At 38.2% G+C, this 60948-nt stretch overlaps 1 long non-coding RNA gene across 1 annotated transcript; it reads left to right on the top strand.

The window, feature by feature from the left end:
* The first annotated feature begins 21556 nt into the window (after window positions 1-21556).
* LOC129877553 (uncharacterized) lies at window positions 21557-23536 on the top strand. Its single transcript, XR_008763554.1, has 4 exons — window positions 21557-21627; window positions 21718-21813; window positions 22432-22478; window positions 23478-23536. It is a non-coding gene; the product is annotated as an uncharacterized LOC129877553 (long non-coding RNA).
* The last annotated feature ends 37412 nt before the right edge of the window (window positions 23537-60948 follow it).

Genomic DNA, 60948 nt, shown 5'->3' with positions numbered 1-60948 from the left:
TTGACCAACATGGCCATTTTGCACTCCTTGGAAACCAAGCTTGAGATACTGAAAATAATCTTGCTCATCCTAGCTCTTGGGTCAGAGACCACGTGTCATGACCCAACCCTGTGGGTCGTAACTAGTGCCCGAGTTGGACACTCGTATACATATCTGTTATACCTCGTCAAACTGAAACCAAATACCATATGGATACTTTGTGAAAATATGATGTTATCTCAAGCCTTACATATGTGTATCAAGGTAACTTGTCTCTCGAGGAGGCGCAATAAATTTAAACATCCTAGTACATGAGCTGACAAGGCTGTCACTACATACAACATCCAAAATATATACATATACGAGTTGAAAAGGTTGCCACTACGAATGGGAATATCCCAAAATACAAATCATACAGGCATAACCAAACACATATACGCATAACCCACATATGTCTACAAACCTCTAAGAGTCTCAAAAGTATCATATGGTAGGATAGGGCCCTACCGTACCCCTGAATAATCATATGTATACATCAAAAAGGGGTCTATAAAAAAGTCTAGGCTCTGAGACAAAGGAGCACTCCAAGATTGCTGAATAGGAATCCTAGGCTGGCGAATCACCGAAGCTAGTACCTGTACCTGTGGGCATGAAACACAGCCCCCCCGAGGAAAGGGCTAAGTACAACATATGTACCTCATGTAAAGCATGAAATACAATAGGAAAGATCATAGCTGAAGTAGAGAGTTCAGGAGATAAGTATGATAATCAAGAACTCACTGTACCTATGCCATACAAAACAAATCATGTGTCATGACCCAACCCCATAGGATGCAATTGGGGTCCGACCTAGACCCCCTTATATATAAGTATCAAATATAAGAAGTATACATATGAACCCTAGTGGGTGATAAAATTTTCATACACGTGTAGCCTTTTTTATTTGCATCATGTCATGAAAAGGCAAGCAAGAAGACAAGGCTCACACATAACCCACATACATATGTCTACAGACCTCTAAGAATAGTAACAGCAACATGTGGCAGGATAGGGCCCCCGCCGTACCCCTGAATAAACAAATATATACATAGGAGGACCAGTACCAAAAAAAGCTAGGCTCCAAAATAGTGGAGCACTTCTGGTATAGTTGAGCAAAAATTCTAAGTTGGCAGATCTTTGAAATGAACATCTGTACCTGCGGGCATGAAACGCAGTCCCCCAAAGAAAGGGGGTCAGTATGTTACATGTACTGAGTATATAAAGCATAGAATATCATAACTGAGACAACAACTGATAGGGATTCAGGGGAAAAGTATAACATTTAGTTATCTACCATACCTGCATCTTATAAAATAAAGGCATATATATTATCATCACGTACTGCATCCGGCCCATTCGGGGACTCGGTGTAACAACTACATCATTTTATCATCATAAGCACATATGTACCATTAGCTCTGTAGAACATACAACCGATCTATGTATATAGCAAGTACATGCCAAGGAACAATGGCCCGATCCACATATCATATAATAATGCTGAGAAACAACGGCCCGATCCATATCTTATATAATAATGCTGAGGTACGATGGCCCGATCCGTATATCATATAATAATTCTGAGGTACGATAGCCCAATCCGTATATAATATATCATGTCATAGAATGTACGACCTGATCCCTATATAGCAAAATATGTCGAGGTATGTTCAGCCCAATTCATATATATCATAATGCATATACGTGCACGTAAATGTTATACCCAGTACCTTTATGCTTCGAAACATCTTCTTAAGCTTCTTGAAAGTTGTCCTATGACCCAGATTATCTATAACATGATTAAATAACTCTAAGGAAGGGAGGACGTGACGCCCCTTAAGAGTGAAGGTTGGAAATAGGTCTATAAGGATTTGAAACGAGTTGGATGCCAAAATAACAAGTCATAGGACTCGACTTACTTACATAAGATACCAACTTGGATGTCTTACATAACTAAGCCACTGGAGTACATGTTGAGCTTATGTAGCAAGGATTACATAGGCTCCTAAAGTAAGACGAGATTACGAACCCACAAGAGAGGTGGAAGGAGGTGTAGTACCTACTTAGAAGCAAGCAGGTGATGCACCTACTTTGACTAAGTAGGTTATGCACCTAATTGGACCACGTAGGTGACACACCTACTTGGGGTGGGTCTCACACTGCCACGTTGGAGCTTTGGATTGGTTGCATGGGTTGAGGTGGCACCCTAGGGGGCTGCACGTGTCACCCCTAGGGGGTTGTCATATGGCACCTTATAAGGTGGTATATATATATATATATATATAAGATGACTAAGAGGTCATTCTTCAGCCATTTTACACTTAGAATTAAAAGAGAACTTAGAGAGAAAGCTAGGGGCAACCACGGTTTTGGCTAAGATTAGGGTGAGTCCTCCAACTTTTGTTCTGTGAATTAATTATTTAAGGTATCCTACGGTGATATAGCGGTGGTTAATAACGAAAAAATTCTATTTGGGGCAGCAAAAACGTGACACAAATAGCCCCAAACAGTCCGCTAATTTTCAGCGCGCTAAGGAACTTCCGAGTCTAGTTTTGACAAGTTTTGAATAAGGTAAGGTCTTTCCCTTAAATTTGGAGATTTTGATGTTGTTATGGAGTGTATTACAAGTCTTTTAAGTGGCTGGAAATATGAAAAGTTCATAGGGATGCTTGATGTTTGAAATAAACTAAATTGGAGTCGCTATAGTTAAATTAAAGTCGAGTAGGGCGTTGCGCTTGTGGTGCTGCGGCTGTAGGGGGTGTGTTGATGTGTTTCAGGGTGTAAAAGTATTCTAAAATAGGTGCGGTATCTGCTCGTTTCAGCCACACGACCCTTTGTTGCGTATGATTAAAGATTTTATGAAATAAAGATTAAAAACCCTATTTTGGTATCGTAGTTTTAAGCGAGTTGTTTGGAGTTTGTTTTGTGTAATATCGAAGTGGTATAATTGTGTGCTGTCTGATGATTGTTGTTTTTGGTTGGCTGTGCTAATTGAAGATGGGATTGGAAGTTCGTATAGGGAGAGTTATAGAGGAGATGCTGCCTGAATTCTGTTAACTTCTTAACTAATTAATAGACTAGTCGAGACTAGTTGAGAAAGGCAAATAAGGAGTTGGTTCCTATGAGTTCTTGGTTGTGGACTTAGATGCTGGAAAGTTAAAGGTTACTAATATTAGTATTACCTTCATGTTAAATAGGTTCAGAGGACAACGAGAAAAGCCGGGTTAAAAGCAATCGATAAGAGGTATGTAAAGCCTATCTTTTCTTTCTTTTGGGCCTGTCTTAGATTTAAGTGACAAATGATATGTGTATGAAGCTTGGGGTAACTCTATTCATGATCTCTGAACATGATTTATGATTCATAATTCGTGTTCACTTCTGAATGTTAAGACTCTAAAAGTAGTTAAGCTCCTATTCCTCAAGTCTTCTATATGCTGAAAAGTAGTGTATGTAAAGCTTAACTCTTCTTTTCTTATGGCATGTCTTAGCCATAAGTGGTTGGTATGTGTAATGTGGAGGTAGTTCCATTCTTAGAACCCCGAGCATGACTCATTAATCTTAGTCACTTTTTAATGTTAGAACTCCCGCAATGGTTGAGTTATGATCTTGTAAGCCTTCTACGTGATAAAAAGTAATACCTGTAAAGACTATCTCTTCCGTACCTTAGAATGGCTTAATATAAGTGAAACGATGTATGATATGAGTTAGGGACAGTTCCATTTACAAGTTTTGGATGTGACTCAGGACTTGTACTCACTCTTGAATGATAAGGGTCTTAAAGTAGTTGAACTACAACCCTCGAACCTTCTATAGGCTGAATAGTGATGGAATGTGTAAGATCCTATACATAAGGGATCTTGAACATACTTTATGGTGATACCTGAGGGATGTTTGACATGTTACTAAGTCTTACATACACGTATATGCATTGTTATGTGATATGTGGATCGGGCCGTCGTTCCTCAGCACTAATATATGATATACGGATCTAACTGTCGTACCTCGGCATTATCATGCAATATACGGATCAGACTATCATTCCTCGCCATTATTATATAATATATAGATTGGGCCATCGCACCTCGACATTATCATATGATATACGGATCGGGCCATTGTTCCTCGGCATGATTACACAATATATGGATCGAGTAGTCGTTCCTCGGCATGTGCTTGCTATATATATGGATCGGGCTGTACGTTCCACAGTGCTAATAATATGCATATGCCTATCATGATAGATGATGTATTTATAACACCAAGTTCCCGAGTGGGACAGATATGGTACGTGATAAAGGTATACATGACTTTATTTCCTAAGGTGCAGGTACAGTACCCTATTAAATGCTATACTTGATTTCCTGCATCCTTATGTTAGTTCTGCCCTATTTATGATGTTTTATACTTTATATACTTAGTACACATGTCGTACTGACCCTCTTTTTTTGGGGGGGGGGCTGCATTTCATGCCCGCAGGTACAGACATAGGTTTTGGGAGTCCACCAACTCAGGATTCCACTCAGCAAATTTAGAAGAAGCTCCATTGATTCGGAGCCAAGTTTTGGTACCAAACCTCCGATGTATATATTTGGTTATTCAGGGGTAAGATGGGGGCCCTGTCCCTCCATATGTTGCCATTCCTATTCTTAGAGGTCTGTAGACATATGTTTGTGGGTTATTTATGAGTTTATTTCGAATATGCCTATACAGTGTGTTGTAAAGTTTTTACGTTACAACAGCCTTGTCGGATTGCTTTCCCTTTCATGATACAATACGAATGAAGGAGGATATATGTATATGAAAAAGTTTTAACCCATTGACGGTTTTGTGAGCAGTATCACATTATACATAGTCCAGTTTGACTATAGTTGACAGATAGGTACACGAGGGTCTAGGTCAGAACCCAGTCGTGGCCTATGGGGTTAGGTCATGATAGTAAAACTCTGTAACATATCAAACATCCCTCAGATATCACCATAAAGCATTTTCAAGAGATCCTAGGTATAGGAGCTTACACATCCCATCACTATTCAACTTATAGAAGGCTTAAGGGTCGTAGTTCCACTACTTCAAGGCCCTTATCATTCAAAAGTGAGTACAAGTCATGAGTTACATCCATAATATATAAATGGAACTATCTCTAAATCATATCACATATCGTTTCACTTACATTAAGCCATTTCAAGAGAAGGGAGGGATAGGCTTCACGTATAAAACTTTTCATCACGTAAGAGGCTTATAAGATAATAACTCAACTATCGCAAGAGTTCTAACATCAAGAAGTGAATAAGATGTATGAATCATGCTTGAGGTTCTAAGAATGAAATTGTCCCCACATTTCATACAAAAACCACTTATAGCTAAGACATGGCAAGAGAGAAGAAGAGTTAAGCTTTACATACCCTCTGCTTTTTATCATCTAGGAGACAGTGAGAGACACTAACTCAATTAGCATAGGAGCTCTCACTTCAAGAAGTAAGTAGGAGCCGTGAATCATATTCGGAGCTTCATGAGTGGATTTGTCCCCACCTTTAATATGCACATCATACTTAAGACTAAGATACACCAAGAGAAAGGAAGGATAACTTTACATACTCATCACTTCCTAATGTATGAAAGGCTTGAGAAGCCCTAATTCAATTATTGTAAGAGTGATTTCATTAATAAGTAAATGAGAACTGTGAGTTATGCTTGGAATTTATGAGTAGATTTACCCTCAAGCTCATATCATTCATAACTTAACTTGAAGACATGCCAAAAGAAAGGAGAGATAGGCTTTACATACCTCTTATCGATTGCTTTTAACCCGACTTGTCTCGTTGTCCTCCGAACCTATTTAACATGAAGGTAATACTAATATTAATAACCTTTAACTTTCTAGCTTCCAAATATACAACCAAGAACCCATAGGAATCAATTCCTTATTCGCCTTTCTTGACTAGTCTCGACTAGTCTATTAGTTAGTTAAGAAGTTAACGGAATTCGGGCACTATCTCCTCTATAATTCGCCCTAATCGAACTTCCAATTAACCTAAAAACCTTAGCAGACATATTAACCACAACAACCAGCAGCCAATAAACACTTACACCACTTCACCATTACACAAAACTAGTCCCAAACAGCCCACTCAAACTACGACTTTAAAATAAGGTTTTCAATCTTTATTTCGTAAAATCTTAACTACACAAAATAGGATGTGATGTGGCTGCAACCAGCAGCACTTATACCTATATTTAGACATGTTTCCATCCCTGAAAAACTACAGAAATATCTCCCAATACAACCCCACAATAACAACAACATTAGTTAAACTTTAAGTCAACTAGAATACGCCAAAACAGTCCCTACACGACCTGCCACCTTCTTCAGCAGTAACACGCATATATTTATGTTTCCTACTCACATTTATACATGCATAACATGTCAAAACCCTTAACAAAATGTGGGAGAAGAGATCCAAGCCATACCTTGCTAAAAATCAACTTCGGAAGCTCCTTAACATGCTGAAAGTTGGCAGACTATTTGTGGTGCTACTCCGCTGCCCCAAAATGAAAATTTTCATTATTAAAAACCGTTATATAACCATAGGATACCTTAAATAATTAATTCACAAAGCAAAATTGGGGCCCACCTTTTCTTTTGGCCAAGGCCGTCGCTACTCCCTCTAAGCTTCCTACGGTTTCTCTTATTTTTTTTCATTCAATTTTGCTGAAGATTAAGGTGTATATAGCTTGTAACACCTATATATATGCATCCTTAGGAGGTTACCCATGTCATACCCTAAGGGTGACACGTGTCCAGCCCTCATTAGGCCACCTCATCCATGCAAACCCTCCTAGGCTGCCACATGGTAGTATGGAGCCCACCCCCAAGCACGTAGGTCACCTACTTGACCCTAAATAGGTGCATCACCTGCTACCACATGTCATCTCCTTAGGCCGCCATGTGTCGTCCTCTTTTCCGTAGATTTGTAATCTCGTCTTACTTTAAGAACTTATATATTCCTTGCTACTTAAGCTTGGCGTGTACTCAAATAGCTTAGTTATGTAAGACGTCCAAGTCGGTAGCTTACGCAAGTAAGTCGAGTCCTACGACCCATTACTTGTCCTCCAACTCCTTCTAGATTCTCATAATTCTATTTCCAACCTTCACTATTATGGGGCATCACAGCCTCCCTTCCTTAGAGTTATTTGGTAACATTATAGATAATGTGGATCACATTATATCTTTAAAGAAGCTAAATAGGTATTCCCATGTACCAAAAGTGCGGAGCATAACATCATGCATATATTTATCATATACCGTACCTAGCCTATTATGGGACTCGGTACCAAATCATATAATTATATTATCATATCATCATATACATATATCGTACCCACCCCTCTAGTAAGGGACTTGGTGAATAAAGTTGTGTACACATATGCCTTACCCGGCCATCATGGGACTTGGTGACATAACCATATCATTGCATCATCATATCATCATATAGCATTCCTGGACCTCTAGTGAGGGACTCGATGGATAATGTAATAAAGCTTTGCAAGATAACATACCCGGCCCGAGACTCAGTGAAAGAGGTAATAACAGTATGCACGAGTAGAATATCATGAGCAACTACATATAATTAGATCATCGCCTGAGACTCAATAGAATAATTAAAATAAACCATCATTTGAAAATCAAGACAGTAGTCATCTCAAGTACTTTTTGAATGTCACTATGGACCTTAACAAATGGAGCCTCAGGAATCATAGACATGTATCAAGATAATGCAAAACAACTTATGGAATCAGAGACATTTGTCATCGTATAGTCTTTAGGAATAGGAGCTTATACATTAAACTACTATTCAACATATAAAAGGCTCGAGAGAAGTAGCTCAACTACTTTAAGAGTTTTAACATCCAAAAGTGACTAAGGATCATGAATTATGTTTAGAACTTATGAATGGAATTACTCAAAAGCTCATATCATTCATCACTTACGTCTAAGACATACCAAAAGAAAAAAAGGATAGGCTTTACATACCTTTAGCGCTTATCCATAACACAATGCGTGTACGCTGCTCATAGTGCCTCAACCTATATTAAGACATTAAGAACTATGGTTAAGCTACGGGGAGATTCAAAATATATTCTAACGTTAGTAACTCCTTTCTAGAAATTAGACGGTGTTTCCCTTATATTCAAACCAATTACACAATGACTACGCTAACATCAATAACCACATGTTAAAGTACCATATCAAGGCTATTTAAGACAATACTTGATAACCCTCTGAACAGCCTGCACAACATCCTAAACAGTTCACACTTACAATATTTGATAATAATCTACATACGTTAATGATATATTCAAGTTATTATTAAGGATCCATAATCACAAATTTTTCATCTAAACAACCATAAAACAACCCAACCAACATACAACACAACATATACTCTTAATTATCATTAATCTTCCAAGCTCAACAAGAACCACAATAACATATCAAAATAGGCCCTAACCACAACATAGAGAGATGCCCGAAAGTCTTATGAACACCTACAAATATACCAAGAAAACCACATATGCTACTAATATGATATCTCATACAATATTTTTATCCAAATTCGTGACTTATACCAGCCCACACGCGATCATAACATCATTCATTCACGTGTAAGAAAACCATGTTAATATCACCACAAGTTCTGCAACAGCCCATAAAACAAATTCAACCTCAACTTTAATCATTTAATTCTTTCACTCTCATCATATAATTTATGATAACAACAACCAAAATACTATTTAAAATTAATTCATTAATTCCAACTAAAACAGCCCCCTTATATGGTTCAACAACACTTTAACATCAACCATCATAATTTCATGGATTCAATTTATATTTATAGATTTACAATATATTTAAACCCTTACTAAAATATGTATAAAGATGATTAGACCTTACCTTAATAATTTGATTCCTCAATATGGCTGAAACTTGATGACTTCGATTAACTCAATTTTATGGCTCCTAGGATCACCCCACATTGCTATGGACTTTATAAAGGGTTGGATTATCATGTAAAATTATTTTTGGATCACTAATTAGGGCTGCAAGTTCAGCCAGCAATGGTAGAAGCTCCATGTCTCTCTATCTCTCTATTTCTCAAAATGTGGAAGATGAAAGAAATGAGTTCTTAGTCATTACTAGACTTATATATGCTTTCCATGTGGGGTTTATATGTGTCCCTATTCTTTCCATGTTGTTGGCATGTGTCCATTGTGGACATGTATCCCACTATCCTTCATACACCAATCGAGTTCTACCACGTGTCTTGGTGGGGCCCACTTAGTGGTCTAATTAACTTAATTAATATTAATTAATTTCTAATCCCCACTTAATAATCTAGACTAATTAAAATTTATAACTAATTCGTGTATTAATTAAAATCGGGAATAAAAGTCTCTATTTCGTATCTCAGAATAATCTTGTCCACTAATTTAAGAAAGTAGGTTCATTACCTCCTTAATTCCGACTACAAGTTCATAAGTAATTGCATCACCTACTTGCCCTTTTCATTTAAATGTAGTCCACACATTCTAAGTAGGTGCGTCACCTACTTGAAGTGGGTGCATCACCTACTTGTTCTTTTTAGTAGGTTAACAATTAGTCTTACCTTAAGAAGCTTGTAATCCTTGCTACTTAAGCTAGACGTGTACTCAAGTAGCTTAATTATGTAAGACATCCAAATCAGTAGCTTAAGCAAGTAGGTTGATTACCATGATAAATTATTTGGCCTCGAACCCCTTTTAAATACTTCTAAACCTATCTCCAACCATCACTACTCAAATAGAACTAGTCTATGCAAGATATGGGGCATTACATCCTCCCTTCCTTAGGATCCTTTGATAACGTCATGGATAACATGGACCACATGGCAGCTTTAGAGGAGCTTAAAAAGGTCCCAACGTACTAATGTATGGGTTATAACATCCTTCCCCTTTTCAGAACATTCATCCTCGAATGTTAACTAGTCTTATAAGGTCTTCAAGGATTCCGAGAAATCTCAATAATAGTTTTCACATATGGTTCTCTTATTAATCAATACAACTAATTTAGGAGTTTAGATTACCTGTGCGTGTAGGTAATAAGTGAGAATACTTATTCCTCATCTCCTCTTCGTTTACCTAGGTCATCTCTTCTCTATTCTTGTTTTGCCACAATGCTTTGACGGAAGCCACATCCTTGGTACGTAACCTTCTGACTTGGCGATCAAGTATGACTACAGGGTGTTCCTCATAATATAGATCTTCCATTATATGGATACCATCCACGAGGAATACTCTAGAAGGATCACCAATATATTTAGGAAGCATCGACATATGAAAGACTGGGTGTACTGCTTCCAAATCTGATGGTAGGTCCAACTCATAGGCATCCTTGCCTACCCTATGAATGATCTGATAAGGGCCAATGTATCTCGAGCTAAGCTTCCCTTTTTTGCCGAATCTCATTACCCTCTTCATGGGTGACACATTCAAGAACACCCAATAATCAACATAAAACTCTAAAGGTCGAAGTCAATTATCTGTATATGATTTCTATTAACTCTAGGCTACTAATAATCTCTCTTAAATAAGCTTTACTTTATCCACAGCTTGCTGAACCATATCTGGGACTATTATTTTAGTCTCACCAATATCAAACCAACAAATAGGTGACCTACACTTTCTACCATACAAAAGCTTGTACGGTGCCATCTGGATACTAGAATGATAGATATTATAGGCAAACTCAATAAGTGGAAAATGATCATTCCAACTACCTTTAAAGTCAATAATACAGGCCCTCAACATATCTTCTAGCGTTTGAATAGTACGTTCAGCCTGTCCATCAGTTGAGAGTGAAATATTGTACTAAGATTTACCTGTGTTCCCAATCCCTTCTAGAATGATCTCTAGAAGCTAGCTATAAATTGAGCCCCTCTGTCTAAGATAATAGCTATGTAAATCCCATCAAGTCTTACTATTTCCTTGATATATATCTTTGTATAGTCCTCGACTGAATATATAGTTCTAACCGAAAGAAAATGGGCTGATTTTGTTAGCCTATCTATAATAACCCATATGGAATCATACTTCCATAGAGTTAGAGGTAATCTTGTAATAAAATCCATATTAACTACTTCCCATTTCCAAGTCAGGATTTCGATCTCTTCTAATAGTCTATCCATCTTCTGATGCTCAATCTTAACCCATTAGCAATTTGGGCACTAGGCTACAAATTCTGCTATGTCCTTCTTTATGCTATTCTACCAGTATAAACATCTAAGGTCATGATACATCTTTGTTGAACCTACATGAACATAATATTGGGCATAGTATGCCTCTCCCATAACCTATTGCCGTAGCCCTACAGTCCCAGGTATATATATTCTGGCCTTACATCTTAGCACTCTGTCAAGTGTGATCTTGAATGGGGTATTTTTATTTTTAAAGGCTGCATCCCTATACTGTGCCAGAATAGTGTGCTCGTACTGGCATTGCTTTACCTCTTCCATGATAGAGGATTCAATAACTCCTCGAACAAAAACTCCACCATTATCAGGATTCAGTAATTCACGAACTATTTTTTTCCATTCTAGTTGTACATTTGCTAATCGACCCATAGATTTATAGATGAGTACATCTGCTACAACATTTGCTTTCCCTGGATGGTATAGAATATCAACATCATAATGTTTCAGCAACTCTAGCCACCTTCTCTGCCGTAAATTCATCTCCTTCTACTTAAAGATGTATTGGAGACTATTGTGATCCATATATATATCAACATGTACACCATATATATAGTGCCTCCATATTTTCAAGGCATGGATTACGGCTGCTAACTCTAGATCATGAGTTGGATAATTTCTTTTGTGCTTTCTGAGCTGCTGGGAGGCATATGCTATGACTTTACCATGTTGCATCAGTACACAACCTAGCCCAACACTGGAAACATCACAATAAATAACATAGCCATCTGGTCCTTCAAGAAGAGTTAGAATTGGGGCCGTAGTCAACTTGTCTTTCAACCACTGAAAGCTTTGTTCCCAAGCACCTGTCCACTGGAACTTAGCTGCCTTCTGAGTTAATATTGTTAAAGGCACTGAAATCAAAGCAAACTTCTTTACGAATTTCCTGTAGTATCCTACTAGCCCCAGAAAACTACATATCTCAGTAGGTCTCGTAGGTCTAGGCCAAGTCTTTACAGCCTCAATTTTCTGTGCATCTACTCAAATAGCATCAGCTCTAATAATATGCCCCAAGAATGCTACTAAAGTCAACCAAAATTCACATTTAGAGAATTTAGCATATAACTTCTGGTGCTGGAGCCACCACAGTACCATACGTGAATGATTTGTATATTCCTCTTCCTATCCTGAATAGACCAGAATATCATTAATAAATACAATCACGAACAAGTCTAGAAATGACTTGAACACTCGGTTCATTAGATCCATAAACACCGCTGGAGCATTGGTTATCCCAAAAGACATTACTTTAAACTCATAATGTCCGTATTGGGTCCTGAATGTAGTCTTCGGAATATTTTCCTCTTTTACTCATACTTGGTGGTAGCCTGACCGCAAGTCTATCTTCAAAAAATACTTAGCACCCTAAAACTGGTCAAATAAATCATCAATCCTGGGGAGGGGATATCTATTCTTTATTGTCACCTTGTTCAACTGCCTATAATCAATACACATTCGCAGCGACCCATCTTTCTTTCTCATGAATAGTACTGGTGCTCCCCAAGGTGATATGTTGGGCCGAATGAAGCCCTTTTCTAACAAGTCTTTCAGCTGCTCCTTTAGTTCCTTTAGTTCTGTAGGTGCCATTCCATAAGAAGGAATAAATATGGGCTGAGTATCTGGTAACACATCTATAATGAACTTTATCTCCCATTTAGGGGGAAGACGTGGAAGTTTATCTAGAAATACATTTGGATATTCATTGACTACCGGTACTGACCAAAGAGTCGATGCCTCTTCTTCCATGTTATGCACATGAACTAGATGGTAAATATAACCCTTTCTAACTATCTTCCTTGCTTTTAGATATGAAATAAATTTTCTCCTCGGTGATGCCATATTCCCTAGCCACTCATGTTACACCCCATACTCTTGAGCTCAGAATATCTCTTAGGCTTCTTAGAAGTTATCTAGTGAGTCGGATAATCTACTACACTATCAAATGACTCTAAGGAAGGAAGAATGCGATACCTCATGGTAGGGAAGGTTAAAACTAGGGTCGTGGGAAGTCGGAAGGAGTTGGAGGCCAAGTAATGAGTCGTAGGACTCGATTTACCTATGTAAGCTACTAACTTGGAAGTCTTACGTACCTAAGCTACTTGAGTAAATACCAAGCTTATGTAGCATGGATTATACGGGTTCTTAAAATAAGATAAGATTATGAACCCATGGGGAAGAGGAGAAGATGACATATGGAAGCAAGAGGAGGTTCCATGTGGCAGCCTAAGAGAGTTCCACATGGAAGCAGGTGACCCACCTGCTTGGGGTCAAGTAGGTGATCCACCTACTTGGGGGTGGGCCCCACCAAGGACATGTGGCAGCCACAGATTGGCTGCATGAATGTGTTGGCCTAATGGGGGCTGGACATATGTCACCTCTTGAGGAGACATATATATGACTCTTAAGTCATTACTTATCACATTTTTGAGCTGAAACTTCAGCCAAGGAAGAGGAAAAAAACGTGAAGAACAAAAGGAACAAGGCAACCACGATTTTGATGGATTAAAGGTGAGTTCCTCGATTTTCCTCTATGAATTACTTACCTACGGTGTTCCTTAATCATGTGTATATGTATATATGTATCTTATGATGTATACGGAATAATTTCTTCAGCTTTAAACTTGGAAGAAATAAGAGAAAGTTGAAGGAAAAACATTAAGAGCAAGAAGAGAGGGTTATAAGTTTGAGGCCAAGAAAGGTAAGGCCCGAGTTTAATTCCATGAATTAATAATTTAAGGTATCCCACAGTTATATAATTATGTTTGATAACATAAAATTCCAATTTGGGGCAAGGAGAAGCGACACAAACAGCCCGCTCCATTTCAGCACGTCAAGAGGTTTCCAAAGTGAGTTTTGGGCGAGTTTGGCCAATTTCGGGTAAGGTAAGACCTTCCCTTTCAATTTGGAGTTTATGATCTTGTTAAGAAGTGTATTATATGTTCTGTAAGTGGCTGTAAATGTGAGAACATCATAGAAATGCTTGACGTTGAAGACAATCTAAAGTGGAGTCGTTATAATTGAATTGTCGTCGAAGTAAAGTGTTGTACTTGTGGTGTGCTGCTGCAGGTGTGTGTGTGTGGGGGGGTGAATTGCAGGTCATAAATGTATTCTAAAAGGTCATTGGTGCTTCTGGTTGAATCCACATGACCCCTTGTTTTGTACGGTTAAAGATTTTACGGAATAAAGATTAAAGACCCTATTTTGATATCATCATGATAAGCAAGTTGGTTGAAGCTTGTGTTGTGTAATGTTGTCATAGTTTATTGTATATATGCTACAGGGTGTTGTTGTTGGTTGTCTGTAGTTATTAGGGACGTAATTGGAAATTTGGATAGGGAGTATTATAGGGGAGGTGCTGCCCAATTTTCGTTAACGCCTTAACTAATTAAAGAACTAGTCGAGGAGACGAACAAGGAAATAGGTTCCATGAATACTAAGATGCAACTTAAGGTTCTGGAAAGTCAAGATTGGTTGATACTCGTATTACTTCCGTGTTGAATAGGTTCAAAGGATGACGAGGCGAATGTGACAAAGAGTAATCCATACGAGGTATGTGAAGCTTCCTCTTGGCATGTTTTGGAATAAGTATGTAAAGCAATTTTTAATTCCTTTTGACTTGTATTAGTCTTAAGTGAATTGTATGTGAAATGAGGGGATAATTCCATTCCCAAAACTCCAAGTACACCTTATAATCCCTGTCCACTGCTTAGTATTGGAACTCCTGCAAGAATAAAGTATTGCCTGTTAAGGCTTCTACGTGTAAAAGAGGAGTGTGTGGAAAGCTACCTCTTATTTCTCTTGATAAGTACTTGGTATGAAAAATATATTATGATGCCATAGTTGTTCATCGAGCCCCAGATGGGACGAGTACAAAATATGTACAAGATGACCACACGAAGGGAAGCACAGACTATATAGAGCTTATTCTCTTTGTTTTTCGGGCATGTCTTAGTTATAAGTTAAATATAATATGAGCTCTACGATAACTCCATTCTTAAGCATCTCTTATCTACCCCTGAATATTGAACTCTTATGGTAGTTGAACTATCCCCCTAGAACTTCTATATGTTGAAAAGGTAACCAATGTACAGGCTCCAAGTCTTAAAGACTATATGTTAACAAATGTTTTTGGTTCCATAAGTGATTTGACTTTGCGTTAATACATGTCTAGGTTTCCCGATATTATAATTGATATAGCCCATAATGGCATTTGGAGGACACTCAAGATGACTACACTACTACTCAAGTCCTTAGGCAAAAGTTTAACTTTCTTATTCTATCGAGTCTCTCATAATGATTTAAATTGCATATGGTTAATCACTACTCTACTCTTGTATACTGTAACACTTCTTTACCGAGTCTCGAGTTGGTTATCAGATTCGTGCTCAATTCCTTTGCTTTGTCCACCACCCCTCACTAGAGGGCCGGGTTTTGTCCACCACCCCTCAATAAAGGTTAAAGACCCTATTTTGATATCATCATGATAAGCAAGTTGGTTGAAGCTTGTGTTGTGTAATGTTTTCATGGTTTATATGTATATATGCTGCAGGGTGTTGTTGTTATTGGTTGTCTGTAGTGATTAGGGACTTAATTGGAAATTAGGATAGGACATATTATAGGGGAGGTGCTGCCCAATTTTCGTTAACGCCTTAACTAATTAAAGAACTAGTCGAGGAGACGAACAAGGAAATAGGTTCCATGAATACTAAGATGCAACTTAAGGTGATGGAAAGTCAAGAGTGGTTGATACTCGTATTACTTCCGTGTTTAATAGGTTCAAAGGACGATGAGGAGAACGTGACAAAGAGTAACCCGTAGAGGTATGTGAAGCTTCCTATTGGCATGTTTTGGAATAAGTATGTAAAGCTATTTTTAATTCCTTTTGGCATGTATTAGCCTTAAGTTAATTGTATGTGAAATAAGGGGATAATTCTACTCCCAAAACTCCAAGTACGCCTCATAATCCCTGTCCATTGCTTATTATTGGAACTCTTGCAAGAATAAAGTATTGCTTGTTAAGGCTTCTACGTGTGAAAGAGCAGTGTGTGGAAAGCTACCTCTCCTTTCCCTTGATAAGTAATTGGTATGAAAAAGAGATTATGATGCCATAGTTGTTCATCGAGCCCCAGATGGGCCTGGTATGAAATATGTACAGGATGACCATACGAAGGGAAGCACAGACTATGTAGAGATTATTCTCTTTCATTTTTGGGAATGTCTTAGTTATAAGTTAAATATAATATGAGCTCTGTGGTAACTCCATTCTTAAGCATCTCTTATCAACTCCTAAATATTGAACTCTTATGGTAGTTGAACTATCCCCCTAGAACTTCTATATGTTGAAAAGGTAACCAATGTACAAGCTCCAAGTCTTAAAGACTATATGTTAACAAATATTTTCGGTTCCATAAGTGATTTGGCTTTGCGTTAATACATGTCTAGGTTTCCCGATATTATAATTGATATAGCCCATAATGGAATTTGGAGGACACTAAGATGACTACACTACTACTCAAGTCCTTAGGTAAAAGTTTAACTTTCTTATTTTATCGAGTCTCTGTTAATGATTTAAATTGCATATGGTTACTCACTACTGTACTCGTGTATACTGTAACACTTCTTCGCCGAGTCCTTGGCCGGTTATCAGATTAATGATCAATTCCTTTGCATTGTCCACCTCCCCTTACTAGAGGGCTAGGTTATATATATTTATATATGATGATGTGTTGTAATAAGGTGGTGATGGCACTGGGTCTATGATGGTTTTATAGATGTATTCACCGGATCCCTGATAAGGCCAGCTATATGGTATAATTTGTGCATGCATACTTTTTATGATTCATAAGGTACAGGTACAAATTTCTGATTTGATATTTTATCCCTATTTCTCTATCTCAGATATACTTCTAGTTGTATTATGTTATATTTTACATACTTAGTACATATGTCGTACTAACCCCCTTTCTTTGGGGGGCTATATTTCATGCTCGAAGGTACAGATATAGGTTTTGGGAGTTTGTTAGTTTAGGATTTCGGTCAGCTCAGCTGGAAGAGGCTCGATTGTATTGGAGCCTAGTTTTTGATACTGACCACTAATGTATATAATTATTTTGTCATTCAGGGGTACAGCGGGGCCCCTATCCCTCCATATATTGTCATTAATATTTTTATAGGTCTGCATACATATATATGTGAGTTGTATATATCAGTATGGTTTAGTTGGGTCTAGATTATGTATGGTATATGTTATTATGTTATGGCAGCCTTGTCAGCTTGCATAGCCTTTTATGTTATGATACAAATGAAAGAGGATACAAATATATGAAATGCTATGACCCACAGAGGTTCTCATATACGTATCATGTTGTTTTAGTCCGATTTGACTACACTTGGTGTATATGCATTACGTGTCTAGAATTCAACCTGACCACAACTGATAAATATATATACGAGGGTCCAGGTCAGACCCTAGTCACAACCTATGGGGTTGGGTCATGACAACTCAATAATTGGCTCACCTGGGAATTGGAACCAAACTATCTTGTTTCTACAATCAATGTTAGCATAACAAGAAGCTAACCATTACATATCCATAATAATGTCAAACTCTGTCATATCCAACTCTATTAAATCATCAAGGTATGATGACTATATACACCCACCGAGTAATTTCTATATATTTGCTTTACTACAATAGAGTCTCCTACCAGTATAGCTACCTCAAATGGTTCTATTAATTCGGGTTTTATTCTGATTCTACTAGTAATAAAGGGAGATATATATGATGAGGTGGATCCTGGATCTATCAATATATATACATCCTAGGTGAATATTAATAATATACCTGTAACCACATTTGGTGACGCTTTCTAATCCTGTTAACTAGCTAAAGCATATATGAAGTTTGAAGGACCGCTAGAAGTAGAAGCTTCACCACTGCCTCTACCACGGCCTACTGATGTATGAATACCTAGCCTCATAGGGCGCATAGCCACTGAAGATAAAGAACCAACAACTAACCTAGTAGGATGAGCTGCACTACTTGGATTACCCCTAAGTGGACACTCTCTCATGAGATGGCCTTAACGGCCGTAAGTAAAACAAGCACTTGTAGTAAAATGGCATTCCCCAAAATAAGCCTACCACAATGAGCAAACTGAGGCAAAGTGGTCTCAACTGACCCAAACCCTTGTTCATCTGTGAACCTGAAACCCTAGATCTCTAGCTAGCTCTTGCATACCCTATGCTACCGAATCTCCTACTTGTGAACTATGGGGTGGTCCCCACCAAGGACATATGGCAGCCACGAATTGGCTGCATAAATGTTTTGGCCCAATAGGGGATAGACACATGTCACCCTTAGGGGCTGACATGTGTCACCTCTTTAGGAGACATATATATGACTCTTAAGTCATTACTTATCACATTTTGTAGCTGAAACTTCAGCCAAGGAAGAGGAAAAAAATGTGAAGAACAAAAGGAACAAGACAGCCATGGTTTTGAAGGATTAAAGGTGAGTTCCTCGATTTTCCTTCATGAATTACTTACCTACAGTTCTCCTTAATCATGTCGATATGTATATATGTATCTTATGATGTCTACGGAATCATTTCTTCAGCTTTACACTTGGAAAAAATAAGAGAAAGTTGAAGGAAAAACTTTAAGAGCAAGAAGAGAGGGTTACGTGTTTGAGGCCAAGAAAGGTAAGGCCCGAGTTTAGTTCTATGAATTAATTATTTAAGGTATACCATGGTTATATAATTATGTTTGATAACATAAAATTCTAATTTGGGACAACAGAGAAGCGACACAAACAGTCCGCTCCATTTCAACACGTCAAGAGGTTTCTGAAGTGAGTTTTGGGCGAGTTTGGCCAATTAAGGATAAGGTAAGGCCTTCCATTTCAATTTGGAGTTTATGGTGTTGTAAATAAGTGTATTATATGTTTTTTAAGTTGCTTGAAATATGAGAACATCATATAAATGCTCGACATCAAAGACAATCTAAATTGGAGTTGTTATAATTGAATTATCATCAAAGTAAAGTGTTGTACTTATGGTGTGATGCTGTAGGTGTATGTGTGTGTGTGTGGGGGGGGGGGTGCATTTCAGGGACTAAATTTATTCTAAAAGGGTTGTAGGGGCTATTGGTTTCAGCCACACGACCCCTCATTTTGTATGGAATAAAGATTAAAAACCCTATTTTGATATCGTCATGATAAGCAAGTTGGTTGAAGCTTGTGTTGTGTAATGTTGTCATGGTTTATGTGTATATATGCTGCAGGGTGTTGTTGTTGTTGGTTGTCTGTACTGATTAGGGACTTAATTGGAAATTTGGATAGGGCATATTATAGGGGAGGTGCTGCCCAATTTTCGTTAACGCCTTAACTAATTAAAAAACTAAGATGCAACTTAAGGTGATGGAAAGTCAAGAGTGGTTGATACTCGTATTACTTCCATGTTTAATAGGTTCAAAGGACGATGAGGCGAACGTGACAAAGAGTAACCCGTATGAGGTATGTGAAGCTTTCTCTTGGCATGTTTTGTTATAAGTATGTAAAGCTATTTTTAATTCCTTTTGGCATGTATTAGCCTTAAGTAAATTGTATGTGAAATGAGGGGATAATTCCATTCCCAAAACTCCAAGTACACCTCATAATCCCTGTCCACTGCTTAGTATTGGAACTCCTTCTAGAATAAAGTACTGCCTGTTAAGGCTTCTACGTGTAAAAGAGGAGTGTGTGGAAAGATACCTCTCCTTTCTCTTGATAAGTACTTGGTATGAAAAAGAGATTATGATGCCATAGTTGTTCATCGAGCCCTAGATGGGCTGAGTACAAAATATGTACAAGATGACCACACGAACGGAAGCACAGACTATATAGAGCTTATTCTCTTTGTTTTTCGGGCATGTCTTAGTTATAAGTTAAATATAATATGAGCTCTACGATAACTCCATTCTTAAGCATCTCTTATCTACCCCTGAATATTGAACTCTTATGGTAGTTGAACTATCCCCCTAGAACTTCTATATGTAGAAAAGGTAACCAATGTACAGGCTCCAAGTCTTAAAGACTATATGTTAACAAATGTTTTCGGTTCCATAAGTGATTTGACTTTGCGTTAATACATGTCTAGGTTTCCCGATATTATAATTGATATAGCCTATAATGGCATTTGGAGGACACTCAAGATGACTACACTACTACTCAAGTCCTTAGGCAAAAGTTTAACTTTCTTATTCTATCGAGTCTCTCATAATGATTTAAATTGCATATGGTTACTCACTACTGTACTCGTGTATATTGTATCACTTCTTTGTCGAGTCCTTGACCGGTTATCAGATTTGTGCTCAATTCTTTTGCATTGTCCACCTTCCCTCATTAGAGGGCCGGGCTACGTATGTATATATATAATGATGTGTTGTAATAAGGTGGTGATGGCACTGGGTCTATGATGGTCTTACAGATGTATTCAGCGGATCCCTGATAGGGCTGGCTATATGGTATAATATGAGCATGCATACTTTTTATGATTCACAGGGTACATGTACATATTTCTAATTTGATATTTTATCCCTATTTCTGTTATAACCCGTATTTTTCACATTAGGATATTTTGGAGACAACGGTAACAAGTCAAGGGCAAGGCTATGTTTGATCTTGTTGGACAAAAAAAAATCTTATGATTAATTAGAATTTCAACTTGGAAATATTAGAAAAAGTAAGGGGCAAAAATTAGAATTTCTCATGGAGGATGTTATATCCCGTATTTTATACGGTTGGATGTTTAAAGGTAGCCATGGTAAAGTTAAGGGAATGAACATCTTCCAAAATTTATTTAATATACAAGTTGGATATGAATATTATTTATGATCATTAATAGTGTGGAAATATTGTAAAAGGCAAAGGGCAAAAAGGATAATTCGCAAAGTAGCCTATGGTAATATTGTGGAAGGCTAGGGGTAAAATGGGAATTTCACAAAGTCTTCAAGAAGACTCATATGGGGCCCACATGCCACATGGCATCCCATGATTGGAGAAAAGGGGTGTGTTGGACCAATTAAACCTTGACATGTGTCACCACTTAGATCTTGACATTTGTCACCACTTAGGGCTTGACACGTGTCACCACTTAGGGGATGACATGTGTCACCCCTAAAGTTGTATATATATATGAGTCTTATGACTCATTAATCTCCATAATCATCTAGAGATTTCATGAGAAACAAAACCGAAATTACAAAAAAAAAAAAAAAAAAGAGAAGAGAAGAGAAACATAGGCTAGAAACAAGGAAAGAGCTACGATTTTGGGAGGAGAAAAAGGTAAGTTCTCCGATTCCGTTCCAAGAATTAATCATATGAGATATACCATGATGTAATGAAGATGTTAGTAATGAAATTTTATGGTTTTAGGCAGCCCAAAACGTTACCAAACAGTCCCTAAGTTTCAGCTGCGCTAAAGGAAATTCCGAGGCAAGTTTTGGCGGGTTTTGGTGAATTTCGGGAAAGGTAAAGTTTTCTATTTTGAACTGGACTTTATGATGATGTTATGAAGTATATTACATGTCTTAAAATATTCTGGAAGTGTAAAAAAATATATAAGGATGTTTGACGTTAGAAACAAACTAAATGGAAGTCGTAGTAGTTAAATCGAAGTCGCGTAGTGTGTTGTTGTTGTGGTGCTGCTGTTTGGTAAAGGTTTAATTGCGTGTTGCAGGGCTGTAAAGTACTCAAAAATGGATGTGGTTGCTGCTGGTTGCAGCCACACAACCCTCCGTTTGGTATGACTACATATTTTACGAAATAAATGTTAAAAACTCTATTTTGGTACCGTAGTTTGGACTGAGTTGTATAGAGCTTGTATTGTGTAAAGTTGAAGTGATTTAATTGTATACATGCTGCTGGCTGTTGTTGTTGGTATGGTTGTTGACATGGTGGCCGAGTTGAAAACTCGGGGATGTTCAAGTTACAGGGGAGATGCTGCCCGATTTTCGGAAGATTCGGAGCTAGTAATAAACTAGTCGAGAGACATAGATAAGGAAATGATTCCTATTGTTACTTGGGTGTAGAGTTGGAAATTGGAAAGTGAAAGTTTATTAACCTTAGTATTAATTTCATGTTAAATAGGTTCAAGAGACGACGAGGCGAGCATAGTTAAGAGTAATCCGTAAGAGGTATGTAAAGCAAACCTTTCTTTCTTTTGGCATGTATTTGTTATAAGTATGTAAAGCATATTCTTTTGATTTTCATGTTTTGACATAAGTATGTAAAGCTAATATTTGTTTTGGTATGGTATTTATGAAACAAAAATATGACTTTTATATAATTTCAAAGAGGTTCCTATTCCTAGAGCCATTAGGATGGACAATTCCTTGATTTCCAAAAGGTATTTTATTATGCTTCGATACGTCTATATGATTTCAGAAGATTTATTTTGATATAATCCAGGGTAACTTTTGAAAGGTACTTGACATGACTCTTGTCTCGATTTTTAAATGATAGCTCATTTTGATTATTCCATCGAGTCTCAAATATGATTTAATTTGCATTAGTTTCTCACTACTCCACTCGTGGATGCCCCAATGCTTCCTTCACCGAGCCCGGGCCGTGTTTTGTTTTCGTGCGTACTTCTCTGCATTGTTCGCCGTGTCCCGACGTGAGGGGGCAGGTATGACATGTACATGGGGTGGTAAATATTATGCCACGGAGTTATGCTGTGCCATGTACATATATGTTTGTGATATGATATGATATGATATGATTTGATATGGCCATCTGATATGATATGATTTGTTACAGAGATATTCCCTACTCTGGTGTTATGCTGTGCCGTGGCACCGATGATGGGAGGGCGACCACACTTTGTTCACCGAGTCCTATAATGGGGCCGGATATGGCATATGTTTTTCTGCATACATTATCTGAGGTTTTGATCAGCATTTGATATCTCCGGACATTTTTCTCAGTTTTGTACATTCTATCGCGGTAATGACTTTACTTATTACAATCCATTATATGTGGTTTGATAAACATTTGATATTTTTGGATATTTTGCTCATTTTTGTACATTTTGCTCTGGTAATGACTTTACTGATTTCAGTCCATGCTTTACATACTCAGTACATTTTCCGTACTGACCCCTTTTCTTCGGGGGCTGCGTTACATGCCCGCAGGTACAGATGATTGGTTTGCTGATCCGCTCGCTTAGGACATCCACCATGTTGGTCGACAGTACTCCTTTGTTCGGAGTTCTACTTTGGTACTGACACCTTCTGTGGTATATATATATACGTTGTTCAGGATACGGCGGGGCCCTGTCCCGTCATATGACTAGGATATCATTCTGTAGAGGTCTGTAGACATGAGATGTGGGTTTTGTATATATGTTTTGGGTTTTGTGTGTTTCTTTATGGCCTATCGGCCCTCGTGCGTTATATCTATTTTGTGATCTATTTAGAGATCCCTTCTAATCATTACCTATGTTTATTTGATTAATGTACTAAGTGGGGATAAGGGTACGTATGGGTGCCTAACTCGGGCACCAGTCATGGCCTACGGAGTTGGGTCGTGACAGAAGTGGTATCAGAGCGGTCCTTCCTCGGAATGTCTACAGACCGTGTCTAGTAGAGTCTTGTTTATCGGTGTGTTGCGCGCCACATCTATAAACAGGAGGCTACAGGGCATTTAGGATGTTACCTTTCTTTCATATCTAAGATCGTGCGATAGAGCCCATCCGTAGGACATGAAATTCCTTTTTCTAACATTTGATTTCAGCTAAGGAACGATATCGATAGAGGAATGCGATGGATGATATTGGGAGATACATAGTATACGGGTAAGTAAAGGTATGAAAGCGATATGTTGAGTAAGGTGTTGAGCTTGAAATGTAAAGTTGAAAATTTAAAGGAAAGTAGATAGGAAAGTACAATAAATGCAGTTTGAGGTAGACACATGAGGTAAGTCCATTATTTTTATACGGTTATTGATATTGAAAGCTTTGTGTGACTGTGATATAAGGTGATATAAAAAAAATGTATATGTTGGCCCTGTGAGGCATTGCTGCTATCTTCTGCGTGCTGGTTTTGAGATAGTACAAAATAAAGAGGAAACTATTCCCAATTATTTTTTTGAGAATGGAACAAAAGCAAGGAAGAGACTGAGACATACGTTTAGAAGATGTCTTGGAAGTTGATATCGATAGGGTAAAATTTATAACGTTGGACTAAAACTGAAAGAGGTTCCCTCTATGTTTTTTGTAAAAGGAGTACCATTTTTACTTGGAGAGTCATAATTCGAAAGAGAATTTCGGTTGGAAGGAAAAGTGTCCAGCGATTGAGTTTCATTCTTGCTGGAAAGTACAAAACCCTCAGCTGTTATTTGATGACTAGAAAAAATTGTTCACGACTCAAGACCATGTGAGTCAAGTACTAGGAAGTACTCTGATGCTTAGTGGATATTAGTTCCTCTCTGGTGGAGGTTGGGAAAATGCTGTATGGGGATATTTTATCAGTTCCTAATCTACTAATTGGAGGTGTAACCAGTGAATAGAAAAACATAAATTTGTAGGCGATTCAAGGTCACATGTTTCATGTGGTGGAAAAATGCTGGGGTGATTCATTAGGGCCTGCGATACGGAGGGATGATTTAGACAAAGGTTGAATACGTTTGCCTCACTAACTAGAATTAACCTGTAGCAAGAATTGTGAGGAAGGTGAAGAAGTGTTATACGAGTAGGGTATACTGTGAATATACGAGAATCGTTATGAAAATAAGTAAAGCTTAGTAAGGAAGCAACTACAAGATATGGTCGTGAGTAAGATTAGGAGTTAGTATCGGGTACACGATAAGGATGAAAGCTCATGAGGAAGAAAAGGGTATTATGTATATGTACCTCCATATTGGAAAATAGTGGGATACCTAGAGGAGAAAGAACAGAAATTACAAAACAACTGAGGCATTATGAAATTATTAAAGGAACAAGTAATATCCATTGGGAAAAACTGTGATAACAAAATGTGAAACATGTGTCATCAGAGTATAATTGCCCCGAATGGAGAATCAGACACGACCATAAGCACTAGTGACGTACTGATTGGGATGAATTGAATGTAGCTTCGACTAAACTACTACATTAGTTATATGACTCGAGTACGTGTACTATTCATCGAGAATACTAAGCAACCCATGGTTGTACTAAGGTTTCTTATAGAGGCAACCTAAAGTATAAATGTTCTAATAGAAGGTGTAGACATGGTGCAGTATGTTAAATATGTTAAAACAGAATCATTTGCGCATGAATAGTTGAAAATGAACAGAGGATGACATGGGTACACCCTAAAGGGTGGAAGTGGACAAGAGAAATACAAGCGTAAGAGAAAATCAACTGATACTATCATATGTATACGGGAACGCTTACACTCCAAACGAGATCCTATAACAGATGGATGGATCTCGAGGCTAATAATAAATAGATATAAGTTGCGGTATCTGAGACCGTGTGAAGAATCATTGGTAGAGACCTTGATGGATGGTGCGATCACTACCCTCGGGAATCTGGTAGTCCAGGACAAAAGATAGTCACGCACGAAAGCAAAAAGTAAAGATTGAGGATCAAAAAGGGTAAAACAGTAATTGTAAAAGATGGATGTGTTACGAAAGCGTCTCAGAATCTGTAAGATCTCGACTCGCTCCCAATAATGTAATAAAGGTAAAACGAGGAAATGGACGCGATTATATCAACATTAACGTACCCAATTCCATCAAAGTTATGAGGTTAAGCATGCTCAGGTGGGAGCAATTTTAGGATGGGTGACCCCCCGGGAAGTATGCAAGAATTTTATATAATTAGACGTAAGAGACAAATGAGAAGTTAGAGTAATCTAAGGGAAAAAAATTAGAGTTTATGGAATGACTGGAAACCATACAAGGCCACGTAAGACGATGTAGACTAGGCCGGTGAAGAGACAGAAAGTACATCACAACTCTAGAACAACGATATGCTTGAACAACGTTTGGAGCTATTTTGTAGTCTAGTTGATTGTGAATATATCCATACATATATGAATGTGTAGAATGTACGATGTACGATTATATCGGTGGACATGTGAGTTCCAACAACTGGTGTCACAATAAGAAAGGTATTAATCACGCTAGGGTACCAAAGATCGAGCGACAATAAGAATAAAAGGTACAACTGTTGCAATGTACTCTACTATTATTTGACTGTAGGTTAAATTGGAGATTTTAGTAGAGCGATATTTGGGAAATAAAGAGGGTAAGTAGATAGAAAACAAAGAGATCAAACTATTAGAAGGAGGTGAAAAGTAAGGAAACCTCAATAAGTGAAACTCCCGAGAGAAATCACCGGCAAGGCGCGAGACCATATTATATTAGGCCAAAGAGGGATCACAATATTCTCAAGTACCAAAAAAAAAGGGAACCCATAACGGGGAATGAGGACTCGTGTAAGACCTAGTAGTTCGAGTATATTTTCAATTCTCAGGAGAACCAGTGATGGAATGGGCAGTTAATACAACATCGCCGAGAGGGAAGTTTATTTCCTACCTTAAGGCGAGAAAAATGATTAGAAAAGGTTGTGTTTATCACCTGGTTCGCATATAGTATTTGGAAGCGGAAGTGCCAACCCTTCAGTCAGTCCCCGTAGTTAATGAATTCTCATATATATATCCAGACGAGCTTCCAGGCCTTCCTCCCGAACGAGAGATAGATTTTACCGTAGATGTGATGCTAGATACCCATATGATATATATTCCTCCATACAGAATGGCAGCTGCAGAATTAAAAAGAGCTGAAGGAGCAGTTAAAAGACTTACTAGAAAAAGGCTTCATCAGACCCAGTACTTCACCTTGGGGAGCCCCGATATTATTTGTGTAAAAGAAAGATGGGTCGCTGCAGATGTGTATTGATTACAGGCAGCTGAATAAGGTAACCATTAAGAATAAACACCCCCTTCCCAAGATTGATGATTTATTTGATCAGTTGGAGGGTGCTAAGTGGTTTTCAAAAATAGACTTGCGATTGGGTTATCATCAGGTGCGGCTAAGAGAATCAGATAAACCAAAGACAATATTCTGGACCCAATATGGCATTATGAGTTCAGAGTGATGTCTTTTGGCCTGAAAAATGCTCCAGCGGGATTCATGGACCTGATAAATCGGGTATTTAGACCATTCTTGGATATGTTTATGATTATATTTATTGATGATATTCTGATTTATTCTTGGTCAGAAGCAGAGCATGCAAATCATCTGAGAGCGGTACTTGTAGTACTCTGACACCAGAAACTGTATGCTAAATTTTCCAAATGTGAATTTTTGTTGACTTCTATGGCACTTCTGGGATATATTGTTGGGGCTGATGGTATTCGGGTAGATACACTGAAGATCGAGGCCGTAAAGAACTGGCCTAGGCCGACGACACCTACAGAGGTACGCAGCTTCTTGGGATTAACAAGTTATTATAGGATATCTGTAGAGAAATTTTCTTCAATTTCAGCACCACTGACAAGATTAACTCAGAAAGAAGTCAAATTCAATTGTACTCATGCCTGTGAACGAACCTTTAAGTAATTGAAAGAGAATTTGACTACAACTCCAGTTCTAACTCTTCCAGAGATACCATATGGGTATGTTATTTATTGTGATGCTTCGAGTGTGGGAATAGGTTGTGTCTTGATGCAGCACAGCCAAGTTATAAAGTACGTTTCCCGGCAGCTTAAAAAAAAATATATGAAAGAAGGGATAGGTAATGGGCATACTTAAAAGGATAACAATAAGAGGAACCCTCCTGAAGTATGAAGACATCCCATGAGGTTAGTTTAACATTCGAGGATGAATGTTCAAAAGGGGGGAAGAATGTTATAACCCGTATTTTTCACATTAGGATATTTTGGAGACAACGGTAACAAGTCAAGGGCAAGGCTATGTTTGATCTTGTTGGACAAAAAAAAATCTTATGATTAATTAGAATTTCAACTTGGAAATATTAGAAAAAGTAAGGGGCAAAAATTAGAATTTCTCATGGAGGATGTTATATCCCGTATTTTATACGGTTGGATGTTTAAAGGTAGCCATGGTAAAGTTAAGGGAATGAACATCTTCCAAAATTTATTTAATATACAAGTTGGATATGAATATTATTTATGATCATTAATAGTGTGGAAATATTGTAAAAGGCAAAGGGCAAAAAGGATAATTCGCAAAGTAGCCTATGGTAATATTGTGGAAGGCTAGGGGTAAAATGGGAATTTCACAAAGTCTTCAAGAAGACTCATATGGGGCCCACATGCCACATGGCAGCCCATGATTGGAGAAAAGGGGTGTGTTGGACCAATTAAACCTTGACATGTGTCACCACTTAGATCTTGACATTTGTCACCACTTAGGGCTTGACACGTGTCACCACTTAGGGGATGACATGTGTCACCCCTAAAGTTGTATATATATATGAGTCTTATGACTCATTAATCTCCATAATCATCTAGAGATTTCATGAGAAACAAAACCGAAATTACAAAAAAAAAAAAAAAAAAGAGAAGAGAAGAGAAACATAGGCTAGAAACAAGGAAAGAGCTACGATTTTGGGAGGAGAAAAAGGTAAGTTCTCCGATTCCGTTCCAAGAATTAATCATATGAGATATACCATGATGTAATGAAGATGTTAGTAATGAAATTTTATGGTTTTAGGCAGCCCAAAACGTTACCAAACAGTCCCTAAGTTTCAGCTGCGCTAAAGGAAATTCCGAGGCAAGTTTTGGCGGGTTTTGGTGAATTTCGGGAAAGGTAAAGTTTTCTATTTTGAACTGGACTTTATGATGATGTTATGAAGTATATTACATGTCTTAAAATATTCTGGAAGTGTAAAAAAATATATAAGGATGTTTGACGTTAGAAACAAACTAAATGGAAGTCGTAGTAGTTAAATCGAAGTCGCGTAGTGTGTTGTTGTTGTGGTGCTGCTGTTTGGTAAAGGTTTAATTGCGTGTTGCAGGGCTGTAAAGTACTCAAAAATGGATGTGGTTGCTGCTGGTTGCAGCCACACAACCCTCCGTTTGGTATGACTACATATTTTACGAAATAAAGGTTAAAAACTCTATTTTGGTACCGTAGTTTGGAATGAGTTGTATAGAGCTTGTATTGTGTAAAGTTGAATTGATTTAATTGTATACATGCTGCTGGATGTTGTTGTTGGTATGGTTGTTGACATGGTGGCCGAGTTGAAAACTCGGGGATGTTCAAGTTACAGGGGAGATGCTGCCCGATTTTCGGTAGATTCGGAGCTAGTAATAAACTAGTCGAGAGACATAGATAAGGAAATGATTCCTATGGTTACTTGGGTGTAGAGTTGGAAATTTAAAAGTGAAAGTTTATTAACCTTAGTATTAATTTCATGTTAAATAGGTTCAAGAGACGACGAGGCGAGCATAGTTAAGAGTAATCCGTAAGAGGTATGTAAAGCAAACCTTTCTTTCTTTTGGCATGTATTTGTTATAAGTATGTAAAGCATATTATTTTGATTTTCATGTTTTGACATAAGTATGTAAAGCTAATATTTGTTTTGGTATGGTATTTATGAAACAAAAATATGACTTTTATATAATTTCAAAGAGGTTCCTATTCCTAGAGCCATTAGGATGGACAATTCCTTGATTTCCAAAAGGTATTTTATTATGCTTCGATACGTCTATATGATTTCAGAAGATTTATTTTGATATAATCCAGGGTAACTTTTGAAAGGTACTTGACATGACTCTTGTCTCGATTTTTAAATGATAGCTCATTCTGATTATTCCATCGAGTCTCAAATATGATTTAATTTGCATTAGTTTCTCACTACTCCACTCGTGGATGCCCCAATGCTTCCTTCACCGAGCCCGGGCCGTGTTTTGTTTTCGTGCGTACTTCTCTGCATTGTTCGCCGTGTCCCGACGTGAGGGGGCAGGTATGACATGTACATGGGGTGGTAAATATTATGCCACGGAGTTATGCTGTGCCATGTACATATATGTTTGTGATATGATATGATATGATATGATTTGTTACGGAGATATTCCCTACTCTGGTGTTATGCTGTGCCGTGGCACCGATGATGGGAGGGCGACCACACTTTGTTCACCGAGTCCTATAATGGGGCCGGATATGGCATATGTTTTTCTGCATACATTATCTGAGGTTTTGATCAGCATTTGATATCTCCGGACATTTTTCTCAGTTTTGTACATTCTATCGCGGTAATGACTTTACTTATTACAATCCATTATATGTGGTTTGATAAACATTTGATATTTTTGGATATTTTGCTCATTTTTGTACATTTTGCTCTGGTAATGACTTTACTGATTTCAGTCCATGCTTTACATACTCAGTACATTTTCCGTACTGACCCCTTTTCTTCGGGGGCTGCGTTACATGCCCGCAGGTATAGATGATTGGTTTGCTGATCCGCTCGCTTAGGACATCCACCATGTTGGTCGACAGTACTCCTTTGTTCGGAGTTCTACTTTGGTACTGACACCTTCTGTGGTATATATATATACGTTGTTTAGGATACGGCGGGGCCCTGTCCCGTCATATGACTAGGATATCATTCTGTAGAGGTCTGTAGACATGAGATGTGGGTTTTGTATATATGTTTTGGGTTTTGTGTGTTTCGTTATGGCCTATCGGCCCTCGTGCGTTATATCTATTTTATGATCTATTTAGAGATCCCTTCTAATCATTACCTATGTTTATTTGATTAATGTACTAAGTGGGGATAAGGGTACGTATGGGTGCCTAACTCGGGCACCAGTAATGGCCTACGGAGTTGGGTCGTGACAATATCTCTATCTTAGATATGCTTTCAGTAGTATTATGTTATGGTTTACATACTCAGTACATATGTCGTAATTACCCCTTTCTTTGGGGGGGCTACATTTAATGCCCACAGGTACAGATACAGGTTTTGGGAGTCTGTCAGTTTAGGATTCCGTTCAGCTTAACTGGAATAGGCTCTATTATATTAGAGCCTAGTTTTGGATACTGGCCATTGATGTATATAATTATTTAGTTATTCAGGGATACAGTGGGGGCCCTATCCTGCCATATGTTGTCGTTAATATTTTTACAGGTCTGCATACATGTATATGTGGGTTGTTTATGTCAGTTTAGTTCAGCTGGGTCTACATGATGTATGGTATATATTATTATATTATGGCAACCTTGTCGGCTTGCATGTCCTTTTATGTTATGATACAAATGAAAGAGGCTACAAATATATAAAATGCTATGACCCATGGAGGTTCTCATGTACGTATCATGTTGTTTGTTGTCCAATTTGACTACACTTGATGTATATGCATTACATGTCTATAATTTGACCTGACCACAACTGATAAATATGTATAGGAGGGTCCAGGTCGGACCCCAGTCACAACCTATGGGGTTGGGTTATGACAACTCAATAATTGGCTCACTTGGGAATTAGAACCAAACGATCTTGTTTCTACAATAAATGTTAGCATAACAAGAAACTAACCATTACATATCCATAATAATGTCAAACTCTGTCATATCTAACTGTATTAAATCAGCAAGGTATGATGACTATATATACCCACCGAGTAATTTCTATATATTTGCTTTACTATAATAGAGTCTCCTACCAGTATAGCTACCTCAAATGGTTCTATTAATTCAGGTTTTATTCCGATTCTACTAGTAATAAAGGTAGATATATATGATGAGGTGGAGCCTAGATCTATCAATGTATATACATCCCAGGAGAAGATTGATAATATACCTGTAACCATATTTGGTGATACTTTCTAATCATGTCTACTAGCTAAGGCATATATAAAGTTCGAAGGACCGCTAGAACTGGAAGCTCCAGCACGGCCTCTGCCACGGCCTGCTGATGTATGAATACCTTTCCTCGTAGGGCGCATATATAATGCAGCTTGAGTAGTAAAGTCACTGAAGAAGAAGAACCAATAACTGACCCAATAGGCTGAGCTACACCACTTGGATTACCCCTTAGTGGACACTCTTTCATGATATGGCCTTGATGGCAGTAAGTAAAACAAGCACTTGTAGTAAAATGAAATTTCCCAAAATAAGCCTACCACAATGAGCAAACTGAGGCAAAGTGGTCTCGACTGACCCAAACCCCTGTTCATCAATGAACCTGAAACCCTAGAGCTCTGGCTAGCTTTTGAATACCCTGTGCTACCGAATCTCCTACTTGTGAACTATGGGGGTGCACTCTGGGCTAAATGAGAAGGATATTTTCTATACTGCTAAGGCTGCCCGCTCGAAACTCACCAGAATAACCAGCTAATCTAGATTTCTTATGTTGGCCTCTATCGTAATCTCTATCAGGCTGATACCTTCTATGCCAATCCTCTACCCCTTGTAGATATACCTGTACCCGAGCAATATCTATACCTAGCTGAGAAGCCATTGCAATACATCTATAAATTAAATAATGATCCAACCCTATCACATAACAATGAACTCTATCAGCCATATCAGCTATAATAGTGGGCGCATGTCTCGCCAACGAATCAAATTCAAGGCTATAATCTCTAATACTCCAGCCATTTTTTCTCAAATGTAAGAATCTATCAACTCTGGCTCATCTCATCTCTGGAGCTAGAAAGCAGACAAGAAAGGCCTCTATAAACTCATCCCACACCGCTGGAGGAGCACCCTCGCCCCTCGATAACTCCTAGGACTCATACTAATTAACGGCTACGTCACGCAGCCTATATCTAGCCAACTCAATAGACAGTCTCAGAGGCCCTAATTATTTTTAGCGTATGCTGCATCAGTCGAATAAACTCCTGTCGGTCATCCGCATATCTCAACCCATAAAACTCTAGGGTTACAAGACAAGAAGTCACGATTTCTCAAACTATCATGTCTATTTGCATCATCTACTCCTAGCCCATGCCTGCGAGCCTGCCATATCATTAATCTAGTTAATAACTAAACTACATCTCTCATAGCCCTATCCTCCAGCACTAGCTGTGTAGCTTGAGATTCAGGTACTGGAGCCTCAAGATCTACAGCTGCTGCTTCTTTAAGCTTCTCTAGAGGTGGTGGCATAGTAGAGCTCGCCAACTCGAGCACAACCTTAGGTATAGACTGGGCATAAACCCTAGTAACTCTCGGGATCTGGCTAGTCTCTCCTGCTACTAACGTGCCCTTTTGGGAAGCTACCACTTTCCTTGGAGGTATTGCTGTAAACATAATAATTCATTAGGGAGAAATTATCCTGATAATATATCTCCATCGCACGCTCTAGAATAAGAAGGAAAGATAACATCCTTAATGTCTTATAGCCTCCTGTTTATAGATATGGTACATAACACACTGATAAAGAAGACTCTACTAGACATGGTCTATAGACACACCGAGGATAAACTGGTCTGATACCACTTTTTTCATGACCCAACCCCGTGTTTGTGACTAGTGCCTGAGTTGGACACTCGTATAATATAATAACATGTACGATATATCATGTTGACCCAGCTAAACCAAACTGACATATACAATCCACATATACAGGTCTGCAGACCTCTAAAATTATTAACGACAATATATGGAGGGACAAGGCCCCTACTTTACCCCTGGATAAATAGAAACAAATATATAAATCAGCGGCCAGTGCCAAAAACTATTCTCCGATCTAATAGAGCCTCTTCCAGCTGAGCTGAATGGAATCCTAAGCAGACGGACTCCCAAAACCTGTATCAGCACCTGCGGGCATGAAAGACAACCCCCCAAAAATAGAGGGTCAGTACGACATATATACTGAGTATGTAAAACATAACATAATACAATTGGAAGCATATCTGAAATACAGAAGTAGGGAATAAAATATAAAATCAGAAACTTGTACCTGTACCCTATGAATCATAAAAACATGCATGATCAAATTATACAATATAGCTGGCCCTATCAGGGATTCGGTGAATCATATTTGTAGGACCATCATAGGCTCGACCCTATCACCACCTTATTACAACACATCATCATATATATACATATGTATCCGGCCCTCTAGTGAGGGACTCAGTGAGTTTTTCATGTCATTGCATTATCATGTCCTCGTATGGCATACCATGCCCTTTAGTGAGGGACTCGGTGGATAATGCAGTGAACTATGCACGTCTACATACCATGGCCCATGCCTCGGTAATAGAAGGGTTACAGTATGCACGAGTAAAGTAGAGAGTGACCATATGCAATTTAAAATATTATCAGAGACTTGACCGTATAAGAAGATTAAGCTTTTGTCTGAGGACTTGAGTAGTAGTATAGTCATATCGAGTGCCCTCTAAATGCCATTATGGGATATATCAACTGTAATCTTGGCGGACCCTAGACATGTATTAATATAAGGCCACATTTCTTATGGAACCAGAAACACTTGTTACCATATAGTCTTTAAGACTTGGAGCCTGTACATTTGGTACCTCTTTAATATATAGAAGTTTCCAGGGAAATAGTTCAACTACTATAGGAGTTCAATATTCAAAAGTAAATAGGAGATGCTTAAGAATGTAATTACCCCGGATCTCATATCATATTTAACATACAACTAAGACATGCCAAAAAAAGAAAGAGAATAAGCTCCATATAGTCTGTACTTTCCTTTAGTTGGTCATTATGTACATATTTCGTACCTAGTCCATCATGGGGCTCGGTGAAAAACCATGGAATCATAACCTCATTTTCATGCCAAATACATCTCAGGGGAAAGGAAGGATAGGTTACATACACTACTTCTTAACAAGTGGAATCCTTGAAAGACAATACTCGACTCTTGCAAGGGTTCCAAAATCAAGTTGTGGATAAGGATTATGAGGCGTACTTTAGAGTTCTGGGAATGGAATTATCCCCACATTTCACATACAATTCACTTAAGGCTAAGATATGCAAAAATGAAAGAGAGTTAGATTTACATACCTATGCCAAAAACATGCCAAAAAAAAGCTTCACATATCTCTTACGAGTTACTCTTTATGATACCAAAATAGGGTTTCTAGTCTCTATTTTGTAAAACCTTTAACCATATGAAGCAGAGGGTCATGTGAACACAACCAGCAGCTCCCATAACTAATTTAGAACAAGTATTATCCCTGCAACACACCACCACCCCACCTACAGCCACAGCACCACAGCACAACTCCCTACTCGACTTCAATTTAACTATAACGACTCCAATTTAGATTGTTTCCAACGTCAGTCATTTTTATGATATTTTCATATTTCCAGCCAACACAAGACATTTAATACACTTAATAATAACACCATAACCTCCAATTTGAAAGGAAAATCCTTACCTTACCCAAAATTGGCCAAAACTCACCAAAACCCATTTCGGAAACCTCTTGATGTGCTAAAATGGAGCGGACGGTTTGTGTCACCTCTCCGCTGCCCAAAAATGTGATTTTATGCTATTAAAACTGTTATGTAACCTTGTTATTTCTTAAATAATTAATTCAGGGAACGAAAGTCGGAGGCTTACCTTTTGAAGACCAAACTTGTAGCCTCTCTCCTTTGGTTTTTAGGTGTTTCTCTCAACTTTCTTCTTATTTTTGTAAGTATAAAGCTGGAGAAATGACTCCATAGTTATCATATGATACATATATACATCTTCAAATGATCGAGGAACATCTTAGATAATTAATTCACGGAGAGAAAATTGGAAACTTACCTTAGTTTCCTCTAAGCCGTGGCTGCCTTTCTTCTTCTCCAACGTTTTCTCTCTTTGTTTGGCTGAAGTTTTGGATAAAGAATGATGGTCTTAGTCACATAACATATATATATATATATATATGTGTTGTCTTAGGAGGTACATATGTCAACCCCTTAGGGTGACACGTGTCTAGCCCTTATTGGTCAAACACATCTATGCAGCCAATTAGGGGCTGCCATGTAGCAGTGGGGTCCACCCCCCAAGTAGGTGGGTCACCTACTTGATCTAAATCAAGTGGGTCACCTACTTCCACGTGTCACCTACCCATGCTGCCATGTGGCGCCTCTTCTTGCTTTCACATATCATTCTCTCCTCTTCCTCATGGATTCGTAATATCATCTTGTTTTAAGAACCGATTTAACCCTCGCTACATAAGGTCGACTTGCATTCAAGTAGATTAAATTTGTAATACTTCTAAGTTAATAGCTTATGTAGATAAATCGAGTCGTACGACTCATTACTTGTCCTCCAACTCCTTCCTACTTCTCATAACCCTATTTCTGACCTTCCCTACTATGGGGTATCTCATTCTCCCCTTCCTTAGAGTCATTTGATAGTGTCGTAGACTATCTGACTTACATAGTGACTTGTAAGAAACTTACGAGACATTTTGAGCTCAAGAGTGTGGGGTGTAACATCCTTCCCCCCTTAGAATATTCGTCCTCGAATGTTAACTTACCTTGTAGGGTCTCACAAGGATTTCGGGGGTTCTATATAACCATCGTATCTCAATCCATTTGGGAGGTTATATTACCTTTGTATATAGGGACAAGTACGAATATCTTCTCTCTATCTCCTATTTGACTTCCCAGGTCATCCTCTTTCTGGTTTTTTTTGCCATAATATCTTGACGGAAGTCACGCCCTTAGCTCTTAACTTCCTAATTTGCTGATCCAAGATGGAGATAGGTTATTCCTCATAGTATAACTTTTCCATTATGTGGACATCATTTATGGGACATACTCTAGGTGGGTTACCAATACATTTCCAGAGCATTGATACATGGAAGACTGGATGTACTGCTTTCAGATTCGCTGGTAAGTCCATCTTGTAGGCAACTTTGCTTATTCGGCAAAGGGTTTAGTAAGGGCCAATATATCTTCAACTCAGCTTACCTTTCTTACCAACCCTTATAACTCCATTCATGGAAGACCCCTTCAAGAATACCCAAATGCCCACTTTAAATTCCAAGGGTCGACGTCGATTGTCTGCATATGACTTCTGTCGACTCTGGGCTGCTACCAGTTTCTCCTAAATGGGTTTCACTTTATCAGTAACCTATTGGCTCATATCCGGGCCCATCAGTGGATTTTCATCAACCCTAAACCCACTAGTTAGGTGTTCTGGACTTTTTGTTATATAAAGCTTTCTATGGTGCCATATAGATGCCATTTTAAGTAACTTCGACAAGTAATAGGTGATCACTCCAGCTACTTCTGAAGTTAATAATGTAGGCCTATAACATATCTTGCTTTGCATAGTGCGCTCGGCCTGTGCATCATTTTGAGGGTGAAAGGTGGTAGTAAGACCTATCTATGTTCCCGATCTCTTCTTAAACTGATATTCAAGAGCTAGCTGTACTTTAAGCCTCTCTACTCAAGATAATAGTTGTGGGTACCTCCTGTATTACTCCTCAACTTCCTTAGAAGACTTTAACTGGTATTTTACCCTTTGGGTTTCTTCTGTTTTTTCTTTTCTTTTTCTAATCCTTAAAGTTGGCTACTGAGTAGCGCTAAATTTCATTCATACAGTGACCTTTATAGCTTCTTTGAGTTCTGTCTATCATTAGCTGGCATAATTCCAAAAAAATTTGGCATATAATCTCGCCATCCTATAGTAACTAGCTAGTTATGCCCGTCTTACTTAAACCATTTCACAATTTTCCTTACCCCCTCTTGTAACCCTCTAGAAACATTATCTCGTGTCATTTTTTTTACCTTTTCAAGAATATGAGAAGGTGCATGAAATACCTTAGCTTTATCTCGCTAGTTCTCATGTTTTACCTTGCTTTTTCCTCTCTTCTTCCATAATTAGTATTGGGATAGACCTTTGGTCCAACTATGTCCATGTCATGTTCTTCCTGTGGTACTAATTCCCTCTCGATAGTTGACTAAATCCATCTTTACACCTTTCTACAACATATCCAAAATATCCTAACTCATTTTATCATGTACTTCCTTACTTGTCCCTATACTTACCATATACAATCATAGGTTGTCTAACCATTCTGATAGAACTTGTATGAGGTCGACGTAATCTTTTCATCTCCTAGTTCATTCTGTTGTATTTACCTTCTTCACATTGAAACTCACTCGTCCTACCATGTTGCACTTTTTCCTTATTTACTCTTTTCTCTTCTTATCTTTTACCATATGAGGCTTTCTATTCCTTTTCCTTGGTTATTTATCTATTGCAACATCATTTGTGACAAACTCTATAGCCAACATTTTGGCTTTTGGTCTAGCATGCTGTCATTATCCTTCGTAGTGTTCCTTAAGTTATTCGATATCCTTTCATTGCAATACCTTTTTATTTTTTATACTCACCCACTTTCTAGCGTTATGTCATTCAAGGTCTTGATAAAGACTTCTTAATACTTCCTTACATAGCATTCTGACTTCTATCTAGTTATTGGTGACTTCCAGACCTTCCTAACTTGGTTCAGCCAGGATTCTTACTGAAATTTAAACATCCATCTCAAATATATTTCCATATCAATTGCCTCCACTTTACCCTTGCAATTTTTTTTCATTTGCTTCCCCTCTTTAGAGGGTACTTATACTGTTATCTGTCTATACCTTGCTCTATATATCTATATAAAATCTCAAATTCATCCAATCTCCTTCCCCAATCTACTTGGTATTGTATCATGTCCCTGTCTTTTTGCATATTATTTTAACCTGACTATCCATGTATGGAACCTTGGCTAAATTACGAAGCGACGAGAGCCTTCCTATACATAAGGTGATATCTCATCTACTAATCTGTACTTGACTACTGTGACCCAAGAAACTACTCATCCAAGGCCACCTTCTACTTATGTTTATGAAAGGCTAATACACACTGGTAGTCGTTTCAAATTTTAACTAGGAAACACTTGTATTTCGACATTAACTGTCCAAGGATCTCTCAGAGTAGTAGCTTTATTCCAACCTATATCCTTTATTTCTTGAGGTGAATGGAAGTTGCACTATTTATTTCTTAAGTTTCTGTGTTTGTCTTCGAAGGATTCCATTATTTTTGGGGCAAAGTTGTGTACACGCATCATTACTTTATACCTTCTGCCCCTTGCCCTTGTTGTGTACCCAAAACAGGCTTTAACTTAGTCAACATCTACCAAGTGCGCTTACTAGCGGTCTTACCTTATCCTCGTATTGTTGTACCATACCTTTAAATTCATACTTGTGTACCCCCCTTTTAGTTCATACTTATTTTAAGTTCATGACCTCTCTCTGGGGTGGTTCAATTAGAATTTCTTTGTCCAATTAGTTGGAGGAGAATTAATAAACTGTTATCCTAGAGAACTTCCCAACCGTCGTTAGAAGAAAACTAGAATCCCTTAAACATCAAAGTACTTCTTAACACATGGCTCATGTGGTCTCCCCCTAAGTTTATCCTCGAGTTATGAATAACTTATCCAATTTATAACTAGGATTTGGGGACTGGGTATTTTTCAAGAAAAGTGAAACTCAATTGCTAAACATCTTACCCATCAACCTGAGCTTTTTTTTCTACAGCACAATTATGGCCGGAGTAACTGTTGTTTGAACTGTACTGGTCAGATAGGCTTTTGTTTCTCCGAAATAAACTTCCCCAAGTAAAAAGGGTGCCCCTTATCAAAGACATGAAGAGTACCTCCTACAGCTTTAGTTAAGCATAATAGGGGTACTCATTATCAACTTCCAAGACATATTAAGTATCTATGTTTCATTCCCTTTCCTTGTTGTAGGAAAATTTCGGCAGAGTTTCCTCTATACTCTTTACTATCCCATAACCTGCACGCAGAAAATACCAACCATGCCTCACAGGGCCAATATATATACATATTCATATCACATCACAACCACACAGAGCTTTCAATATCATCTCATATCGCATCCACATAGGACTTTCAATATCAATAATAGTATGACAATAATGGACTTACCTCGTATGTCTGACTCTGAAGTGCATCTGTTGCACTTCCTCGTCTACTTTTCTCTTTAGTTTTTGACTTTACATTTCAATTTTTACTTCAATAATTTACCGAACAAATATCTTTCGTGCCATTACTTTACTTACCTGTGTGCTTCGTAACTTCCATGTCGTCAATTACTTCCTTTTGTTAATGTCGTCCTTCTACTAAGATCCATGGTTAGTATAAGAAGGTTTCCTATAACTCAGATCTATAGCACAATCTCAGATGTGAAAGAAAGGTAACATCCTAAATGTCTTGTAGCCTCTTGTTTATAGATGTGGCATGCAACACATCGATAATCAAGACTCTACTTGACACGATCTGCAGACAACCCAAAGATGAACTGCTCTGATACCACTTCTATCATGACCCAACCCCGTAAGCCGTTATTGGGGTCCAACCTGAACCCTCGTATATATTTCTATCAGCTGTGGTGAAATCGGACTATAGCCTACAAAATTCCATGCATCAGAATCCTAGTGAGTGATAACATTTTCATAAATCTGTATCCTCTTTCATTTGTATCACATCATTAAAAGGAACGCTGTACCATATATAATATAGACCCAGCTGAACAAAACTGACATATACAACCCATATATACAGGTCTGCAGACCTCTAAAAATATTAACGACAATATATGGCGGGACAGGGCCCCCGCCGTACCCTTGGATAAATAAAAACAATTATATAAATCAGCGGCTAGTGCCAAAAACAAGGCTCCGATCCAATGGAGCCTCTTCCAGTTGAGCTGAATGAAATCCTAAGTTGATGGACTCCCAAAACCTGTATCGGCACCTGCGGGCATGAAACACAACCCCCCAAAGAAAGAGGGTCAGTACAACATATGTACTGAATATGTAAAACATAACATAATACAATTGGAAGCATATCTGAAATAGAGAAGTAGGGAATAAAATATAAAATCAAAAACCTGTACTTGTACCTTGTGAATCCTAAAAACATGCATGCTAAAATTATACAATATAGCCGGCCCTATCAGGGATCCGGTGAATCATATTTTAGGACCATCATGAGCCCGACGCCATCACCACCTTATTACAATACATCATTAAATATATACATATGTACCCGTCCCTCTAGTAAGGGACTCAGTGAGTTTTTCATGTCATTGCATTATCATGTCCTCGTATGGCATACCATGCCCTTTAGTGAGGGACTCGGTGGATAATACAGTGAACTACGCACGTCTACATACCACGGCCCATGACTCAATAATAGAAAGGTTACAGTATGCACGAGTAAAGTAGTGAGTGACCATATGTAATTTAAAATATTATCAGAGACTTGAACGTATAAGAAGATTAAGCTTTCGTCTGAGGACCCAAGTAGTAGTGTAGTCATCTTGAGGGCCCTCTAAATGCCAGTGTGGGTTATATCAACTATAATCTCAGGGACCTTAGACAGGTATTAACATAAGGCCACATTGCTTATGGAACCAAAAACACTTGTTATTATATAGTTTTTAAGACTTGGAGCCTGTACATTTTGTACCTCTTTAACATATAGAAGTTTTCAGGGAAATACTTCAACTACTATAGGAGTTCAATATTCAGAAGTAAATAGGAGATGCTTAAGAATGGAATTACCCCGGATATCATATCATATTTAACTTACAACTAAGACATGCCAAAAGAAAAAAGAGAATAAACTCCATATACTCTGTATTTTCCTTCAGTTGGTCATTATATACATATTTCGTACCTGGCCCATCATGGGGCTTGGTGAACAACCATGGTATCATAACCTCATTTTCATGCCAAATACATCTCAGGGGAAAGGAAGGATAGGTTACATACACTACTTCTTAACAAGTGGAATCCTTGAAAGACAATACTCGACTCTTGCAGGGGTTCCAAAATCAAGTTGTGGATAAGGATTATGAGGCGTACTTTAGAGTTCTGGGAATGGAATTATCCCCACATTTCACATACAATTCACTTAAGGCTAAGATATGCAAAAAGGAAAGAGAGTTAGATTTACATACCTATGCCAAAAACATGCCAAAATAAAGCTTCACATATCTCTTACGAGTTACTCTTTATCACGTTAGCCTCGTCTTCCTTTGAACCTATTCAAAATAGAAGAAATACAAATATCAACAACCCTTGACTTTTCATCTTAAGTTTCACCCAAGTATTCATAGAACTCATTTTCTTGCTCCTCTCCTCGACTATAACATGACCTATCCGAATTTCCTATTACATCCCTAAGTACTACAGCCAACCAACAACAATAACCTGCATCTCATATACACATAAAACATGGCAACATTACACCACACAAGCTCCAAAAAACTTCCTGAAAATTACGATACCAAAATAGGGTTTCTAGTCTCTATTTTGTAAGACCTTTAACCGTATGAAGCGGAGGGTTGTATGGACACAATCAGCAGCTCCCATACCTCCTTTAGAACACTTATTAGCTCTGTAAGACACCACCACCCAACCTACAACTGCAGCACCACAGAACAACACACTACTCTGTTACACCCCACACTTTTGAGCTCGGAATATCCCTTAAGTTCTTAGAAGTTATAAAGTGAGATGCATAAGCTATGACACTATCAAACAAATCTAATAAAGGTATAATGTGATACCCTATAGTAGGAAAGGTAGGAAATAGGGTCAAGAGAAGTTGAAAGGAGTTGGAGGCGAAGTGATGAGTCGTAGGGCTCGACTTAGCTATGTAAACTATTAATTTAGAAGTCTTACATAATTAAACTAGTTGAGTACATACCAAGCTTGCATAGAAAGGATTACATAGGCTCTTAAAATAGGATGAGATTACGAACCCACGAGGAAGGGGAGAAGATGACACATGGCAGCCAATGGTGGAGTGACACATGGTAGCACCTCAATCAAGTAGGTTATCCACCTACTTAGGGTCAATTAGGTGACCCACCTACTTGGGGGGTGGGGCCCATAAGGACACGTGGCAGCCTAGGGGTAAGGCATGGATCCGTGGCCTAATAGGAGCTAGACACGTGTCACCCATTGGGATGACGTGTGTCACCTTCTAAGCCACCCTATATATGTATGTTATATGACTCATAATATTATTCTCATCCAAATTTCAGCCAAGAACAAGAGAGAAAACATGAGAGAAAGAAGAGAGAAAACGCTAGGGCAAAGAGAGGAACCTACGGGTTTGGCTAGAAAAAAAGGTAAGCCTCCAACGTTCTCTACGTGAATTAATTATTTGGGGTATCCTATGATTTTATGACGGTGTTTAATAACAAGAAATTTCAGTTTGGGGCATCGGAGAAGTAATACAAACAGCCCACTCCATTTCAGCGCGTCTAGAGAAGTTCCGAGGTGCGATTTGGCGAGTTTTGACCAATTTCGGGAAAGGTAAGGTCTTTTCTTTCAATTTAAAGTTTATGGGATTGTTATAGGTTGTATAAAACATATTTTATTCCTCTGTAAGTGTAATAACTTCGTATAAATGCTCGACGTTCGAAATAAACTAAATTGGAATCGCTATAGTTGAATTGTAATCGAAATGAGGTATTGTGCGTGTGGGGTTCTGCTACAGGTGTGTGGTGGTGTGTTGAAGGGACTAAAGTTATTATAAAATAGGTGTGGGATATTCTGGTTGCAGCCACACAACCCTCTATTTCATACAATTAAGGATTTCATGAAAGAAAGGCTAAAAACCCTATTTTGGTATTGTAGTTTCAAGCGAGTCTTTTGAAGTTTATATTGTGTAATGTTTTTATGTTTTATGTGTGTATGATCTGATGGTTATGTTTTTTGTTAGCTGTAGGTATTAGGGACAAAATTGGGAATTTGTATAGGTCACATTATAGAGGAGGTGCTGTCCGATTTCCGTTCACTCCTTAACTAGTTAAGGACTAGTCGAGACTAGTCGAGAAGGGCGAATAAGGAATTTATTCCTATGGGTGCTTGGATGTGGATTTAGGAACTGGAAAGTTGAAATTCACTAACCTTAGTATTACTTCCGTGTTAAATAGGTTAAAGGAGTACCGAAGCGAGTCTGGATGCGACTAACCTATATGTAGAGCTATTCTTCTTCTCTTTTAGCATGTCTTAGATGTAAGTGTTATGTATGTAAGGCTATTATTATTTCTTTCGACATGTCTTATATATAAGTTATAAATGGTTTATATATGAAACATGGGGATATTTCCATTCGTAAAGCTCTGAGTATAGTTCGTAGTTCTTATCCACTTTGTGATGGTAGAACTCCCGAAATAGTTGGGTTATTGCCCTTTTAGGCTTCTATATAATAAAAGGTAATATATGTAGAGTCTATTGCTTCTTTCTTTTGGGATGTCTTAACTGTAAATGAAATGAGATATAATATGAGGTAGAGGTAGTTCCAGTCTTAAGTTCTGAGTATAACTCATGACTCGAGTTCACTCCTAAATGCTAAGGCTCTTAAGGTAGCTGAGCTATCACCCTCGAACCTGCTATACGTGAGATAGTAATTGGACACACAGGAAATAGGAACTATAACTCTTATTCACTTCTTGATACTGAATCTCCTATTCCCATGTTTTGAATACGCTATATGTCTCCTATTCACTCGTTGGTGGGAAAACTCTCATCGTAGTTGAGCTACCTTCCCTGAACCGTTTATATATCCATTAGTAGTGGGATATAAGATCCCATTCCTAGGGACTCTATGATGACATATGTCCCTAATTTCCTTAAGCGGGTTGGCATTACCCTAAAATGTGTCTACAACTCTGGAGACTTCACTTAATGTAGCCCTAGGGGCACTCAAAGGGCACCTGATATGATTATTATCCTGATCCACGAATGATAGTCTGTATGACTACCTTATTAAGTTCCAAATAATGATCCACCTGTGCATGGTTGCCAATGACACTGAGTCCCCTAAAGGGCTGGGTACGGTATATGATAATGACATTGAGTCCCATAAAGGGTCGGGTATGGGATATTATAATGACACCGAGTCCCATAAAAAGGCCAGGTACAGTATATGATAATAACACCAAATCCCATAAAGGGCCGGGTACGGTATATGATGATTATAACACCGAGTCCCCTAGTGGGCCGGGTATGGTATATGATGATATGATTATAAAATTGACACCGTATTTTAGGCTGGGTACGGTATGATAAGATATGATGGTATGAGAGGGTAACTGTATGATATGGATGTGCACTACTCCCTTCACTGAGTCCCTCACTAAAGGGATGGATATAATAGACAAGCATACATATGAAAATATAGTAATGTACTGGTAAGGTTTGAAACGATGTCGTATACAATGGTATGATGCCGTATACATTTGTCTGGTAACACTAAGTCCCACGGTGGGCCGAGAGTGATATGGGACGGTGATATACATGCCCTCTTTTCATAGGATACAGGTATAGTGAACTCTTAACTGTCATACTTGTTTCCTGCATCCTACTTCAGTTGTTATCTCAGTTATGTGTTGTTAAGCTTTATATACTTAGTCATACATCGTACTGACCCCTCTTTGTTCGGGGGGCTGTGTTTCATGCCTGTAGGTACAGACGCACACTTTGGGGATCCGCTAGCTTAGGGTTGCACCTGGCAAATTTGGGAAAAGCTCCATTGATCGGAGCCAAGCCTTTGGGGATTAGACCTTCTATGTATATATTTGTATATTCAGGGGTACGACAGGGGCCTGGTCCCACCATATATTATTGTTACTATTATTGGAGGTTTGTAGACATATGTATGTGGGTTGTTTGTGAGTTTGTTTTGGTTGTGCCTATATAACATATTGTAAATGTTTTTATATTACAATAGCCTTGTTGTCTTGGGTTCCTATGCATAATATGACACGACTGAAAGAGGCCACACGTACACAATTTTTTTTAACTCATTAGGGTTTTTATAAGTAGTATAAATTTTTTCATAGTTCAATTTGACTATAGTTGATAGGTACGTGTATGGGGATCCAGGTCGGACCCCAGTCATGCCCTATGGGGTTGGGTCGTGACATACTCGACTTCAATTTAACTATAACGACTCCAATTTAGATTGTTTCCAACGCCAAGCATCTTTATGAGATTTTCATATTTACATCCACACACAATACATGTAATATATTTCATAATAACACCATAGCCTCCAATTTGAAAGGAAAATCCTTACCTTACCCAAAATTGGCCAAAACTCGCCAAAACCCACTTCGGAAACCTCTTGATGTGCTGAAATAGAGCGGACTATTTGTGTCACTTCTCCGTTGCCCCAAATTATGATTTTATGCTATTAAAAACTTTTATGTAACCGTGGGATACCTTAAATAATTAATTCATAGAACGAAAGTCAGAGGCTTACCTTTTGGAGACAAAACTTGTAGTCTCTCTCCTTTGATCTTTAGGTGTTTCTCTCAACTTTCTTCTCATTTTTCTAAGTATAAAGCTGGAGAAATGACTCCGTAGTCATAATACAATACATATATACATTTCCACATGATCGAGGAACATCTTAGATAATTAATTTATGGAGAGAAAGTTGGAAATTTACCTTAGTTTCCTCTAAGTCGTGGCTGCCTTTCTTCTTCTCCAACATTTTCTCTCTTTGTTTGGCTGAAGTTTTGGATAAAGGATGATGGTCTTAGTCACATAACATATATATATATATATATATATATATATATATATATGTTGGCTTAGGAGGTACATGTATCAGCCCTTTAGGGTGATACGTGTCCAGCCCTTATTGGGCCAACACATCTATGCAGCCAACTAGGGATTTCAACGCGGCAGTGGGGTCCACCTCCAACCAGGTGGGTTACCTACTTGACCCAAAGCAAGTGGGTCACCTGCTTTCACGTGTCACCTACCCATGATGCCACGTGGAGCCTCCTCTCACTGCCATGTGTCATTATCTCCTATTCCTTGTGGGTTTGTAATATCGTCTTATTTTAAGAACCGATGTAACCCTTGATATGTAAGCTTGACTTGTATTCAAGTAGATTATCTTTGTAAGACTTCTAAGTTAATAGCTTACGTAGATAAATTGAGTCCTATGACTTGTTACTTGGCCTCTAACTCTTTCCGACTTCTTATGACCCTATTTCCAACCTTTCCTACTATGGGGTATCGCATTCTCCCCTTCCTTAGAGTTGCTTGATAGTTTCATAGACTATCCGACTCATGTGATGAATTCTAAGAAACTTACGAGACATTCTGAGCTCAAGAGTGTGGGGTGTAACACTAAAGATATAAGAGGTACTCTCCATGTCATCGATAAAGGGCACCTTTTTTACTGGGGGAATTTTTATTTCAGAGAAACAAAAGCCTATCTGAGCAGTAAAGTTCAGACCACGGTATTTCCAGCCATACTGGTGCCATAGGAAAAAAGAAGCTCAGGTTGAAGGGTAAGATGTCCAAGAATTGAGCTTCACTTTGCATGAAAAGTACCAAGCCCCAACTCCTAATTGTAAATTAGATAAGTTGTTCATGACTCGAGGGTAAACTCAGGGGGAGACCATGTGGGTCAAGTGTTAAGAAGTACTATGAGGTTTAAGGGATTCTAGTTTTTTTCTAACGGTGGTTGGAAAGTGCTCTATGATAACAGTTTATTAGTTCTCCTCCGACTAATTGGAGAAAGAAAATTCTAACAGAAGCACCCTAGAGGGATGTCATGAACTAAATATGAGTATGAACCAAAATGTGGATATGTAAGTATGAACTTAAAGGTATGGTACAACAATATGGGGATAAAGTAAAACTACTAGTAAGGTGCACTTGGTATGTGTTGACTACATTAAAGGCATGTGTTGGGTACACAATATGGGAAGGGGGCATAAGGTATAAAGGAATGATGCACGTACACAACTTCTCCCCAAAAATAATGAAACCCTTAAGAGATAAAGATGGAAAACTTAAGGAATAAATGGTGCAACTTCTATTCACCCCAAGAAACAAAGGATATAGGTTGAGATAAAGCTACTACTCCGAGAGAACCTTGGACAATCATCACCGGAATAAAAGTGTTGCCTAGTTAAAATTAGAACGACCTACAGGTGTGTATTAACCTTTCATAAAGACAAGTAGAATGTGGCCTTGGAGGAGTTGTTTCCTGGGTCACATTATTCAAGTATATATTAGTAGATGAGATATTACATTATATATGGGAAGGCTCTCGTCACTTCGTGATTTAGCCAAAGTTCTGTACGTGGATAATCAGGTTATAACATATGCAAAAAGACAGGGACATGATACAATACCAAGTAGATTAGGGAAGGAGATTGGACAAAATTGAGACCGGACATAGCGACATAGAGCAAGGTATAAGTAGATAAAAGTATAAGTACCCTCTAAAGGGGGGAATCCAATGAGAAAAATTCAAGGGTAAGGTGGAGGGAATTGATATGGCAACATATTTAAGATGGATGTTTAAACTTCAAGAAGATCCCATAGTGAAGCATGTTAAAAGGGATGAAATCAACAATAATTGGGTAGAAGTGACAATGGTAGTTAAGGCGGTGTTAAGAAGTTTTGGCAAGGCCCTGCACGATATAACGTTAGAAGATGGGTATACAAAAAGGAAAGGGTACGACTAGGTAATGGTATCAAAGGACTTAAGATATCTGTGAAGGATAATGATACCATGCTGAGTCAAAAGCCAAGATGTTGACTATAGAGTTGGTGGCAAATGATTTTGCGATAGATAACCAACCAAGAAAAAGGAATAGAAAACCTCCTATGTTAGGAGATGAAAAGAGAAAAGAGGGAATAAGGGAAAAGAAATAAGTATAACAAGATGGGACAAGCAAGTTTCAATATGAGTATGATATGTACAGTAGAATGAACCAGGAGACGGAAAGACTATGTCTACCTCCTACAAGTTGCATCAGAATGGTTGTGCAACTTACGGGTATGTATATATAAGCCTCAAGCTAAGTGAGTAAGTATAGGATAAAAGGAATAGGGGTTCAACAATGACAATGCAATTATGATAATCTGGGATACCTACCAAGAAATATAAAGATAGGTTAAGCCAAACTATCGAGATGGAAGTAGTACTAGGGAAAAGTAAGACATGGCCATGGTTGGACCAAAGATCTACCTTGACATCAATTCTAGGGTAAAGGAGAAAATGTCAAGGTAACACATGAGACCTAGCGAGATGACTCTAAGATATTTCTCAGGTTAAGTTGAATACCTTCTCATATTCTTGTAAAGGTAAAGGATGACACGAGATAATGAATCTAAAGTGTTACAAGCTAGGGTAAGGAAAATTGTTAAATGGTTTAAGTAAGATGGGTAGAACTAGCTGGTTACTATAGGAAGGCGATCTCATATGCCCAATTCCTTCGGGATTATGCCAGCTAATGATAGACAGAACTCAAAGCAGCTATATAGGTCAATGTATGAATGAACTTTGGCACTACTTAGTAGTCAACCCTAAGGATTGGAAACAAAAAAGAAGAAACCCAAAATGTAAAGTACCAATTAAAGTCTTCTAAGGAAGTTGAGGAGTAATACATGAGGTCCCCATAGCTATTGTCTTGACTAGAGAGGCTTAAAGTATAGCTAGCATATGAATATCAGTCTAAGAATAGGTCAAGAACACAGGCAGGTCGTAGCACCACCTTTCACCCTCAAAACTGATAATCATGCTTAGAGTACTACTTCGAAGGTAGCTGGGATGATCATCTATCACTTATCAAGTTGCCTACAATAATAACTATCACTCCAGTATTCTAATGAACCCATACAAGACTGGTAAGGTAGGACGTGTAAGTCCCCTATTGGTTAGATCAATATTAGGCAGACTAAGCTAGTAGGCCCAGATAGGATTGAGCAAGCTATTAACTAGTAGCCCAGAGTCGACAGAAAGGATATACAGATAATCGACATCAATATTAAGAGCTAAAGTTGAGGATTGGGTATTCATAAAAGGGGCACCTAGGAAGGGAGTAATAAGATTCGGCAAGAAAAGGAAGTTTATCCCAAAATATATTAGACCTTATCAAGTTGCTCGTAAAAGGGACAGAGTTGCCTATAAGTTGAATTTACCACTTAATTTGGAAGATATACGCCCAGTCCATCAAGTAGGGATGCTTTGCAAGGGTACTAGTGATCTACCCAGGGTATGTCCCATAAATGATGTCCCTGAAATGGAAGAGCTATCATGCGAGGAACAACCTATCGCCATCTTGGATCGGCAAATTAGGAAGTTGTGAGCTAAGGGTGTGACTTCTGTCAAGATATTATGGCAAAACAAAAAATAAAAAGGGGATGACCTGGGAAGTCAAACAGGAGATAGAGAGAAGATATCCGTACTTGTCCCTATATACAAAGGTAATATAACCTCCTAAATGGATTGAGAGACGACGGTTATATAGAACCCCTGAAATCCTCATAAAACCCTATAAGATGAGTTAACATTCGAGGATGAATGTTCTAAAGGGGGGAAGAATGTTATACCCCACACTTTTGTACCTTGAAATGTGTTCCTAACCTTCTTGAAAATGGACATGTGACCCCCTACTGTCCAGACACATCAAACAACTCTAAGGAAAGAAGAATGCGATACCTCGTGAGAGAGAAGTTTGGAAATAGAGCTAGGAGAGTCTGGAAGGAGTTGGAGGCCAAGTAACGAGTCGTAGGACTCAACTTAGGAGGTAAAAGGACACATGGAAGTAGGTGACCCACCTGCTTGGGGTCAAGTAGCTGACCCAACTGCTTAAGAGGTGGGCCCCACAAGGACATGTGGCAGCCTAGGAGGCATGGCATGGATACATGGTGCAATAGGTGTTTGACATGTGTCACCTCCTAAGGAAGCATATATATGTATGTTAATAAATTAAGAGAAGAGAGAAAACATGAGAGAAAGAGAGACTAGCTACGGATTGCTTCCTTCAAAGGTGAGTCTCCAATTTTTCTCCGTGAATTAATTATCTAAGGTGTTCCTCAATCACTTTGAGGTATATATATATATATATTATGATGACTAAGGAGTCATTTCTTCGGCCCTACAGTTAGAAACTTGAAGAGAAAAATGCTAGGAGTAAGAAGAGGAGGGCTATGGGTTTGGTCCCAAAAACGTAAGACTACGACTTTCATTCGGTGAATTAATTATTTAAGGTGTCCCATGGTTACATAACAATATTTAATAGCATAAAATCACAATTTGGGGCAACGAAGAAGTGTCACAAATAGTCCACTTCGTTTCAGCATGTCAAGGGATTTCTGAGGCAAGTTTAGGCCAATTTCGGGTAAGGTAAGGTCTTTCCTTTCAATTTGGAGGTTTTGGTATTGTTATGGAGTGTATTACACATCTTATAATTTTCTGGAAATATGAAAATTTCATAAATATGCTTGACGTTAGAAACAATCTAAATTGAAGTCGTTATAGTTAAATTGAAATCGAGTAGGGTGTTGTGCTGTGGTGCTGCAGATGTAGGTGGTGTGGTGGTGTGTTGCAGGGATAAAAATTATTCTAAAAAAGGTGTGGTATCTTCTGGTTGCAGCCACATGACCCTCCGCTTCATCCAGTTAAAGGTTTTACAAAATAGAGACTAGAAACCCTATTTTGGGTATCATAAGTTTGAGTGAGTCGTTTAGAGGTTGTATTGTGTAATGTTCATGTGAATTGCTTGTATATGTTCTGCAGGTTGTTATTGTTGGTTGTCTTTATTGATTAGGTATGTAATTGAAAATTCGGAGAGGGCATGTTATAGGGGAGGTGCTGCCCGATTTTTGGTAATGCCTTAACTAACTAAAGAATTAGTAGAGAAGATGAGCGAGAAAATGAGTTCTATGAATACTTGGATGAAACTTAAGATTCTTAAAAGTCAAGTGTTTTTGATATTCGTATTGCTTCCGTGTTGAATAGGTTCAGAGGATAATGAGGTAAACGTGACAAAGAGTAAACCGAAAGAGGTATGTGAAGCTTTCTCTGACTTGTTTTTGGCATAAGTATGTAAAGCTATCTCTTTTCCCTTTTGGCATATCTTAGCCTTAAGTGGGTTGTATATGAAATGTGTGGATAATTCCATTCCTACAACTCCAAGTACACCTCATAATCCCTATCCACTGCTTGATGTTGGAACCCCTACAAGAATAGAGTATTGCCTTCCAAGCCTTCTACATGTTGGAAAGTAGTGTATGTAGAACTATCCTTCCTTTATCTTCTGATGTATTTGGCATGGAAATAAGGTTATGATGTAATGGTTGTTCACTGAGACCCATCATGGGCTGGGTACGAAATATGTACATAATGACCATATGAAGTAAAGTACAGACTATGTAGAGCTTATCCTCTTTCTTCTCTTGGCATGTATTAGACGTAAGTAGAATGTGATACAATCGCTGGGGTAATTCCATTCTTAAGCATCTCCTATTTACTTCTGAATATTGAACTCCTATAGTAGTTGAACTATTTCCTTGGAAACTTCTATATGTTAAAGAGGTACCAAGTGTACAGGCTCCAAGTCTTAAAGACTATATGATAACAAGTGTTTCTGGTTCCATAAGCGATTTGGCCTTACGTTAATACATGTCTAGGGTCCCTGAGATTACACTTGATATAGCCCATAATGGCATTTAGAGGGAATTTGATAGGACTACACTACTACTCAGGTTCTAAGACAATAGCTTAATTTTCTTATATGGTGGAGTCTCTGATAATGTTTTAAATTGCATATGGTTACTCACTACTCTACTTGTGCATACTGTAACCCTTCTATCACCGAGTACCTCACTAAAGGGTCGGGTATGCTATACGAGGACATGATAATGCAATGAGATGAAAAACTCATTGAGTCCCTCACTAAAGAGCTGGGTACGCATGTATATATATGATGATGTGATGTAATAAAGTGGTGATGGCGCTGGGCCTATGATGGTCCTACAGATTTGATTCACTGGATCCCTAAAAGGGACGGCTATATTGTCACGACCCAACCTCGTAGTCCACGACTAGGGTCCGACCTGGACCCCCGTATACATATCTATCAGATGTAACAATCAATATATGAACTATACATAAGAACCCCAATGCAGCATAGGATTTTCATATACCTGTAGCCTCTTTCATTTGTATCCTATCATGAAATGACGTGCAAGCTGGCAAGGTTGCCATAGTATCTTAATATTTACAATATATCATGTAGACATAACTGAACAGAACTTACACGTATAACCTACACACATGTCTACAGAACTCTAAGAATATTAACAGTACCATATGGTGGGATAGGTCCCTCGCCATACTCCTGAATAAAAAAATATATACATTAGAAGGTTAGCACTAAATGCTAGGTTCCAGAATAGTGGAGCACTTCCGACATAGCAGAGTGGAAATCCTAAGCTGACGGATCCCTGAAATAAACATTTGTACATACGGGGCATGAAACGCAGCCCCCCGAGGAAAGGGGGATCAGTACGATATATGTACTGAGTATATAAAGCATAAAACATCATAACTAAGACAACAGTTGAAATAGGGATGTAGGAGGCAAGTATAACATTTAGCCATCTACCGTACCTACATCTTATAAAATAAAGGCATACATGCTATCATCATGTATTGTATCCAGCCTGTTTGGGGACTTGTATAATAACTACAACATTTTTATCATAGGCATATATACACCATTAGCGCTATGGAGTGTACAGCCTGATCCATGTATATACAAAGTACACACCGAGGAACGACGACCCGATCCACGTATCTTATAATAATGCCGAGAAACGACAACCCGATCCGTATATCGCATAATAATGACGAGGAATGATGGCTTGATCCATATATCATTTTACAATGCCAAGGAATGATGGCCCGATCTATATTTCATATAACAATGCCGAGGTACAACAGCCCGATTAGTAAACAGCACAACATGCCGTGGAACGTACGGCCCGATCCTTACATAGAAAAATATGTAGAGGTACGTTCGGCCCGATCCATATATATTATAATGTATAAACATGCACGTAAAACTTTGAAACATGTCAAACATAACTTAAATATCACCATAAAGCATGTTCAAGAGCCCCTAGGTATAGGAGCTTACATAGCCTAATACTATTCAACCTATAGTAGGATCAAGGGTCGTAGTTCAACTACTTCAAGGCCCTTATCATTCAAAAGTGGGTACAATTCATGAGCTACATCAAGAATCTATAAATTGAGCTATCTCCAAATCCATGTTTTATAGTACCTATAGTGCAGTCTTTCAAGAAATTGGAAAAGACAAGCTTTACATGCACCACTTTCTCTCATATGGAAGACTTGAAAAGTAACGACTCAACTTGTTACAGGAGTTCTAATCAGTTGGAAGTGAACAAGATCCTTCACTAACACTCAGAGTTTTAAGAGTGGAATAACTCGAAATTTCATATACATTATACTTTTATCTAAGTCATGCCAAAAGAGAAGAAAGGGTAGCTTCACATACTCGTCCCTTTCTAATGTATGGAGGGCTTGAGAAGCCCTAGTTCGATTACTGTAAGAGTGCTTTCATCAAGGAGTACATAAGAACTGTGAATTACACTTGGCATTTATGAGTAGCTTTACCCTCAAGTTCATATCATTCACTATTCAACTTGAAGACATGCCGAAAGAAGGAAACGTTAGTTTTACATACACTACTTTTCAGCATATAAAAGACTTGAGGGATGGGAGCTTAACTACTTTAAGAGTCTTAACATTCAGAAGTGAGCACGAATTATGAATCATGTTCAGAGCTCATGAATAGAATTACCCCAGGCTTCATACACATATCATTTGTCACTTAAATCTAAGACTTGCACAAAAGAAAAGAAAGAATAGGCTTTACATACCTTTTACTGACTTCTCTTAATCACGTTCACGTCGTCGTCCTCCAAACCTATTTAACATGGAAGTAATACGAATATTAACAACCCTTGGCTTTCCAGAACCTTAGGTTACACAGGAGTATTTATAGAACTCATCCCCTCGCTTGCCTTCTCAACTAGTTCCTTAACTAGTTAAAGAGTTAACAAAAATTGGGCAGCATCTCCCCTATGATGTGCCCTATCCGAATTTCTAATTACACTCCTAATACCTACAGAAAACCATCAACAATTGCCTGGAACATGTGCTTAAGAAATTCACATAAACAATATACAACATAAACTCCAAACGACTCGCTCGAAACTATAATTCCAAAAGAGGGTTTCTAGTTTCAGTTTTACGAAACCCTTAACTACATGAGACGGATGGTTGGGTGGCTGAAACCAGAAGCAACCAGACCCCTTTTAGAATAATTTTAGGACCTGAAACACAACACCACACACCCGCAGAAGCACTCACACGAGCAACACCTTATTTCGACTACAATTTAACTATAGTGACTTCAAATTAGGTTATCTTTAACGTCAAGCATATCTATGTTATTTTTAACTTTCCATACACTTACACAACATATAATAGCTTCATAAAAACACCATAAACTCCAAATTTAAAGGAAAGGTCTTACCTTACCCGAAATTGGCCAAGACTCGCGAAAACATGCCTCAGAAACTTTTCAAAGTTGCTAAAATTGCGTGGACTGCTTGTTATCCGTTTGGTGCTGATCCGAGACATGATTTTACATTATTAAAACCTTAATATCATTTCCAAACCCTTAAGAAAACATGGGGGAAGAGAACCAAGCCATACCTTAACAAATGGATTCCCAAACTTGCTAAAAATTAACTTCGGAAAATCCTTAACATGATGAAAGTTGCAGACTGTTTGTTTCCCTTCTTTGCTACCACAAATAGTAATTTTACCCTATTAAACCCCATCATGTAGCCATGGTATACCTTAAATAATTAATTCATGGACGAAATCAGAGGGCCTACCTTGTTCTTGTGGCTGCCGTGACTCTGTCTTCTCTCTCTCAAGTTTTCTCCAATATTACCTAAATTTAGATGATGAAAAATAATTTCATTATTCATAATTTCAGCATATATATCCCACTTTTGGAGGTGACACATGGAATCCCCCTAGGGGTGACATGTGGCAGCCTCCTAGGATGCCACCTCACGCTATGCAGCCTCCCATTGCTGCCATGTGGAAGTGGGGTCTACCTCAAGTAGGTATGTCACCTACTTGACCCTAAGTAGGTGCATCACCTTCTGGTCCAAGTAGGTGCATCACCTACTTGCTTCGAATAGGCGGGTAATTTCCTTATTTCTCTTTCGTGAGCTCGTAATCTCGTCTTACTTCAAGAGCCTATGTAATCCTTGCTATTTAAGCTCGACATGTACTCAAGTATATTATTATGTAAAATGTCCAAGTAATAACTTCCACAAGTAAGTCGAGTCCTACAACTCACTTCTTAACCTCCAACTTCTTCTAGATTCTTATAACCCTCTTTCCAGTCTTCACTCTTATGGAGTATCTCCTTCTCCTTTCCTTATGATTATTTGGTAGCGTTATAGATTACTCGACTCACATGACGACTTCTAAGAAAATTAAGAGCCTTCCCAAAAACTTAAGAAGCTTAAGAAGCATTCCAAGGTACCAAAGTATGGGGTGTAACATCCTTCCCCCCTTTAGAACATTCGTCCTCGAATGTGAACCAAAACCTTCCTCCAAATCTTATACCGACTATATGGAGAGTTCCTCTATCCCGTTACCATAACATATATTTTCATCGAGCAATCAATATCAGAGTTCCAAAGGTTAGGATTACTTGTAGACATAGGGAATTGGTACGGATACTTCTATTTCCTTTCCTCTTTCGCTTCTCGGGGGTTACCCATCCTAGTACTACTATCGCCCAAGCATGCTTAACTTCTATGTTCTGATGGGATCCGGTGCGTTAGTGCTGGTATGATAGCATCCACCCTTTATGGGATCTCTTTTGAAGTTTAAGCATTCCTATTTACATATGATAGTGTCTGTTGATTTTCTCTTATGCTTGAACTTCTCTTGTCCACTTCCCCCACTTTAGGGTGTATCCATGTCATTGTCTGTTTATTTCTAACTTTCCAAATGCATATGAGTCCTTTCCAACCTATTTAGTATACTGTGTTATTTCCATATCTTCCTTTACATCACCTATACTTTAGGTTACCCTAGTACGAAAACTTAATACAATTATGAGGTGCTTAAAATCCTCAATATACAGTACCAACTCTAGTCTTGAACACTGGTACTCGACTAATATCCTTAATGTAGCAGTGCATTTAAAGCCATATTCCATTCATCCTAATCATTAATTAGTTTATCACTGTTTATCTCGGTGTATTAACTCAGTTGGTGCCTTAAATGTTGTTCTATCTAGATCTAGGTGTTATCTCTAAATCATCTTCTTAGTATCATAAGTCTTTTACAACTTCGTTTTACCATACCAGTATAGACCTTTCAAGATATATTACAATCCTATATCTCATTCTCCTTTTATTTTATAGGAAAATTTGGGCAAAGTTTCTTCTTTATTTCTTACTATCCCCACACCTGACGCAGAAACTGCCAACAGTGCCTCATAGGGAACACACATATATAGTTATATCATCTCATATCGCAGCCACACAACGTGCCCAATATCAGTAACGGTAAAAAATAATGGACTTACCTCATCTGCCCAACTTAAACTGCACCTGTTACCTTGCCCTATCTACTTTTCCTTTCTATTTTTAACTTTACATGTCAATCGTACTTCAATACCTCACCTGTCATATATATTTTGTGCCTTTTCTTACCTGCGTGCTTTGTAATTTCCAATATCGTCACTCACCTTCTTCTATCACTGTTGTCCTTCTGCTGAAACCATAGGTTAGTATGAAGAATTTCACTTCTTATGACTCAGTTCTATCGTACGATCTTAGATATGAAAGAAAGTAACATCCTAAATTTCCTATAGCCTCATATCTATAGATGTGGTGCACAACACACCAATAAACAAGATTCTACTAGACACAGTCTGTAGACACTCCAAGGATGAACTACTCTAGTACCACTTCTATCACGACCCAACCCCGTGGGCCATGACTGAGGTCCAACCTGGACCCCCGTATACATATCTATCATATGTAACTATCAATATATGAACTTTACATAAGAACCCCAGTGGGGCATAGAATTTTCATATACCTATAGCCTCTTTCATTTGTATCTTATCATGGAAGGGCGTGCAAGCCAACAGGGCTGTCATAGTATCTTAATATTTACAATTCATTATGTAGACATAACTGAATAAAACTTACATGTATAACCCACACACATGTATACAGACCTCTAAGAATATTAATAGTACCATATGAAGGGACAGGGCCCCCGCTGTACTCCTGAATAAACAAATATATACATTAGAAGGTCAACACCAAAAGCTAGGCTCTAGAACAGTGGAGCACTTCCAACATAGCTGAGTGGAAATCCTAAGCTGGCGGATCCCTGAAATGAACATCTGTACCTGTGGGCATGAAACGCAGCCCCCTGAGAAAAGGGGGGTCAGTACGATATATGTACTAAGTATATAAAGTATAAAACATCATAACTGAGACAACAGTTGAAATAGGGATGTAGGGGGCAACTATAACATTTAGCCATCTACCGTACCTGCATCTTATGAAATAAAGGGATACATGCTATCATCACGTACTGTATATGGCCCGTTCGAGGACTTGTATAATAACTACATCATTTTTCATCATAGTCATATATACGCCATTAGCGCTGTGGAACGTACAGTCCAATCCATTTATATACAAAGTATACACCGAGGAACGACGACCCAATCCATGTATCTTATAATAATGCCAAGGAACGATGGCCCGATCCTTATATCGCATAATAATACAGAGGAATGATGGCCTGATCCATATATTGTGTAAAAAAGCCAAGGAACGATGGCTCAATCTGTATATCATGTAACAATGCCGAGGTACGACGGCCCGATCCATAAATAGCAAGACATGCCGTGGAATGTACGGCCTGATCATTACATATCAAAACATGTCGAGGTACGTTCAGCCCAATCCATATATATCATAATGTATATACATGCACGCAAAACTCTATAACATGTCAAACATCCTTTAAATATCATCATAAAGCATGTTCAAAATCCCCTAGGTATAGGAGCATACACAGCCCAATACTATTCAACCTATAGTAGGCTCAAGGGTCATAGTTCCACTACATCAAGGCCCTTATCATTCAAAAGTGGGTACAATTCATGAGCTACATTAAGAATCTATAAATGGAGCTATCTCCAAATCCATGTTTTATAGTACCTATAGTGCAGCCTTTTAAGAAATTGGAAAAGACAAGCTTTACATGCACCACTTTCTATCATATGGAAGACATGAAAAGTTATGACTCAACTTGTTATAGAAGTTCTAATCAGTTGGAAGTGAACAAGAGCCTTAACTCACACTCAGAGTTTTAAGAGTGGAATAACTCACAATTTCATATACATAATACTTACATCTAAGTCATGCAAAAAGAGAAAAAGGGTAGCTTCACATACTCATCCCTTTCTAACGTATGGAAGGCTTGAGAAGCCCTAGTTCGATTACTGTAAGAGTGATTTCATCGAGGAGTACATAAGAACTATGAATTACACTTGTCATTTACGAGTATATTTACCTTCAAGTTCATATCATTAACTATTCAACTTGAAGACATGCCGAAAGAAGGAAATGTTAGTTTTACATACCCTACTTTTCAGCATATAGAAGACTTGATATATGGGAGCTTAACTACTTTAAGAGTCTTAACATTCAGAAGTGATCACGAATTATGAATCATGAATCATGTTCATATCTCATGAATAGAATTACCCCAGGCTTCATACACATATCATTTGTCACTTAAATCTAAGACATGTACAAAAGAAAAGAAAGAATAGGCTTTACATACCTTTTACATACTTATCTTAAACACGTTAACGTCGTCGTCCTCCAAACCTATTTAATATGGAAGTAATACGAATATTAACAACCCTTGGCTTTCCAGCACCTTAGGTTACACACGAGTATTTATAGAAATCATCCCCTCGCTTGCCTTCTCGACTAGTTCCTTAACTAGTTAAAGAGTTAACGAAAATCGAGCAGCCCTATACAAATTTCCAATTAAACTACTAATACCTACATACAACCAACAACAATCTCCTGCATCATGTGTTTAACAAACTCACATCAACAATATACAACATAAACTCCAAACGACTCGCTAAAAACTATGATTCCAAAAGAGGGTTTGTAGTTTCAGTTTTACAAACCCCTAAACTACATGAGATGGAGGTCTAGTGGCTTCCAAAAGCCACACCCACACCCCTTTTAGAATACTTTGATGCCCTGCAACACAACACCACACTCCTGCAGCAGCACCTCACATGCACAACACCTTATTTCGACTACAATTTAACTACAGCAACTTCAAATTAGGTTGTCCCAAACGTCAAGCATCTCTATGTTATTTTTACATTTACAGCAACTTAAACAACATATAATAAATTCATAAAAACACCATAAACTCTAAATTGAAAGGATAGGTCTTACCTTACCCGAAATTGGCCAATACTCACCAAAACTTGCCTCGGAAACTCTTCAAACTTGCTGAAAATGCGTGGATTGCTTGTTATCCGTTTGGTGGTGCTCCAAGACATGATTTTCCATTATTAACACCTTCATATCATTTCAAAACCCTTAAAAATGTGGGAGAAGAAAACCAATCCATTCCTTAACAAACGGCTTCCCAAACTTGCTGAAAATTAACTTCGGCAACTCCT

Source organism: Solanum dulcamara, chromosome 12 (genome assembly GCF_947179165.1).
Source record: "Solanum dulcamara chromosome 12, daSolDulc1.2, whole genome shotgun sequence".
In the NCBI taxonomy this organism is placed as follows: Eukaryota; Viridiplantae; Streptophyta; class Magnoliopsida; order Solanales; family Solanaceae; genus Solanum; species Solanum dulcamara.
This window is presented reverse-complemented; position numbering and strand designations above follow the sequence as displayed.